General features: G+C 44.2%; 1 protein-coding gene, 1 long non-coding RNA gene and 1 pseudogene across 13 annotated transcripts; 2 read left to right on the top strand and 1 right to left on the bottom strand.

Moving 5' to 3' along the window:
* Window positions 1-17521: 17521 nt before the first annotated feature.
* On the top strand, window positions 17522-34396 carry LOC311601323. 7 transcript variants are annotated; one of them, XR_014780496.1, is made up of 6 exons: window positions 17522-17577; window positions 18100-18206; window positions 19152-19308; window positions 21103-21287; window positions 29316-30117; window positions 33698-34396. It is a non-coding gene; the product is annotated as an uncharacterized lncRNA (long non-coding RNA). The 7 variants fall into 7 exon arrangements; XR_014780495.1 differs by lacking the exon at window positions 19152-19308; XR_014780494.1 differs by lacking the exons at window positions 19152-19308; window positions 21103-21287.
* Window positions 17616-67422, bottom strand: LOC311601307 (circadian clock protein PASD1-like). Of its 5 annotated transcripts, none has more exons than XM_084788693.1 (9): window positions 35142-35715; window positions 32516-32605; window positions 31996-32095; window positions 30941-31090; window positions 29769-29899; window positions 28735-28808; window positions 26996-27083; window positions 26615-26735; window positions 17616-17661 (listed from the first exon to the last, which is right to left on the bottom strand). In XM_084788693.1, the coding sequence occupies exons 1-9, from the start codon at window positions 35223-35225 to the stop codon at window positions 17636-17638; spliced, it is 864 nt and encodes a 287-aa protein (XP_084644819.1). In that variant the 5' UTR covers window positions 35226-35715; the 3' UTR covers window positions 17616-17635. The 5 variants fall into 5 exon arrangements, with proteins under 5 accessions (XP_084644819.1, XP_084644818.1, XP_084644816.1 ...); XM_084788692.1 differs by lacking the exon at window positions 17616-17661 and adding an exon at window positions 22310-22862; XM_084788690.1 differs by lacking the exon at window positions 17616-17661 and adding an exon at window positions 67335-67422 and having other exon boundaries at window positions 25345-26735; window positions 35142-35227.
* Window positions 43896-44992, top strand: LOC311601704 (actin, cytoplasmic 2-like; annotated as a pseudogene). Its single transcript has one exon. The product of its transcript is annotated as an actin, cytoplasmic 2-like (transcript).
* Window positions 67423-71808: the final 4386 nt, after the last annotated feature.

Here is a 71808-nt window from a genome sequence, read left to right as displayed (position 1 = left end):
CAGAACCTACAGCAGGGGAGGAAGCTTGCCTGTGTGGGGGCTGTTGTTTGGTTATTCACTGACTCACTCACTCACTCACTCACTCACTCACTCATTTGCTTTACATCCCTACTGCAGCCCACTCCCTCCTCTCGTCTGGGTCCCACCCTCCTACCCTCTTTTCCCTCCCCTTCTCAGAAAATGAGAGCCCCCACCCATCAACTCACCTCAGCACATCTAGTGTGTTTTAAAGGTGGCCTAGATGCTGGTGGCTGGGGGTACAACAGGCAGGGTGACTGGCAGCCTGGCACCCTGGCTTTAGGCCCCAGACCCTCTACCCCAAGCCTCTCAGGAGAGCCACTTGCTAGTGAAGGTCAGCCAAAGCCATGGCCTCTCATGTGGGACAGAGCAGGCAGAGCAAATGTGCCTGAGAGGCCACAGGCAGGCGCTGACACAAACAGCTTCATAGAGACAATGCTAAAATATTTCTGACCTGCAAGTCCTTGTTCTTTCTTCTTCTCTGCTCCGATTAATTTCTACACATCAGGTTTCACCACCTCAAACTTCTAATTGGCAACACTCTCTTGGATGCAAGGAGGTCTAATGAGCGCCCATCAATCCAAGCAGACCACCTGCTGCTCTCAAAATGACCTGTGGCATTTAAGCCAAAGGGCTGACTCTAGAATGTAGGATTTGACCCTCCCACTTCAGGTTCATAGGCGTTTTTTCATTCTCCATAAGTCCTTTAACCCCCTTTCCGGGGTCATTCCATCAGAATAGCCTTCTGGCTCTGTGACAGGGACAAGGAGAACAGAGCAGCCTAAGAGATAAATACAAAAAACAAAGGCTAAAACAGAGCTGGTAACATGTCCTTGAAGAGAGTTACAATGTATCCTTCCTCTCTTCTCCACCCACCCTATCAACTACCTATGAGATCATCTTCCTGGACCCAAAAAGATGTTTATGTTATGATTTTGATGTTTTGATTAGTTTAAATTTGATACAGTTTTCCACGATACATAATAATAACATAGTACTTCCAAAAACTAACAGTTATGGCTGACAAATTTCAATAAAAACAACAACAACAACAAAATAGTTACAGTTGCTAGGGGTAAAGAGCTGCTAAAGGTAGGTAGCCTCTGTTGGGTCTCAATTCCCTAAGGAGTACATAGTTGTTTCAAGCTGGCCTTCTCAGGAAATTTTTTGTAAAGGTGGGATGGGGCTTTCTCTATAGTACTATTAAATCTCATGGTATTAATAAATAAAAATATGATGTGGTTAAATAAAAATATTTTGAATAATAAGGGTTTGTATATAAAGATTGAGATAGATATATATATTTAAAAAAAAAAAACCCAAGAGGCTTTCTTATAACCTATAAAATCCCAAGTAAGTTATTTAAAATACACAGAAGTTGCATAAGTTTTATAAGGAATATGAAGAACAAAAATTAAAGGGAATATTATGCTGTTAAAGTTTATAAGGTTCATATTATGCAATTAAAAACAGCCTTTAAAATATATCAAATTAAGGTTTTAAAATATCTGACTCTTAATACATAGTAACTGAAAGTATCAGACTGACGTAATTGATCTTCTGGGTGATTTTCAAGTGCTGCCTTTCACTGCTCTCTTGAATGATTCTGGCATATCACTAAGAGAGTCAGCTGAGGAGGACAGTTATCCCTTGGTGTGTCCTCAGTTAACGCAGCCTGGTACCTAGTGAGGAACAATTAAAAAAATAATCTGTCATCTCCACCACTCAGGGCACAGGTGGGCCTCTGCACCATCTCCAGTACTGATGGCCTTGAGGAGGCTACACTGACCCACTGTGCCTTTGCTTCAGGCTGTGGATTGAGAAGGAGGAGGCAGATTTACCCTGGGGATAAGGCCTCAGATTGACACAAGTAAGGAAGCAGTGGCAGCAAGGAGGCAGAATGGGACCTCTGACAGAAGACATGAAATGGCTGCCCTGTGGTAACACAGACTCCAAGACTGGGCTCACTGTAGACCACAGATGCCACCTCTGATTTGTGCTTGAGGAGCTAACGTAGGGCTCAGAGGTGGCTTGAAACCTGGAACCTGGGGCTGAGAGTCCTGAAGGGCTTTGTGGGATAAGAAAGGGAGGAAAGACTTCAGAGTCTGCAGGACAATGCAGGGGCATGGCCTTTTGGCTCTCCAGTCGGCCTTGCCAGGCATTTCCAGAGCTGGTTCATCTTGACTTCTGTCTCCTCTTTCAGGAAGATGTGCCTTTGGAGCATGGGGTACCACTTGAGGCAAAAGGGAGCCAGGGGTGTATGACAGAGGAGGTAGGTATTGGCAACCAGGTAAGCTATCGTGGTCATTAATGAATATGTGAGAAGGACCCATCCCCCAGAGGGAGGACTGCATAAAGCATGCATGGCTCTGTGCTGACCCTAGGGAACCCTGAATGGGAGCTGCCACTCCTGACGAGGAAAACTGGGTTTCCAGGAAGAGAAGCTAAGATGCACTTCGGGTGGACTTCGGAAACTCATAAGAGAGCAGAGAGGAGGCCAGGACAGGTGGCCATCACTGAAGATTCCACCACAGGGCATGATGGTCCTTGCCTCAGACTCCGCAAGAGCTTAGGAGGCACTTGAAAGTGCCTCTCTCAGGATAAGTGGGCCACAAGTAGTGCTACTTCATGGAGTGGTTAGCAGGCCAGCCAGGAGGGCTGTGCCCAGGGGCTCCTCCTTGAGGATTTAGCGCAGGAGCCTCAGAGCAGACTGTGATGGCTCTGGTCCAGATACAAGCACTTCAGATCATCTGGGTCACATGTTCTGGTTTCCCTGAAAGGGGATCCCGTCATCCCCAGGGTGAGAGTCAGACCTGAGAGTGGATAGCAGAAGGCACAGTGCAGAGAGAGGGCCCCACAGCTGTCCCCTTGTGGTTAGGGAGCCCTGTGCCAAACAAGTTCCCAGTTGCGGGAGTCAGCCCCTTGCCCAGTAGGGCACTGTAGACAAACACACAGGAGCTATTTTTAGAGGTCCAGTTATTCCTGACAGTGGCTTAGCATTAGGCATGTATGTAGGACCTGAGAGAGGACTGCAGAAGCCCCACCCCATCTAGAAGCCACCCAAATGGTATTTCCACCGATGTGTACTTGGAAGAACAGGCCAACCCCACTCCCTCTCCAGGCATTCAGTGCATGATGCCATTTGTGGACTTCAAAGAGAGGAGGAGACCAAGTGTCTGTCAGTCATGTTGTGAGCTCTGAGTGCTTCCCTGAAACTGTAGCACTGACAGACAGGCATTGCAGGCAGACAGGCAGACAGTCAGACATGCAGACAGGCAGACAGACTGGGATAATCAAGCTACTGTGTATAGGTTTAACAGTGGTGAAGGCAACTAAGGCTGACTTGTATGAGTGATCCCCTCACCAAGCTTCCTCATCTGCCTTCTGGGACCTCAGGGTGAGGGCAGGCGGGAAGGGTTATAAGTGATGTTCTGTGGTTCTGAGTCCATAGAAGATGCCTCAGTACTGATGTACAGGGATGAGATCCTCGTCTACTGATCTGTCAAGCAACAGACTATATCCCACAGCCCTTCTGTCCTGGATCTCGCAAGCAGCAGACAGGGCGTTAGAGCCAGAAGCTGCAGGGAAATCCCATGGTCCTTCCCAAGATGGCAGCTAATGTGGGCTGTCCCTAGGATTTGTTTTTGCTTTGGGTTAACCGGGTGGCCAGGGGTTGGACACCCCAATGCCCCACACAACGTGGATCCCTCTCACCTGGGAATCGGCAGCACTTGTCTTTTGTAGCTGTCAGTTTGTCCGTTAGGTTGCCCTGCAGTCCTGGGTTTCCTGCTAATCAGAGGCAGTGTGCAAAACAGGCCGCTGCCATCTTGGAATCCTATGTTCAGGATTTTAGACACACCAAGATAGAAAAAATGTTTTCTCCAAGGCTGCCAAATACAAATAGCCAAAACACTAAGAATGTAGCATTTATATAATTCCTGGTTGTGTCATGGTTCTTCTTGCTTCAGGTAGTTTCTTGCATATACATATACATTTATATTATTACATATATATATGCACAAAAATTAATTATAACAACAAAAACAAACAAAAAAAATGTCCCACGTTTAGAGGCATAAGCCAGCAGTCAAAGCAGTAACACTTCAAATCAGTCAGTATACAAAGCTTTTTGACGTGGAGGCATATAGATTGTAGGTTTGTTTCCCTGTTCAACCTTGGGCCCTTATGAAGACCAACAGCACCAATAGATCTGAGGTCAAACTGCCCTTTGCTATCATGTCTCTTGTGGAAGCCCCACTTTTAAGGAAACTGGCTGGCAATTTTAGAGCAGTGTGACATTATTTTTCTTCCCATCAACCTCAGATCGATGCATATCTAAATTTAGATCAAAAAGGACATAAAATCTATTTTTATGAAAAAAGGAGATTACATAGTAATTTTAAGGAGATATTTGTCATCTTGAGTCTTAGACTGTCTTTGTAAGTAGCTTATTTTATCATTGGGGGGTCACACAGTGATTGACTATGTACACCAGGATGGTCTAGAACTCATAGAGATCTTTCTGTTTGTGCCTCTATTGTGCTGGGATTATGGGCTTCAGCCACCACCTCGCTGCTCCAATATTTGATCTCAATTGCACTCAAAATCTTTAAAAATCTTAAGCAAAAATCATTCAAGGAAGCAAGAAAATTCTAAGTCTTGGGTCAGTTGTTTCAATTTAGGCTTTAGTAAGCAAAGCCTTGTCCATCTTTTTTTTTTAATTGAGTTATTGTCAAATTGCATAGGAGGACCCTTTTTAGAAAGAGCTGACTCATAGGTAAGGAGTTTAAAATTTCAGTTGTAATCAATTCTATGGAGAAGAGTTTTTTTGTTTGTTTGTTTGTTTGTTTTTTAATAGTCGCTAACTGAGCCTCACATCTCTCAGATATTTTACTGCTTTACCCATGAACTCCCTTAGAGAAGGTACAGAAAATTATGATCACCACTAAGCACACTGCAAAAAACTCCATAACAGTGACAGTCAAAACAAAGCCAAAAAAGGAAAAGGAGCCTTCTACTATGGCAACTCGGAGAGGGACCATAGCAGTCTCTAATTTTTTAAACAATCTGGGTGGTTAACTCCATTCCCCAGGTTGGTCTAGAAGACTGTTGACCTCCTAGTTCTGCCTGTCCAACCTGCCACGTGTCGCAGCCATCGAAGCTCTGTGGGAGTAGAGCCCACAGGCAGCTTGGAGCAGCACCTTTGAAATGCTATGGCCCAAGGAGGCATGTGCGGTAAACCAGCTTGTGTGTCTTTTGCACCTTGGAAGGTTTGGGCTGGGGAAAAAACACTATTGTTAAGAAACTGTTCTTCTCTTCCATCTTTCTAATAGGTAAAGATTGGGAAACAGCTTGAGTTTACAGGAAGGTATGGGAGATCAGTTAGAGGCTGTCAGCTCTGCATTCTAATTTCTCCTCAGTTTGTATCCTTTCTGCCCACAGTAGGTTCTAAGTTTAGGTGTTCTCTCTGGGAGGTTTTCCCCATGCTAAACTGTGACAAAGGATGATTTTTAAAGGTGTGGATACTTGATTAGCTGAGCGCCGATACATTGTGGTTAATTTAGAAGCATGGCCTAATGTTTTTATTAGTCCTATAATTATTATTACAGTGGTATTTTATCTCCCACCATATCTTCCAGCTAGCTGAAACCATCCATAGGATAGATGTCACATGTACTTTGAGGCCTGTTGACCTTTATGCTCTCACAGTCAGAGACCACTGATTAATGGGATGGGCTACCACACCGAGCTACTCTTCACTCCTATGAAGAGTGCTTGGTTAATAGGAGCAAGATGAGCAAGGAAACACACAAAATGTAGGGTAATAGGAGAAAAGAGGTAAATCCTGTGGTCAAGGAGATAAATAGATTAAAGATACTAAATGGAATACAAGGAATGGTGCCCTCAGGCACTCAGAGAAAGTTCCAGCACAGCCAAATTTAGGCAGTGAGGGAACCCATCACAAACAGCAGGCTGGTTGTTCTGGCTGCAATAGGTTTGTCCCCTTTGGGGCCATTCCTGTGTTTGAATGCTTGGCCCATAGGGAGTGGTACCACTAGGAGGTGTGGCTTGTTGGAGTCCCTGTAGCATTGTTGGAAGAAGTGTGTCACTGTGGAAGGCAGCTTTGAGGTCATTTATGCTCAAGCTATACCCAGTGCGGCACACAGTTTCCTCCTGCATATACAGATCAAGATGTAGAACTCCCAGCTCTTTCCCCAGCCCCATATCTGCCTGCAGGCTGCCATGTTTCCCACCATAATGATAGTGGACTGAATCCCAGAAACTGTCAGCCAGCCCCAACAAAAGGTTTTCCTGTATGAAACTTTCCATGTTCATGGTTGTCTCTTCACAGCAATAAGAGCCTAAGGGTCTAAAAAGATGTTGTCAGGAACATAAAGGTCTGAGAATATGAAATATTTCATTCTGAGGGTCTAAGTAAATAATGTGAGATGTGTAACTTCGAGTTATAAAGGCATGAGGAGATGACTTAAGGTAAATGAAAAATGGGAAGTGTTTCAGATTGCTTTCCCCTTCTGTGTTATTCAGCATCTGGCAGTTTGCCTGCTTTCCACTTCTGGAGGGCTAGCCCAGGCCCTGCTTAATTCCGGACCAGAATAGAATGACCTGGAGGTCAAAGGTCCCATCCCATTTTCCAGTCAGGGTGAGTGAAGGCCTTGTACTAGCCTGTGCTGTGGAAAGATTGGAGACTCACAGGTCTGAGGGAGTAAGGGCAAAGGTCAGGTGTCTCTGACAGCTGTAGCCTGGGAAGTGCTCAAGGATTTTGCTTGGGGTTGGGGTGGGGTGGCCTAAGGCCACAGGACTCTGTTCCTGTCTGCACCTCTGTTGGCCTCAAGGGAGAAGACACATGGCTCTTCCTGTGCATGCCTCCTCTTGTCTGTGGTAAAAATCTCGGAACAGGCTTCTCTGTCACTGAGGTGGACCAGAAATCAGTATAATAGATAAAGAATCTCCATTTTTATGGCATACTTGTGTCTTGTGGTTTTATTGCTGCACAGATACACTATGACAAAGGCAACTCTCGTAAAAGAAACATTTGATTGGCGCTGGCTCACAGGGTCAGAAGGTCAGTCCATTACCATCATGGCAGGGAGCATGGTGACAGACATGTGGGCAGATTTGGCGCTGAAGACGCAGCTGAGAACTCTATCTTTGGATCCACAGATGAGAGAGACAGTGAGCCACTAGGCCTGCCTTGAGCATCTGAAACCTCACAACCCACCCCTCCCAATGACACACTTTCTCCAACAAAGCCACTTCTATGCCAGGAGGCCACGCCTTCTAATGATGGCATGCCCTTGGGCCTGTCGGTGCCATTTTTATTTAAATCACCACAGATTTATAATCTGCAAGGTGAAGTAAACCCTTCGATGCCCTAGTTACATTTGGCCATGGTGTTTTGCCATTGCTGCAGACACCCACAGACTGTTTGGGGAAGTAGTGCAGCCATGCTGGAGGAAGGATGTCATTAGAAATAGACTCTGAATGCTCACAGCCTCATCCTATTTCCAGCTAAATCTCTCTTTGGTATGTGGTTGAAAACTTCATCTCTCAGCTTAGTTCTCTGGCACTTACTGATGTTGCATCTCCTGCCATTACGGACCTTCCCTCTGGAAATGTAGGCCAAAATAAAAATCTCTTCCTTCCTTACGTTGCCATGGGTCATGGTGTTTTAATCCAGCAACCAAAAAAGTAGCTCATGTACACTCCAGTGATCACAGACAAAGCTTGTTGCAGTACTATGCACAACCCAGTAGGCTTCTTTGTAGAGGGCTAATGCATGCTCTCAGAGGGTCTTAAGACTGCCTATCTCTAGGAGCATATGGGACCTGTTTGTCCATGTGGTTCTTGTTTATCATTGTGGGCCCCACTTGGTTCTTGCCTGAACAGGGGTATCAGCTGCCTCATTAGGGGACCACCTCTCCTAAAGTACTCACCTGCCCTCAGTAAGCATGGGGAGCCCATCATCCTTCCAGGAACATCTCAAAATGGTGCTTAGTTTCCCAACAACCAGAATGTGTGTTGTGAAGGGTGGGGGAGGGCCTCCAGACTGACTTTAGCAGGAAGGCCTGCTCCAAGCTCCTGGCACCTCAGAAAATAACCCTAGCATCTCCACCCCAACCATAGTTGAAGACACTGGAATAAACATCTGCTGCGGGCCTTCTTGTGGGAATGAGCCCCTTCCCCTCCCGCTAGTCCTTCCTGGTGGAAATCACCCCGTGGAGTCTACTTCACGGTGTTCCAAAGAAAACAGGACATGTGACTTTCTTGGTCAATGTGCAAGTCAGTGCCTCACAGTCCAAGTGCACAGGCCTAAAGTGTCAAGCAAGTGTGCATCTTATTCTGGGTCCTAAAGCAAAGTTCATAGTGACTGTGGTCATAAGCCCCCTCAAACCTCCACATCGCCATCTACATCCATGGAGATATCTGGATATAGGACCTGACGCCTAGAGCAATATTTCAATATGCCTAGAGAATTATCAACAGCATGTTTCAGATTCCCAAGAACACTGAGGTATCAGAGCCAATTTCTGACATGTCAGGAATGGTGAAGTGCACACTGTGCTTTTTGGATTCAGGGTTTAGAGGGCAGGAGGCACAGTCAGTTGTGTGAGTTTTTAGGAATGGGAAGTACTTTACTTCCCTTGTATGCTTCAGAATCAGATTCTTGGTTCAGTACATTTTGTCACGTTCCTGGACATTTCCTTTTTTTTTTTGTTTTGTTTTGTTTTTTGAGACAGGGTTTTTCTGTGTAACCTTGGCTGTCCTGGACTCACTTTGTAGACCAGGCTGTCCTCGAACTCACAGAGAGCCTCTGTATCCAGAGTGCTGGGAGGAGGAAGTGATAAACAAGGAGAAGAAATATGCAGATAACACAAGAATAATCTGCGCACCATTCAAAAACAAAACAAGCTCATGAAATCCCAGTCCAGTAAAGACCGGGAAAAAGTCATCATTTTTTTAAGATAGGCCAGTTTCATTTCTTACTACATTAAAACATATCTCATGGTGCTGAATAAACATCTTAAAGTTGAGCCCAGAATCTGCGTGCTATGCTAGCTAACCCTTGGCAGTGTTCCGGAGGCTCAGGCTTCCACATCCTTGGGTCAGCCTTGCCCTTCCATGGACAGCAGCCACAGTTTTGTGCCCTCAGCAAACTGGGTGCAGAAGGCTATAGCTACTGACCTGGTGGAGTCTCCTCACACTGCTAAGGTATCTGGAAGCACAAGATTCCATTCTCCTGGGTCCCTGCCCTCTGCAGATGTTGCCAGGAAGTCTCTGAGCAGCAGCCCTGGGTCACAGCCAAGCTTCCCTTAGCCCTGTGTAAGCACACCTCAAACAATTGCCTGTCTGCTAAGAGATGGACACTACTGTACCCTGGGTTGCTAGATGCAGGCCTTTCTTCTCATCACTTCCGGGTAGGAAATTGCCTGACACATGAGGAAGACAGACACTAGAAACTTTACAAAGTAACCTGCAAATGCTTGCTACAAAAAGTCCTCCACTTAACACTTTTTTCTTTTTTCTTTTCTTTTCTTTTTTTTTTTTTTTTTTTGGCTTATTGAGATGGGGTTTCTCTTTGTAGCCATGGCTGTCCTGGACTCCCTTTGTAGACCAGGCTGGCCTGGAACTCATAAAGATTTGTCTCGCACGTGCTGGGATTGCAGCTGTGCTCCACCTTACTTGGCCACCTAATACATGTTCCTAAACCTCAAGGAATCAGAGCTATATTTAGTACTTGTAAGATAAGAAATAGCTGGGTGGGAGCCAGCCTTCCTTGCTGGGGAAACCTCTCCACAGAGCTCTTGCACTGCAGAAGGATTGGGGGCTTGCCCTGTTCATCACACATTTGTCAGGGCATCGGTGTCAACTCAGTGCCTGGCCCTGGACTTGGCACCTGGTCTCCTGGATGCTGTTCATACACTACATGGGTCTGGGCTGAAATAATGACATGAGGAAGCACACATGATGTGCCTGTGGGGGGCACAGACACTAAGTGCTGTTTATCTGTGCAACCCACACTGCAGCAGGAGACACTTAGCATAGAGGGCATTTCCTTCCAATTGTCCATTTCCCTAAACATTGAGGTATTTGGTGCCATGTCAGGAAGGTCAGGGAGCACAGCATGAGAGAGGTTCTCTTTACCAACTCCTTCATGAGGGCATGACAGTCTGGATGGATCTGGGAACAGCACGGAGTGGGCCATGTTCTGTAAGGCAAAGGTGGCTCAATGTTGCCTTGCCTTTAGAGTCTGCACTGTGAGAGGGAGCTGACAAGGCCTTTACTTAGCTGTCTTCTCAGCACCATTCCACCCCGGCTCCTCTGAGCCCATAGTGGTCACACCGTCCTCCTCAAGTGAGGAGAAGTCCATTTTGGAATATATCCTCCTCCTCTCTCCTAGGTATGGGCTTCTAGGATGGGCTTTGGTGTCTGAAACTTGGTTCTAGTGCCTCAGCTGCAGCCTGGTGAGTACAGATTGAGGTTCCAGCTCCACACAACCTTGTAGGCTGCTGAGAGTTCTGGGCACAGCAAACACGGCCTGATGATGAGAAGCTACAGACCCTAGGACAGAGACCTGCCCTCCTCACTCTTCTGGACAGCTAAGAGGAGGCAGAATTCAGTTAGTCACACCATAACAATTAGATGGGGTGAGGCTGTACATTTCTGGCCATGTGTCACTGAGTCAGGGCTCTTGAGGACCTAACTTCTAGGAACTGGGGTAAGAACAAAAGGGCTAGTGCACAGCACAATTTTAGCAGACCCTTTGTATCTATCCGGAATGCGGAGTGACAGCAGCTAAGCTGTGAAGCTTCCTTTGGTCAGTGATCATTATCTCAGAGTCTTTGTGTTATTGTCTTAAAGGATTTTCAGAGCCTTTGCATAAGCCCAGTGCTCTGAACTGTCTGACAACCCAGGAAGTCTCATATGCCTGAGGTGATGGCTCTTTCCAGATAGCTCCTAGATCAGATAGGAACTTTGGGTGTGTGGAAATTGACTCTCAAAAGATGCCTTTTCTTATTTTGAGACAGGGTTTCTCTGTGTTAGGCCTGGTTGTCCTGGAACTCACTCTGTTGACCAGGCAGGGCTTGACCTCACAGAGTTTCACATTCTTTGGCATTCCCTGAGCGAGTGCTGGGATTAAAGGCAGTGATACCTTTTTCATGTAACAATAAAAAGAGATTTTAGGGCCAGGTGTCACAGGTTCAAGCCTGTGATCTCAGAACTAAGGGAGGTAGAAGCAGACAGATCTAGGTGAGTTCCAGGCCTGCCAGGTCTAAAATGCGAGTCTAGGACCAACAAGGGTAAACACAGGAAACTTATCTTCAGAAAAAAGAAAGGCAGGAAGGAAGAGAGAGAGAGAGAGAGAGAGAGAGAGAGAGAGAGAGAGAGACAGAGACAGAGACAGAGACAGAGACAGACAGAGAGAGAGAGAGAGAGAGAGAGAGAGAGAGAGAGAGAGAGAGAGAGAGACAGAGACAGAGAGAGAGAGAGAGAGAAGAGAAAGAAAGAAACCTTATCTATAAAAGAAAATAAAGATTATTTTACCCAGGTAAAATTTGATAATCACAAAGTAAATCATTCAACGAGATCCCACCAACCATGCTTAGTAATCCTTCCTGTGTGTTTTTTGTAACTAACTGACTTTGAAGCAGGCATTTGTTATACTGAAGTAGCCGGGAAGCCTGCATGAACTTGGTTGTGCTCATAGGTATCAGACACAGCCGTCTGCCCATTTTGCCTGACAGAAGGGAAGTGGTTCCTTTCGGTGAAGGGAACTAGATGTCTTTGGACCTAACAGCCCAGAATTTGTTGCCCAAAAGGTGCAGCATGGTGTCTTCTGTAAGTGCTTCTCAGCTGAAGTTAGGGTTGGTACTGGAGGCAGTGACCTCAGAGTGAGTCAGCAGGCAGGACAATCAGAGGACTGACTGTCTCCATGCTGATGTCCACTAACACAGTTGTGACACCTGAATAGGGCAAAGGGACACTCCCTCCTCTGTGTTCCCTTAGGCATGGCCACTTCTGTTGTCTCGACCTTGTGGGGGCTTTAATCTAGAAGCCTCCATCCTATCCAGTGACTGCCACTTCCCCTCCCTGACCACAGACTCTCAAACTGTGCAGACAGCAACAGGAGCACCAAACCCCAGGTTTGCATGACCTGTCCTTAAGCAAAACCCCGCTGCCGGGCATGTTGTTGAGAAGCAGCAGAGCATCAATGTCAGTGGAGTTTCAGGGCACACAGGGCATGTGACCTGGGCCTCCTCACTGAGCTCACAGCCTAATGGCAAGAAGGGGAGGGCCCAGGAGGAGCAGCACAGAGCTTGCCACCTGCCTGCCTCCACACTCAGGAGGAAGGAGGAAGAGTGGGTGGCAGGAGGTGGGGCTGGCTCAGCACTGCTTGAGACCCTCCAGGAGGGAGACCACAGCCACAGGAGGGCAAGGGGCACAAACTCTGCTCCTTGTTTCCTTCCCTTCAAGTGGATTCCAAGTCTTTCGTTCTTAGGTTCCCTGGGTGGGCTCAGCCTTGTGGTAACCCGGCCACACAGGCCTCCATCTCACAATGTCCTGGCCATGCATCTAGGTTCAGGTCTAAAGACCCCCCACCCCAGGTGAGGACATGCACAGCAGCACAGAGTACCATTAGTCAGGCCTGAGCCAGCTGCTTCTGTAAAACTGTTGAGGGAAGTTTACAAACATTCACTCAGTTGCTTTTGTCCAGCCCCTAGCACATATTTTCTTTTCTCTTTTCACTTTTTTTCTTTTCTTTTCTCGTCTTTTCTTTTCTTTTCTATTTTTCCAGGGACAGCGTTTCTCTGTGTATCCTTGACTGTGCTGGACATGCTCTGTATACAAGCCTGGCCTTGAACTCAGTTTTCACACTGCCTCTGCTACCCAAGGGTTGGGATTAAAGGCTTGGTCTTCTGCAGACATGAAGTCTATGAGATCATTGCAGCAGGCTGCTCTAACCATTAGGGACTCTATTGGATCAGGCTCACCCTGAGAACCTCTAAAGAGGGCAGTGCCGCGGCTCCATAACAGCTGGCCCAGAAAGAAGTCAAGAAGGAGTTTCAGGGGATGGGCCAGGGCTGAATGAAGAAGGAGTCTATGAGAAAACTTGGAAGTGAGGATAGGGAGCCCTGCAGCAGGAGGACTGGTGCTGGTGTGTGGGTGGGGCTGTGGCTGTGAGGTCAATAGTGGTGGGCAGGGCTTGTATGCTAGGGTGGAAGGGTGGGTGGATCTGGACCTAGTAAGAGCTTGAGAAGGACACTTTGTGCTATGTGGAATCCCTTGGGAACAGGTACTGACAGGGGTGGGGGAGGGGCGGTATTCAGGAGTGCTAACAGCTGAGGTAGGGAGGTACACAGACTCAGGCAGGGTTGTGAGGACCAACCTGGGTGAGAGGAATCCACCTAATTACTAGGGAAGCAGGAAGTGGTGAGGTGTTGGGGGCGTGGCTATGGTTCCTGCAGTGTGGAGATAAGGGGCTGCCAGGGTGGGAGGCTAGGTGATCACTTACAAAATTGGGCTGGGCTCTGGATGTTGACTTGAGAGGAGGCAGGGTCACCCTAAGAGCAGGACAGGGCTGTGTAGGTGTATACTAGTGTGGGGTTGTGAGAGCTGACTGAAGAGTGGTGGGCTAAGCTCTCTTGCTGATGCAGGGCTTGGTTGAGGTCTGGCTTTTAGCTTAGTCCTGGATTGTGTCAGTGTAACTTTTGATCCCTACTTAATGTTGCCCAGAACCCCTGAAGGAGAAGAGTGTCCAAGGGCTGTTTCTGCTGTGGCAGTTGTTGTGGGCTGGGCTGTGTGAGTGGTGAGATAAGTGAGCAGGGAATGCAGAGCACCAGGCCAAGGCTATGATGGGAGTGGTCACTTTCTGAGGAGAGGGCAGAAGGCTGAATCCTCACTTGACCTTCATTTGGCAGAGAACACCTGTAGCAGTGGGGCACTGTGACCTGCTGAGATAGAGTAGTGGGTGGGGGCTGTGGTTGCAAAGGTCAGGGAAGGGCAGTGGGTTTCAACCTTCCTAATGCTGTGACTCTTTAACACTGCCCCTCATGTGTTTCCTTGCTATTTCACACCTGGAATTTTTCCACTTTTAGGAATGGAACAAAATTACAATATAAATAGCTGGGGTGGGTGTCGCGACCCACGGGTGGAGAACCCTGTCTGTGGGGGGAAGTATTGCATATTCTCAGGGAGAAGCTGTGAGTGCTGAGCTAAGGAGCTGTAGATGTGGTTCTGGGGGGTCGTGACAGAACCTTTCTCTGCTGGGGTAGCTTGTGCAGCAGGTGCTGTGAGTGGGGCTGTGATGACTTAGGTAGTAGTGTTAGGCAGGGCTTGATGCTAAGGTGCAGCTGAGGCTGATGATGTAGGTATAGTGGGCAGAGCTTGCAAGCCAAGGTAGGAGCCTTGAGTAGTGATAGGTCTGCCTCCTGTCTTGCCAGTTGATGGACATGTTGAAGGCTTGGTGAAGTGTAAAGTACTGGCAAAACTATTGAATGCAGTGGAGAAGAGGGAGCCTGTTTGTGTGTGCTGCAGCAACTCTTGTGGGTGGGGCTGTGAGTGCTTTCCTAGGTAGGCTGGATTTGGACAGGATATTCCCAGGAAGGGCCAATCGTCTTACCTATCTCCTTTTTGGAGAATATTAAGGGTTCACAAGTCCAGCTCTGGTTATCTTAAGTAGGCATTTTTCGAGTTATTAACAATGTTATGCCCAAATTTTGAGAGACTCTCTGAACACAACACCTAAGAGCTAAGTCCAAATGCAGTGGCAAGGATGTCTTTATATTGCAGGGTTGAACCCAGGACACACCTCCAATGTGTTGATGCAGCAGGTGCAGGGAAGTGGCCTGGAGTCTCAACTGAGAGGGTTTATTAAATATAGGTTTTATACAAGGAAATGGGTTCTACAGTATATGATTGGATGACATCTGGGCAGAAAAGCTGCAAACAGAGAGTTACAAGACTTAGAGTTTCATGGTTGGGTATTAGGTGTAGTTCAAGTTGGCCTACAGAAAAGATTGGCTGAGGCAGTCATGGGGGCATAAGGAACTTGGGCCTGGCCTTTCCTAATTGGTTGTTGCTATGTGCCAGACCCCCTGCTACTCAGCTTCACCAGCAGAGCGTATATTTGGACTTTCCCAAGGTGAGCTGATTGTGTTGTCAGCGAATATTTTTTTTCTGTTTAGGCTAGTGTGTGCTTAGTCTGGAATCTGGGATCAGCCCTTGGCTAGGTTGAACACAAAATGGAGTTTCCTTTGCAAAATGGAGTCTCTTTTTCAAAAGGGAGTTTGTTTGGTCCTTACAAACAAGATAGTTTTGACTGAGGGTTTTATTTTATATTTTAACCCATTTGTGTGTGTCTACAGATGCAGGCAGATAGCCTAAAAAGCGTATTCAGTATTTGTCATATAAGACATTCAGTTGTAGAATAATATAATTATTCCTTTCCTAGATGGCCTTAAACAGAAAAGTATAAAAACCCAACATCTACAGGAACTCAGAAAATGCTAACATCAGGTTGTTTCAGTTTTCTTTAGGGATTTTTAATGATATTCAATATGACTACAAACCATGGCTCAGAGACCCTGAGTTCAATTTCCAACAATTAACCATGTGCTTCAGAACCATCTATAGTGACATCTGGTGCCCTCTTCTGGCGTGCAGGCACACATGCTGTCTAAATAATAAATACATGACAAAGCAGGTAGCCTGAGCAATTCAACATCAAAGACTGCTTCAGCTACTATTTCCTCAAGAAATTGCATGCCTGTTGACATTAAAAAGGGCTAGTCCCAAGGATCAATCCAAAAAAGACTGGACAAAACAGATACCGCTAGCTTTTGCAGCGCTTGGCCAATATCTTATTTTTTTATGTGTACCCAAAAGATGTTTTCCCCCAAACAGCAAAAAGTAATTTTAAGAGAACGATGTCCCCATTCCCAGTATGTGGGGTGGTGGTTTTTGGTGGGTTATCGATGTCCATTTTTGCCTAGGGGGGTTAGTTGTAAGTTAATAAAAGTTTCATTTAAGGATTTCTTCTATCATTCTTTCTCTCTTATTTTCTATCTTATCTAACATTAGGGAATAAAGGGTGAAGAAGGGACAATATAAGGAAAGAATATAAGGTAGGGTATAGATTTACAGACTAAAAAGTAGATTATTGAATCTGCTGGCCTCAAATAATTTATATTGGTATTCAAATATTTCATATTGGTATTGAAGATTGACAGGAATTTAAGTTTTTTCTTTTTCAACATTTGCTTTATGTATTGTATATGGTATGTTAATGGAAACTTAAATTGTATATTGTACACTGGTAGAAACTTAAGATCATTTTGTTTGACATTTATGTAATGTATTATACATGTACAAATTATTTGAAAAGGTGAAATATAACTGTTAGAAGTTGCTCAGTATGGTCAGAGATAGAAATTGTTAGTTGGTTACTTATAAATCTGACTAGATAATAAATTACTTAATTATAGAATAAGCTTTATTAAGTTTTTTTGTATATGTTTCCAAAGGAATAGATTGATGATGGATAGAATAGATACATTGTCTTCAAATACTTCAGAGATCCAAAGAAAATGGCATTTAATAATAAAGGGATTTTATGACAGAGAAACACATCCGTTCCTGGCAGCACCTCCAGTCTAATCATGCAGCCATCAAGAAAAGATAGTGGCAGACAGCCACTGGTCTGAGGAACTTTGCTTATCTCTACTGCTCATGACAGAATGACCGTCCACTATGATCCAGCCTGATACTGAGAAATTAGCTGCCCAGCCTTGCAGGGATTACATGGGCCAATCCTTCAGGATTCCTGCTTCACAGCAGTCTGTAAGATGCTTTGGACTGGCTAACTGAAGGCTGGGATGCCCCAACAATGGAGAGGAACTTGTGACAGTACAGAAGCAGTCTTTAAGATGCTTTGGACTGGCTGGCTGAAGGCTGGGATGCCCCAACAATGAAGAGGAACTTGTGACAGTACAGACACTCAGCTCTCTGTCCTGTCAATACTTTTGGAAGTTGCTTGCCTGCACTTCCTTCATATTAGATAGTTTTTCCTTCTGGAATCTCTTATGGGGTTGAAGACTAGATAGTAACAGTAGTAATATAAGTTTAGTGTGAAAAATGTAGATATTAGGATAAGAAACAGTAGCATAAGATAGATAATTGAATAATTTCTTAAAAATTTTAATTACAAACGGACTGACTGCTCCTTGTAAATGTGACTTACTGATGATTCTTATTTTGTTGTATATAACTTATTTTATTTAATAGAAAGGGGAGATGAAGGAGAGATAAACATGTTTTTGTTTAGACCACAAGTTGGGGATGAGAAAAAGACTTGTGAGAGAGCAGATGATGTTTATCCCCTTAGAAGTCGAATCACCATGTGGGGGAGATTGGTTATTAACCAGCTGAAAAGCATGCTTGAACAAATTCTGAGAGGAGGTATATATGTGAGCCCAAAATAAGAGGCGGATCCTTTGGAGACTTGGGGATAATTTTGGCTATTCATTCCTGTGCCTCAAGGTGCTCCTAGAGAGAACTGCAGGAGGGAAGGCTTTGGGGCTCTGGGCTCCATTTGAGGCTATGGGTTCTGGTTGCTCCAGGTTCCTGCAGAAGAAATCCTGCTGATTCTGCCAGGATAACCATTCCTCAGAACTGATATCTTTATGGTTTCATTATTGTATTTTTAAAACTCCTTTTCCTATTATTTAGGTTAGTCGGGCTATCAGTGAGGTACTCTCGGTCAATAAGTTCATAATAAAATATATTTACTAAGAAAATTGAGCCTACAGGGAAGAGTCAGGCAGATATCTTGGTGACTGAGAAAAGAACATACAGTGACTAGAGGAGGGAACCAAGGGAGAAGACCCAATTGGGCCAGGAAAATAGAAGGAAAGATGCAATCAATTAGGAGGTCATCCTTTCATAGGATCAGTGCTTGCTCTGTGCCTTCATAGGAGCACGGGGAAGGGGGGGTAGGGGAGGAGCTGAAGTTTGACTTAGAGATGACTAACATGTGTTTCTTCGCCTGTTCCTTGTTTTTAGGATCCTGGAGAGCTTCAGAGAACAGATGAAGTCCCTGCTGTCAATCAACTGTCTTAACCTTACCTTGTAAACCCAGGAGTCAACAAAGGGATTCATAGATGATCCAGGTAAAAAGTCAAAGTATTGTCTTGATTCTCCACCCTAAATCCCAGATGGACATGGCTAGATACTGGTCATTGGCAGGTGACACATGTGGAATAAAAAATCAGCCCTAAACCAGAAAACCAAACCACTTTTCTCAAGGCATTTACTGTGCACAAGTACCCTCCTTACACTGGCTTGCCTAGCAGACGGCATACCCAATGCCTCAGGTTTAAATCATCCCATGATACCAGCCCTCTCCTAAAACCTAGAGGTTGTTTCCTTGCTGAAGTCCTACCCCACTCCCAGTCAGGTGAATTTCCAGCTCCTCTTCCACCTACCTTCCCCACAGGCTGGAACTTGGATTACACAAACACTTGAATTCGCTATTCTAAATACTGCAATTTGCCTGTCCTGTCTGCTGACCTCGGCCTCTCTGTATTTGACATGGTTTGATTCTGTAGGGTTGTGGGTTTTGTTTCATCACCAAGGTGACTATGTGGTTAATTACCCTTTGACTTTTGGGGTCAAGGCCTCCATCTGGGCAGGAAACATCAGTGACTCCAGAAATTTCACCCATTCACCACCCCCATGTCTCTGCAGTGTCAGGACTTGTGTGTGCCATGGAGGAATGCCCAGAGGCTAACTGGAGCCACCAAGTTGTTGGTAGTGTATTGAGCAGTCTCATCCACCAAGTTTCATTAGCTCCCTGGTTTCATCAGACTGCAGCTAAGCCAGGGACCAGATCTACTGGTAGAAGGGTCTCACTCCAAGGACTAAGCCTAAACCCATTTACTGCTTAAGGTTCATAAGCTTAGGATGAGTTTACGCTTGAGGCAGAAAGACAGAGCAGAGGTGGAATGCTGTCTTGCCTGATCATCTTAGCTTCTGTGCAGGGCTACATGCCAGTCTTTATTTCCCACACGCTCATGTCTCAAGTAACTGATTTTCTTTGGGCAACATTTTCCTAGTGTTGACTAAGCACCAGGGTCACAAGCCTTGAATATTTGTGGAAAGCCAGTTGAGATGTGCAAGGCCCTCACTTCTGGGAGTAGTAGGAACATCTAAGACCTGAGCCAACCTCTACCCATCATGGGAGCAGTTTAAAAGAGCACTGATGCACTTATGGCAGGTGCTGAACAAAGTCAAGAATGGTCTAGGAGAGCCAGGGGTTCTTCCCACTGGGGCACTTCCCACCTGGGGCTCTTCCCATCTGGGGTTCTTCCCACCTGGGGCTCTTCCCACCTGGGGCTCTTCCCACCTGGGGCCCTTTTCTCATGGAGCCCCTTCCACTTGGGGCCCTTTCCATCTGGGGTTCTTCCCACCTGCGGCTCTTCCCACGTGGAGCCCTTTCCACCTGCATTGTGGGCAAAGATGCAGAGACAAAAGAGAACTTTGTGCTGCTTATGATATTGGCGATGCACGAGGGCAGAAAGTTGCAGAACCTTTGTATCATACCCAATGGTTCACCAAAGCTGAAGGCAGAGTGCATGCTGAGAGGAAAGAAACAACTACAGAGGGAAGGAAAAGATAGGACCAATAAGGGGGGACTGGGATTGCATTGCATAACAATAGATGATCATGCAGCAGAGCCTTGCTTACTGTTCCTGCTGAAAAGCCTAATCATTTAACATCCCCTGTGGCATAGTTAATGGAAACCTAGCTCTGAATCTGAGAGTTGATTTTTAATTTGGTGTTTGAGAATGAATAACATGTACTTTGATCAGTCTGTCCTTCTCCCTCTCCCCTAACTCCACACATAAGTTTTCCTACCACCACTCTCTGCCCACTGAATCTCTTCAGTGCAGCCAGTATGTGCACGGGTGTGGAGTCATTCACTGGGACACAGACAGCCCATGAGAGAGTCTATATTGCCAGAAAAACAACCCTCAATCTCCTTCTCCCAGCAGCCATTTGTTGTCACTGATGACCCCAGCTTGAGGTTAAAGTGTTGGGGCCACTCCATGGTGATGTGTAATTTGGGTGGCAAGAGTAGTCCTAGGTCAGTTAGTGCAAGGTAAGGCTTCTGGCCACACACATTAATCCTTCATCAGGCGAGCAGGCTCTTGCTTCAGTTAGTCAGAGAGCCTGAGGTGAGGGTTATCAGTGGGGTCTATCAGGCTGTCCTCTGACAGAGTTAGAATCCCAGCAGGAGCTGGGAGTGCAGCAGGGGCTCAGGAGCAAGGCTTCAGGTGGCTTGAGATCACAGCGGGTGGGACAGTTATTAACAGGAACATGTCTCCAGCCCAGTCAGGGTGAACAATACCCACAGGCTACAACATGTCAAGCCTACTTTCCCCTTCATTGTCCGCAAGATACACTTCAAAACATTGCTCAATACACAGCCCTGGCTATTGGCTGCTACTGTGGCATGAAAAGATGTGGAGGAAGGGTGTGGACTGAAGCTGATAGTCTTAATAATACTCTTCCTTTTTTATTATAAAATGCATTTGGGACTAAGAATCTTTATAAATGTTGGATGCCACAGAAAACTCATGAATATGCAGCTGTAAATCTGTGTATATATAATATTCCATTATATATAAGCCAAGTCTTGTCCTTTCTATGTGGAAATGAGCAAGTGTAGAAGTTAAATTAAACCATGTCTGGAAGCTCTTGTGAATTTCATCATTTCCCCTGCGTGAGCCACACTAATATGTAACTCCTGAGCTCTCCCTGGAGGGTGAATTGAACTTGGCCTCATGTTGAAAAGATAAACAAGGTCAAACTGACTCTACCACCCCATGTCTCCTCACTGGGTTATAGTGAGGTGCTTTCAGCTTGGGGCCACTTTATTGACATTGTTGTTGGAGTGGAGAAACACAGGAGAGCTTACAAAGCCACCTACTTTGAATCTTAGAGCTAATGACTACTGTGTTGAGGATGGAGAAGGCAGGCTAGGTCCCGGGGCTTCCTTTCCAGGCTCTTCAATCTAGAAGGTGTTGCAGCTGTTCTGTGGTGTTCGAGAGAAGGACCGAGCTCCTGGGTTGCAGCTGTTGACTCCTCTGCTCACAATCTCTGGAGAACTTCTCTGTGCCTCTACTTACCCTCAGCTGGTAGGAGTTGAGCATATGCAGGAGGGGCAACAACTACAGCAGGAAACTCTGGTGAGTGTCAGCATTTGATGAACTACCTGACAAAGTGAGTGTGACTGTGCTCAGCCATTGCAGGGCTGCTCAAGGAGGTTATCTCCAAGAATAGCCACATTCTAAGCAGTGGGCAGAAGCAGTCATGCCCACAGGTGGCCTCAGGCCTCCTGGAATTCCCATGCCTTCCTAAGAAGTGCTCAAGCTTACCGCTGTCCTCAGAAGTCCTGTGCTTTGTGAGGAAAGTGTTCTGCTCCCCAATGGCATATTCTTCAGCTGAAGAGCAGATTGCTAAAACAACTTTGCAAATGCAGAGCTTAGGCTGTGATTCTGAGAACTATGGATGCTGTCCAGCAAATTAGAGTGAACTCCAAAGTCACACTGGGACCAGGGTGCTTGAGTAGCTATCAAAAGCCCACATGCCACCACCATCCTTCTGTTGCCCTCAGGGCCATACCTCTTTAAGACCTCATCTCCAAATGGGGTGATTTCTGGTAGAGCTATCCATGCCCCTGACCCCCCCCCCACTCCTACCACTCTTAATATAGTGTGGAAATGTTCTTCTTGGTACATGACCAACAAGCAAAATCACCTTTGTGGCCACAATTCTGGGGAGATGATCCCTGAACTGTACTGGCCAGCCAATCTAGCCTGCTTGTGAGCTCCAGGTGCAGTGGTAGACACTGTCTTTAAAAGTAAGATGGGGATAACACACACACAAAGACAAATCAACCAACCAAAAAGGTTGCAGGTGCAAAAAGGGTGCCTATATTCATAGCCACAGAGGAGGGTTCCAGCCATTGGAGTCTGTAAGTGTAGAAAACAGGCCAATGTGCCAGGAACAGGTACTGCATGAAATGTTTCTCTCTAGAACATAGGCTCTTCATCAGGACATAAGTGTGGGTCTACCAAGTCAGAAATATTCCTAGGATTTCAAAGTCAGCCTCACAGACACAATACTTGCAGTACAATATAGTGTTTATTAAGCAAAGACATACCCTTTTTTGAACAGATATTACTTCTCAAATTGGTTGTGTGGAATATAGGTTACAAAGTGGCATAGGACCACAGAAGACATATATGAATAAATCAAGATTAAGGCCCGAGATTTAAAAAAAAAAAAAGGGCGTGATGGAACAATATTTTTCTGCATTTCAAACCTCTGTGGCATTTCTTATTTTGGCAAAAACATTAGTACCCTAGAATTCTGCCCATTGAAGGCAGCTTGCCCCAGCAAAAGCACAGATGTATATACGTATACTTGAAAAAGTGTGGAGCAAGCAGATGGAAATGAATAGTAGTTATCACACACTAATCTGGATGTAATAGTTTGCTTTTGCAGCTTCCTTTCCATTAAACTCATTATGCTTAAGAAACAACTAAAAACTAAACTTATGAGTAAAGAAAATAACCCACCCACCCTCTCACATCAAGGGACTCTTGTATGTCCCTTTCCCATATAGACCATGGACTTAGGTCTTCTGCCTCATCTTCCCCTTAGGGGTGAGGATTGATGGTGTTCTCTTCAGTCAGAAAATATGCAGAATTATCTTGACCAGGCTGCCTGGTCTCTCTCAGGTAAGCAGAAGAGGCATGCTGCAAAGAAAAAAAAAAAAAAAAGCAGGGAGAGTGGTAAACTGAAATATTCTGTGGTGATAGGAGTATTCCTTTATTTCAAGCCAGTGAGCCACTGACAAGTATCTTTGCATTATTGGTTTACAAGGTACTAGCAGAGGAGAGAGAGAGGCAGGGGGGGATGGAGAGAGAGAGATAGATAGATAGATAGATAGAGAGAGAGAGAGAGAGAAACAGAGACAGAGACAGAGACAGAGAGACAGAGACAGAGAGAGACAGAGACAGAGAGACAGAGACAGAGACAGAGACAGAGACAGAGACAGAGACAGAGACAGAAAGAGAGCTTGGAAAGTTAGGATTCCTGTACTATTCTTCCTTCCAGATGCCCCTTGGCTTAATGGCCGTCCTGAGAACCCAAAACTTCCTTTTAGTCTGCAGCATATGTGTCTGGCCCTCCATTCCCCAGCTTTTGTGAAGTCAGACCTAGCCAAAGTCTCAACTTTAGCCTTGGATTGAAGTCATTTCTGCACTTACACAGTGGAAGTAAAGGTGTCAGCTCCCACCAGGAAGTGGAGGAGGACAAGCACAAAGGCAGTGTTACAGGTATCAGTTGTAGAACTCTTTTTTGACTCTATTTTGAAGTGATTCAGGACCAAGTAAGTGGAACCAAATGGGGTGAATGAGGAAAATAGATTCAGAAGGAGTTGGGTTTCAAGCAGACAGCTGAAGACCAGGACAGGAGTGAGCAGAAAGGAAAGAGCCCAGTCAGAGTCATATGTCCACAGGATGAAACTCTTGCCTTCCTACTCTCTTTCCCAATGAGCTATCTGAAACCCGACGTTCACTGCCTGGACGATTAGATCAATTTGCTGTCAACTCTGATTCTTAGAGTTCCACTCAAGAACATCATTGTATTGGTAATGGGCACAAAAAGGGCTACCTTTTGGAGTCTACTTTGCTAGTGAGCCCGTCAGACCATTTGCCAATTTTAATCTCGGTATGAGATCATAGGGACCCAATTTCTGGTGACACTGATGGTTCATTTGGTCAAGGCATGTATATGAAAATGGTACACATTTAGCTATCTAGAATTTCTAAACATTTAAAATGAAAATACTTTTGATGTCTTGCTTCTTTGCCAGATTGAATGTTTCTGCTCCTTATAAGGCTAGCTGGGACTTTACATGAAGAGCTAAATCTGCTGGGTTATTTTTATCAGGACCAGTTTTATTCTGTAAGTGTAGCCCTTAAAGATGGTCCCCAAGGTCTGTCTGCCCTGTCTAACATAAGGCAACTCCATAGATAAATGCTAAGCACACTCACTCAGCAAAGGGAATTTTAAGGAACTTTTTCAACATGATGAGACCTATCCAAGGTAGGTTCTAGACTGTATTGCAGTATTGCAAAATGGATAATCTCAGTAAGGAATCTGGATTCAGTGTTGAGCTTGGCACTAAAGTGAGGTGTGGCTGGGGAAGACTGAAAGTCAGATTGTATTTAGGAATCATTTATGCAGCTCAGTCATACAAGGATCTTTGTAGCTGTTACTACTGCAATAAAACCCAATGGTTTTACTCAGCAGTGAGTTCTACCATCACATGTGTGACTTCCTTCACATTGATAATGCTTTCAACTCTGCATACCAAATAGAGAACATATTGCTGGGGCATTCTCCTTATGAAGAAGAGTCCCAGATCAAAAGAAAAAAGCTATAGGGCATTTCAACTCTATCATACAGATTCCCTCTTAGACTGTAGAGCCACAAGTTGAAATAAGTCACAAATGACTCTAAGTCTCACAGACAGGAATTTACACAAGCAAACTGAAAGTTCCATGCAAAACCTCTGAAAAAATGTCTGTAGTAAAATTATTCATAATTATCAAAAACTTGAAAGCAATTCAGATGTTTTTCTGCTGATGGAGGGATTAAAATTGGCAATATAGTCATAATGTGGAATAAATGAAAGTGATCCATTGTTTCCTGTGACATGAAATTTGCTAACTGTACATTTCTAAGAAAAGGAGACAGATGAAAATGTCCTCACATTGGTAATAAGAATGAAACCAATGTTGTTTTGATTATGTAATGTGTGACATTAAGGGCATCACAATGGAATGGATAGGTATTCTTTTTTGCTTTTGTCCATCTTCCCGTGTATTGCTCTTTCTATTCCAATTACTTTATTTTTGTGACAACTTCCATGAATCCCAGGATGGCCTTGAACTCATGGCATAGATAATGGCCATGAACCCCTGACCCTTCTGCCTCTCCCTCCTGACTACTGCATTGAAAATTTTCTCTAAGTCCAAAATTAGTTCAAAATGAAAAACATTTACAAAATATAAGCATCAGGATCAGGCAGAGTGCCCCACCAGATACATCCCAATTGCTCCACGCAGCTTCAGAATGCACACTTCACAACAATGCTATGGATACAAGCAAATTGCACTTCTTCAATCATTCAGTTAGTTTTATATATTCCATTTTAGTCCTTTTGGAAAATTCTAGTTCCCTGACAGTTTCAGTGCTCAGAGCTTTGACTAAACTTTTCTGCTATCAATCACTTCCAAATCACTTTTGCATCTTAATAGTATATTTGCAATTTTCTGGTTCCAAATGAAAAAATAAAATAAATATCAGTAAGCCATAGCAAGCACTCCAGATGCTGCTAAATTTCAATGTCTCTTGCTGGTTATCTGGCTTTGCTCCTCTGACTGGAAAGGCTAGCTGTGGGATCTTATAAGGATTGCTCCACAGCTGGTTTAACAATAATGAATATAATTCCACAGAACAACCCTACAAGGTAACTTCAGATAAGTACGTTAAGTGCAATCACTCTTCATGTAAATGTTAGAAATGGTCACACACACACACACACACACACACACACACACACACACACACCTACCTTTGTGCTGTTTTCAAAGAACTATTTGGAAAGGAGATCTGAAACTTACAGAAATAATGGAAGTGGTGCTACTAAAACTATTTGACAATTAAACCTACATTTGAAACTGAGGAGAAAAGAAAGATGAACCATAATAAGTGAAAATGTCACAATATAACTTATCTGCAATGAGATCCATGTCTCAAGTGTTGCAGGTTTTATACAATGGTATAATTAGGACTTTGTTATAGAAACACATAAAAAAAGCAGCAGTATTTTGGAGGGATTAACCACCTTCACTGCTACTTCCATTACATTGTCCTGGCAACACACATGCCTATAATTCTGTCATCTCTGCACTCAGGAGTGGAGCTAAAGGGCCCGCTCTGACTTCTAGGACAGGGTGAACAATACATAAAAAATTTGCGGCAAAACATCAACAAAACTAACAACAAAAACATGTTGTTACACTAAGACACTGCAAGGACATAAACAATAAAGTGTTATTTATTCAAAGACAGATCTATCACAATGTTTGCAGTATTAAAATCAAAAGCAAGTGAATAATACAAATTCAACAGAAAAAAAGGAGAGTCTGCACATTTCTAACTGGGGTTTCTAAAATGTGTAAGATCAGTGATTGCTTGAATCTATGAGAAGATATTTACTTATATTTCTCTGAATCATCATCTCAAAGATTTACAGAAAATGAGCAAAATTGGACATGACACCTGTGATTTCACAGTGTTATAAACAGAACACTATTTTAAACCTCCTAACAACCTTGAAGGTCATCTGATTTATTTCATCCACTTCCAAGTAGCTCATTGTACCTACTCGATATCAGGGGTGTAAAACCCGTGGAAGAAAGGCTTGTCCTCGTACCTGTGCACTTCCTTGTAGTTGCACTTATGTTTCTGCTTGTGCTCAACCGAGCTGATTTCCTGGTCTGAATTGTTCCAAGTGGCCTTTGCTGAGTGGCTGGTCGAATATCTACAATCTCAACCTGAGATTCCAAAAGAAGAGAATACATTTGACTAGCGGGATAGAATAAGACACAAATAATAGGAAACACAGGCAGAACTCAAACACTTTAAACATAATAACATACTTCAAGCAATTGAGAAGCCAACACTGTGTGTGTGTGTGTGTGTGTGTGTGTGTATGTGTGTGTTTGTGTGTGTGTTTGTAACAGACATGAAGTAAATAACAACATTAGAGGGATAAAGGTTCATAGTTCTACACAACGGTGGTCAGTGTACATACTTCTGAGTCTGAATTAGGATGTTCCATTTTCGCAGCTTCATCCTGGCAAATTCTTTGCAATTCATTCTTCTGGCGTCGTTTTTCAAGCCTCAATAAAGCCATAAAGAAAGAATTATCAAAATGTGTGTTGTGTACTGGCCAGGAAACTTGCTCTTTGTTGGATAGCTTTCATTGCACTAGACAGGGTTATATAAGCTGATGGAGGGAGAAAAAAAGTCAGTGACAGTTTTGCCAGCTGTGAACACTGTCATCAACAATAATGACTGGCATGGCAAAATATGCCCACGTTTACAACAGTTGCATCAATGCTACGTGGCAACCGAGCAATTTCTGAATGGATTGATGGCCATACCACGGGAGGAAACATATGTCTGGTATTATAAGTCTGATCAAGAACACAATGCTGGGGAGTTCACCAGCCCCAAGAGTGAATCTACTTGCCATTACCTTGCTAAATGGGCATAGCGTCAATGTGCTCTCTAAATTAATGTCTTTATGCAATTCGTCTTTATGCCCATGGATTAGTGCAGTTCTCAGATCTCATCAGAGAAGTTCATTTATGCAGTATTCAGTGGTTAAAATTGAAACTCACAACTAGTCAAGCTATAGAGAATTAAGTGTTATTGGCATGTTTAGATATACATGGTACATCTGTAAGAGCCGCTTCCACACAAGGCTTAGGGAGTATTGCAGAAGGTAGGGCAGGAAGGCTGTAGGAATCAGAGATCAGGGAGATAACAGTGTCATGTGGACCATGACGGGAAGACTGCACTCAGGAGCTCATAATAGTGGCGTGGCCACATGAGACCCACAGAAGCCCTACCTCCTGTAATACTGCTCCAAAGAGTGTTTATTCTAATTGACCTCTTTAGAACAATATAGAAATATGATCCAATGAGAAGCCACTGTTAGAACCCAATCTCTGCTCTGAACACAGTAAAGACATTCATAAACAGAAAGAACTCTAGCTCAAGGACGGGAACTAGCCACTCAGATGTTTGTTTTGATAAATCTCTGGGTATTGTGTTTATTTCATACTCCATTATCTATTTTTCTCTTTATGGATTAAGCTTAACATCCAAATGGTATAACGAGAACACTTTTTTTACACAATGAGAAAGACCAAGGACAACCTATTTTAAGTAAAGCAAATGGTTTCAGAAGGTCTACTCAGGTTACATATGCTCATGGTAAGGTTTTGTCAACTAGTTCATATTTTATTTGCTTTCTCAGTGTCTCTACTTGTAAAGACAGAGTTGACAGAGGATAACTGTGAACTATTGATTATCCTTACTCCATATCTCAAATGCTATCACGTGTGCTTTCAATACTCCTGTTTTTAAAAATATGTATTTCTTTATTCAGTGTGTGTGTGTGTGTGTGTGTGTGTGTGTGTGTGTGTGTGTGTGTTCATGTATGTCACTTGTGTGGAGGACAAAGGAAAACATTCAGGAATCAATCCTCTCTTTCTACTACGTGGGTTCTAAGAGTTAGGCTCACAATCTCAGATGTACTGTGTATATTTTTTTCTTGTTCCATTATTGGACCAATCTAGAAAATAATGCAACAGACACCAGTTACATAGTTCCTCACATACATGAAAATACACAGATTTGGAAACCAGCAAATTGGTCATCTTAGATTCATTTGAAATCCTTAGTTGATCATGTATTGTATGCAATTTCTTTAGTAAAAAAGTGTTTCAGCTCTGCGTTACTTACAGCCATGATACCTCTTACCTGGGGCACTTCACAGGAATGTCATCATCCGAGTCAATAACTATAACATTGGATTGAATTTCAGTGGGGTGTTCCTGCAGAAAGATTAGCATATCCATTTCCGTTGTTGCCATCATCATGTTGGCATCTTTGAGAGTCAAACCCACAGTCAAGCCCCAGCCTAATTTCCACTCAAATGTCTCTGCATACTAAAATATGCTTGACATATATAGCATCCATTACATATTCTAGTTACAACTGATCCACAGGTCAGTGTGAGGAAGACACCACGTTTATAGGTATAAAAACAAAGTATACACAAAATGATTTATCCCAAGCCTAGTAGATCCAGAAGAGGAATTTCATTTTCACTCAAGTTCACCGCTCACGATTTTATGCCATCATACTGTAAAGACTGTAAAGACTCTTCTGACTGCTGTCCTTCTGTTCTCATCTTTTATAAAATACACACCAGTATAGGAACAGTGTCCTAGAGGCCTAGAGAGAAAAACTGGAGTAAATCACAAGTAGACGTCCTGGTGCCTTGATGAAGGCTAGCGGAATATGGATCGGCCAAGTAAGATTCATTTTCTCTTTCTCAGAAGAGGAAGCAGATCTTGGGACTGAGTCCTACATCTTTGAAGTCTACATTCTCATGGCAGATGACAGACAACTTCCTTCAGTTTTCGCTTCTATACAACGTTCATTACTGTTTTCAATATGGAGAGGCGGTTTATTCTAAAACTGAATGTGGGAGTGATGGATCTGCTACACCACCACAAGAGGATCATGTACCACAGGCCAGAGGTCTTCATCTAGGCTGCTAACACTGCCCTGTCCATGGTGTTCTACTTATGCCCCCATTGGTGCCAAATCCTTGAGATTCCATCCACTGTAATCACTGTAATCAGTCCAGATTCCTGCCATTCACCTCCTAAACAAATATACAATTGCTCCTTCCTCACTGAATACTGAGTCCCTCTGCACTGATGTCCAGCTGCTGAAAGCAAAGATGATGTGCCCTTCAAAGTGAGGGAGACATAAAACATACTCACTGATTCGTGTGGCTTAGGAAGGATGGAAATGGTTCCCACGAGATAGTACTGTTGCTCCCCTAACAGCCTTGGAGCTGATGACCGAATGTTTCTGCTGTTAGGAACATATTTCTTCCAAACCATAAATGACTCTAAAGATGACACAATGTCAATTAATTTAAAAAGTATACTGGATAAATAAGGTGGCAGCTAAATAATACATCACAATGCTGTTTGCCACCCCAATGGCATTTTTCAAGATTTTGAGCCATGGTATTTTTCTTGTCTTCTTTCATTGACAGCCAAGCTCTGCAGATTCCCCAGATGGTCATCACCAAAATATGAAAACCAAATGTAAACTTGTGCTGAGGTCAGTCTTTTGCTGTTGCTCAATTGATTGTTGTGGAAGTCTCTAAAAAAACTGTGTGTGTGTTTGTGTCTGTGTGTGTGTGTGTGCATGCATTTTTCCATATGTTTTAAAGATATTTCACCTTTAATTTCTAAGAAACATGAAAAATATTTTAATTAGCATTTGGTTACCTGAAGCACAAACTATACCTCACCTCTGATTGTCTTGTATATTTTATGGCTCTGAAGCAGTTAACTTTTTATATGTCAATTTCTCTGCTTGCACATCCTTAAACCTTAAAAATTAAACATCAGGCCCCATAGCATACATGCCATAAATGTGGAAATAGCATAGATTTGTCTAGTGAAAATGTTAGAGAGATGACTTCTTTCCCCAGGTTAGTGTGCAGAACTTTAGTGTTTATATTTTATATATTGGTCCTTGATAGGATGCTAGAATTCTAGACCCCCAACCCAACCAGTAATTCAATCTGTGGTATGATTTACAAGCTACACAATCCATTTGTAACTTTAGGTGTTCATAGAGTTGCCTTTAAGCTTGGCAGTGCATTAACCTTTTCTTTTTTTATTAAGTTTTAAAAATATTTTGTTTTCTAAGGTGAGACAGCCATCATTTACCGATGTCATCTACCATATTTCTATATGGGACCACTTTATAAAAGTCACTACTATTTTTTTAATGCCTAATAGGCATAGCCATAAATTGTGAGTCTATTGATGTTAGATGTTTTGTAAAGGCCAATAACACAAGAACATGTATGCTAGCAATCAGGGAATACATCACACCTGATCATCATGTATATATCATGGGATGGATTGCTTACCATCATAATAATTCTGCAGGTACAAGATGAATTTCACATAGGCATACATTTTGTTTTTTTCATATTTGCCTCTCTCAGCATCTCTTTGCTGGGCATTCTGATACGCATTTCCTTTTCTTACCCAACAGCAAAATTCAACAAGACTTCCAACTAAGGAGAGCAAGAGGCAAAGTTATGTAGTCTGCGGGATTATTTCACACAATGAAAGTCTTCCTTAGTTAAAAGAACATTTTAAAGAACACAACTCTCTTCCCATGAACACTGATACTCACTGAGCTATCATTGTTGTATGTGTAGACTAGTATACTGGTATTTATATAGCACTACTAAAATCAGAGAATTACTTCTGTAATTAGGGCTTAGGATAAAGAACAAGACAGAGTGGAGGATGATTATTCCATAAAATAATTTTCTTGATTCTTTGATAATTTCATATACGCATGTGATATATTTTGGTCAAGTTTATGTCCCATGCCTCCCAAACTCTCCCAGATCCAGTTTCACATCTACTCATAACCCTTTGGGGGACAAATGACCTTTTCACGGAGTCACTTAAGACCATTGAAAAACACAGATATTTACATTAAAATTCACAGCAGTAGAAAAATTAGTTATGATGTACTGGTGAAAATAACGTTATGGTTGGAGGTCAGCACTGCATGAGGAACTGTATTAAAGGGTCACAGCATTAGGAAGATTGAGAACCACTGGGACAGAGCATGCTCAGCCAGCCAGGGACCACGTCATTGAAGAAAACCCACTCACCTTCCCCCAGTATCCACGAAATGTCACTAGCTCCTTGGCTGAGAGTCAGGGCCCATGAACTACTACTCCCTATTCCTCCAGAGGAGATAGTTTTTTAATGTAAGAAATGTTGTGAATGAAATTATAGGCTATAAACTTAAATGAATATATGATCATCAGCTATATTACCTGATATTTTTTTGACAAAAATTGCTAAGGGGTAAGAGAGAAAGAAATTATTCAACTGAGTGTTACTGGTCACTCAAAAATCCAAAATTAAATTGAAACAAAACAAAGCCATGTATACATACCTGCATTTGCCAAAGGAAGTTGGAGAATGATCTTCTGAGATATTTCATCCTTTTGTTCATCAAGAATAATATCTAATAAAGTCTTTCCCACAATATCTTCCTGGAGAGAGTGAGAGAGAACAGCCTTTGCTTTCTATACTAATACTATTAGTCTGCCCTGTGAACCTAGCTCTGCCCTTGCCCACCTATAGGTATAGGTAGGTGCTGAGCTTCAACCCAATTGCATTGCCCTCCAGTAACTGCTCCATGCTACAGCCCATTCTGGCCATGGTTTTCCTGTGTATTATCTACCTCAAACAGTTGAAGCCTTTCCTATCCATCTCGGAGACCACCAACGCTGTAACCACCACCATGTACTGTTTCCAGAATTTGTTTTTATTGACTTGACACGAAAACCAGTGGAGAAGATGATGAAATATGGGCATAGTTGGATACCAATGGGTTATATGAGGCTAAAAGTAAATCACCCGTAAACAGAAAACCATAATGACCCGCTTCTCCAGAATCTGGAAGAACTTACTAGACGGTGGCCAAGAAGAGGTAACACATTCTGTGATATAAAAACGACTTTTCCATCTATGTTCATGATAGTTGAAATGTTTTCCAATGGCTAATAAAGACATAATAATAATATAATTCAATAGTGGAACAATAATAAAATGATAGCTTTATTTCTAAGTGCATAAATAATTATAATAGAACACTGAAAATGTTTTCCATTTCTTACATATCGTTAAGGTAGGACCATACCTAATTAAATTCTTCCTCCTACACAACAGAATCTACTTAACCTTAGGCATGAGATACTTATCAAATGATGTGTCACTTACACAAATGTCAGTGTGCACCCAATTAACACTAAACATGGGAATTTTTAGACATGAAAAGTGCACTTAACATACGAACATAGATAACATGGGTTTTTTGAAGTTTGATGTGATCTGAGAAGTGAAATGTAAGCAAAAGGTCTCCAAAGAAAATTATCATAGAAATATCAATTTGGGGGCTGAGGCTATAGCTCAGTGGTAGGACATTTCCCTAGTGTTTGTGAGGACCTGGGTTCCATCTTTAGCATAAAAGGAAAAGAAGACATCAACTTATAAGTTAAAATACATGGTAAAACACAGCCAGAGAGTTTTGTATGTGTTTATGTTGGTAGAGTACTTACCAGGTGCAAAAGGACCTGGTTTATAATCCCAGTAACAGAAAAAAACAAATAAACAATGACAACAACAACAAAACAACCACCCAAATCAACAACTACTACAACAACAACAACAACAACAACAACAAAACTAAAGTAAGCCTAAAGCCAGGACCTGATAGGACTCTGACTGCAAGTTTTAGGAAGATTTTCAGGGAATGTCACTGAAAGGTTAAAATGAAGAAACTATATGACCAGTCCTCAACATATTAGAGGATACCATAGACGCTAATGGTTCTTCTTCTAGATATACATGAGGAAAAAAGCAGCGCCTCAAAGAACTGTGTTTGTCCACATTCTTGGCAGCATTATTCACAATAGCAAAAAGGTGAAGGCAATCTACTATGGTTTGGATATGGCCAGTCCTGCAAGCACTCATGCCTTGAAAGCTTGGCCCCCATTGCACACTGTGAGAGGTGGTAGGGTCTGTAAGAGGAGAAGCAGAGTGCTAGGTCACTAGGGATACTGCTTACCACTCTTTGGCTTTCTGTCTTACAGTATGGTTGTTCTCTCACTTCCTACCTCCACTGTAAATCCAGCTCCACCATGAAGCCATCTCACAAGCGATACAACCAAGCGGCCATCCACGACGGAAGCAGAATTTTGAACTTGCACTAAATAAACCTCATTTCTTAGAAGGCAGCTACGCTCACCACTATACCACCAATGCCACATCAAGCTTTTTGTCTTTATAGAGTAACCAAACTTAGCAGTTTTATTTACCGCAGAGAAAGCTTAACATATACTCCAAGCAACTGACAGATAAAAGGCTCTGAAAAATGTAGCATAACAAGTAGGTAAATCTTATTTAGCCTTTACAGGGAATTCTGCCACCAAATATTTTAGTGAGTGAAATAAGCCATTCCAGAAAAGAAGCATGTTTCATTTTATGACATCTGTAAAATAATTAAATTGTAAGGAGAAAGAAAGAAGTGAAAAGCAAACCATAAAAATAATAAAAATTTTTAAAAAGAAAATGAAAATCAGCTCTTTGAAAAGAGAAATCCTGGTGATAAGCCCCTGATAAAGTGAATTGCATAATGAAAACCACAATCTTCAAAAAACAAGTTTATTTTATGTGTATGAGTGGGTTTTTTTCCCTGCATACATGTCTGTCCGACCCTCTGGGACTGGAGTTACAGAGAATTGTGAGCTGTTGCATGAGTGCTGGGAATTAAACTCAGATCCTCTGCAAGAGCATCAGTGCTCCTTTTTTTGGGGGGGGAGACAGGGTCTCTCCATGTAGCCTTGGCTGTCCTGGACTCACTTTGTAGACCATGCCGGCCTCGAACTCACTGCTAGGTAAGTGCTGCGACTGAGCTATAACCCCAGCCTCAGTTGAAATTAAAAACAAAAGACGAAAGAAAAAAACTCCACCTTCTTTTCATGGCTCAAAATAATGGCCCAAGCTACACCTCGTTCCAGAGGCCTTAATTTTTTAAACATTTTTTCTGCTTAAAGACAGCTGTGCTCATACTTACAGAATGTTTGTGGCACGAAAAGCTTCTCTAAGAAAAGGTTTTCCAGGGAAGTTACTCACACATGACAGAAGCTAAAAGGTGGCAGAGGAGGCATTTCCCCCTGCACTTGTGCCGATAAACATCCCTGTGGTTTATAGTCACCTTCTATAGTAGTTCAAATATGCATTAGGTTTTATACAACTTATTGAAAGACTTCAAATGATAATTTTGAGGCCTCTACACAACACAAATTTCATTATATGATACTTACCAGTCCTTTTTTTTTTTATATAATGAACTGCATAAAAGGAAGAAAGAAGTCCATACGTGGCTTAGGTTTTCATTTAAGAATGTGTACTGTTGTAATACTTGTTGTTTTACTTGAAGGCCTTTAGTCTTCCAGCTATGCTTTGAGATGTGCTGTAGTGCATCTTGTATTATACACAATCTACACATAGAGTACACAACAAAAGCACCCTTACCATAACCGCCGTCTGATGGTACTCTTTATGGGTAGTGAAGACAGGAGCTTCATTTTTTTCAAAATTGGCCCTTACGTCTGACATTCCTTCTCAAAAAAGAAATGCGAGATGTTATATTAAGATAATGAGCAGTTGATATTAGAGTTCTCAAAGTTACGAATTAGAAAAAAAGTATTAGTTTTTGAATGGAGGTGGGATTTGTGTATACCATAGCTTATAGTGGAAGTCAGAAGAGAACTTTGGGAAGTTAGTTCTCTACTTTCACTTTTATGTGGGTTCTGAGGAGTGAACTGAGGTCATCAGGCTTACATGGCATGTGCATTTAACCACTGAGCTACCTTACCAAGGCAAAGTTATAATTAGTATCATAGAGAAGACTTAATCTGTGGAATACAATTCGGATTAAAAATGATGGCATTGAAAATTCACCCAACAACGTGCAATTTTCCATTTGGTTCTGTGAAAACTCAGGATCCACAATATGCCAGACAAGGTTAACAACTCTGCATGGATCCATACCACCAGTCCCTAACTAAAAGCTGGAATTCTACTCTTCATTTCTGGACAAAGGCCTTACACTAGGGGGATCTTCAGGCCATTCCCAGGTCTGCTCAGTGAACACCACACCTCATCTTGTCCTCTGTTCCCCTTCACAGCCATACCACCTCTCCTCCTTGACCTGAGTCAGTAAAGACATCAGTAACACAGCCTCCCACCTCAATGTTTTATGTCAATAAGAATTAGCTCCTCTACTCACAAGAGAAAGAAATAGTCGGGGTGTACAACGTTTGTGCTGGGGGATTCTGACTCTAGGTCAAGAGTCTCACAGCATGCCCTCAGAGTGCACTCAAGTGCCTTCACTAACGAGGCAATGAGAATAGGGTGTGTAGCATTGGTGCCATAGGATGAAGAGTGTAGCAGCTATGGCCTGGCTGATGATGACTGAAGAAGAAATGCAATGTGATGGAGTGGACACAGGGCCTAGAAAGTATTTTAGGATGTTTAGCCACAAAGAAGGCATAGAAATAGGGAAAGCCATAGAGGAATAATGTAGTCAAGAAAATAGTTGCTTCAGTGTATTCCATGAGATTGTTAACTGTGGTATAAATAGTATTGCTCAAGAAGAGGACAGACATTTTATAAGCACCAAGTTAGACAACTAAGCTTACATAAGGTATATACTTAACTACATAACTTTAGACTAGACTAAAAACTTATATAACTGAAATGTGAAATTATGAAATCCACAGTTTACAGTTGGTGAGTTCCCCATCCCTATATCAATGATTGGTACAAGATTAGACAAAAAAATAACTCAGTATTTTGCCATTACAACGGAGCTCCGAGTCAACCTTACCTTATCACCCACTTGAAGTAAAGTGGTCTTATGTCTACTGTATCCAGGCAACTCTAGAATGCACACTGATTAGGAGATTGACTGAGAACATAAAAGCCACTGACTATGATTGGTCCTAAGAGGCAGGGCTGTGATTGGTCAAAACACAAGTTTAAGTGACTGTGGTTACTGTTAAGAGCAAGGCTGTGATTGGCCTAAAACACAAACTTCAATGACTATGATTTGTTCTCAGAGTCAGTGTTGTCATTTGTTCAAACATAATCCTTAATGAATGTCATTGGTGGTTAGTGGTGAGGCTGTGATAGGTCTAAAATGTAAGCCCCAATGACAGTGGCTGGTTCTACAAGGCATAGCAGTTGGGCTCAATGAGTCTATAGGGAGACATTCAGCAGTTGCTGCTTTCCTGATTTGATCTTTTAAACATATGTCTCTATATGTTATATTTTGATTACTTTTATTTTATTAAATGTTTCCCCTGAATGTATGTATACCATGTGTATGTCTGACACCTATAGAGATCAGAAGAATGTATTATCTCATTGAACTTGAGTTACAAATAGTTGTAAGCCACTATAATGGGTACTGCGAACCAAACTCAGGTCCTGTGCTGGGGCAAAAAATGTTCACAACCACAGAACCATTTCTCTCTCCTCCTCGAGTTATATTCTGTTGCCTCTCTGCATAGTACCACACAGAAAAGACCACTGTCCTGGGACACCAGAAAAGGTCCATAGAGCAGACAAGTCTTTAGGCTAGAAATGTTCCCAGTCTTTGGCTAAGAGCTCTAAAGCTAGCTTGTGTTACTGGCTAAGAAATGCCCCCAATTCTTATGCCTATGCAAGAGCTATAACACTAGCTGCTGCCAAAGGATGAGACAATTCAATATCTGAGCCTGCCTTGGATTACAAGTCTAACTACAAAGCAGGAGTGGACATTCTCTACTTCCTAGGATCAGACAATAACTGGAAGGCTCAGTAGGCAAAGAGTCTCAATACCAGAGGCCTGCACAAGAGCTGCCATACTGTAGGGTGTCACCTCCTGTTGCTCAGATTACTCTGGACATTTTTCATTTTTGTTTTATTTGCTTTAACATGGGATACAGTGTAACCTAGCTGACCCCTCAACTCACTTTAGGTCCTTAAACTACTGATCCTCCTGCCTCCAGTCCACAAGGACTAGGATTAGATGCCTCTGCCACCATGTAAGATTCTTCATGGCTTAGATGGAACACACATCATCCATATCACCATCCCAGTATTTTGTGATAACTTTGTGAAGTCTTTTCCCCATTAATCTAGCTGTGGAAAATAAAAAGCCCCAAATCCTGCACAGTAATTTATGAGTAAGAATAAAATACAGAATGGGCCTTTACTTACTGGATATCAAGAATTATTATAAAGCTTCAGTACTCGAGATTGTTGACAACACTGAAGACATGTAAAATATAAGGAAACAAATGTGAAAGACACATAGCACCAATAAGATCCTTGCCAGGCCTTCCACCCGCTGCCACACTGACCTTTTTGTTCTCAGCATTATCTACAGGGCCTAGAGGCATATGAGCTCTGTTTATGGCAAAGGAGGGGAAGGACAAGTGGAACCTCAAGAACAAGGCCTTGCTCCACCTCTTGGCAGGACCACATATTGCTCTCTGATCTTCAGCAAGTGAATTGGCATATCTGTGCCTCAGTTTGTTTATCTGCCAAATAGGAATGAGGCTAAAAGTGCCTGCTTCAAAGAGTTGCTCAGAGAGTCAGTGAAGTGATCATTTAAAGCTGGCCTGGTATTTACCAGTGAGCTTAAGACACAGTGAGTCTGACTTGCATTCTGTACATTGGGTGCCTCCTCTTTCTTGGAACTAGGGACCATGTATCTTTCGACATCACTGGAATCTGGCACCGGGGCTTGTGGGGTGCTACTGGAGAGGTCAAACTCTGGCATATCAGGATATCCAACTGAGTTCAGTCCATTACACTGGACTCCCTTTCTCAGTGGGGCTCTCCCTTCCCCTGATCTGAGACCTACAGATCCTCTCAGGAGTATCATGTAGCCCTCAGGGAGATTACAACCCCAACCTTTTCCTGGTAAGAAACTGTTCAGCAAGCACGTCCAGCCTCTAGCAAATGACCTTTATTATTACCTGGAAGTTCTTCCTCCATCCGTAGGATAATTATGAACTGTGTTTTCCTTCTTGTGAAAGGACCCCATGCTACTGCATGTTAATGAGATACTGTATCCCTGCATGTAAATCAAGTGTCCTGGCACATAGTGTATCAGACACCCTCAAACCTCTCCCCACTGCCCAAGGTTTACAAATAAAAATCAGCTGGCTGACTGGCTGGCTGGCTGGCTGGCTCTCTTGTGCTCACGCCATCCTTCTACCATGACCTTCTGAGACTCCATTTATTCTGGGGAAGAATCACTGTTGAATGCCTGAGGCTTGAGTGTTGATCAAGGCAGGCACAGTGATGGCAGAGCTGCTACATTGCTGATAGCTAGGTGCTGACAACTGCTAAAGCAACACCAGCCTGTGTCTCACATGACCTGTCTGCCAGCCAGTTTCAAACATCTACCTGCTTCTTCTGCCATGCTTGGCACAGCAGCTAGACAAAGGGCTATAACATGTTTGGTATCATCATGGCCATGTAGAACTCCAAATTCTCCACTGCCTTCTGATATCAGAGCTAAACTGTAACACTCCATGGAAAACACAATTTCCTCCTCCCCTGGTAAGACCAGGAAAGTCACGTAGGACATGGGCCTCACCCTAAAGCACTTTAGCATGTCCTGAGAAAACCAGGACCTTTGACCTCAAGGTCCATTCCTTTTCATTCAGGAGCAAGAGGCATCTGGACAGAGCCATTGTCTTATCCACAACAGGTATTTGCTAAATCTTTTTAGATCAAAAGTTGGATCTGCAACCTCCCTCAGCAAACCTTGACCACCCTGTCCTCCCTTGTCCCTCAACTTCACCAGTCCTATCTCCTCCTCTTCCTGTTTTTTCTCTCCCTTATGCCTTCTTGCATTTCTGCCTATACCTATTTGCAGCCACATTAATTATTTTCCTGACATGCGTTCATCAAAATCGAACCTCTCTGTGAGTCTTCCTTTCCAAGCCTCACTTCACCTTCAAGTCCTGACCTTTACTCTACAAAAGACTCATGTTTTCTCTGCAAATTCTTCACCCTCTACACACTAGTCACTGGTTAGATTGTAGTCTCAGTTGTGCTCCTTCAGTCCTTTCCATGGTGGCCCTCACCTCACTGCTCCAGACTGTGACTGCATTTGGAGACAAGGTCTTTAATGAGGGAACTGAGGTAGAATGTGTGGGCACTGGTGCAGTGTAACTGCGGTCCCTATTACAGGGGGCAGATAAGACACAGTCATATACAGAGTGTGATCCTGTGAGTGCACTCACTGTAGACCGCCATCTACAAGCCAGGGAGAAAGATCTCAAGAAAGAACCAACCCTGGCAACATCTGGACCTTCAACTTCCATCTTTAAAAACTGAAAAAGCAATATATTTTTCTGTTCAAATCACTGTACTTCAAGGCTTGCCTCTGATATCCCAAAGTCACATATCCTGTATTGTTCAGTGATGTCATATGTCAGGTACACTTCTAGGTCCTACAAATAGAGATGACAATGAGCCAAGCACGAGCCACTACCTCATGGACATTAGGCCAGCCTCTCTCCAGGAAGTCAAATATGCAGGAGAGTGAATGAAGACTGGCTGTATGGAGAAAAGTGGAGCAGAGTAAGGTAGCCATTGAGGGCTCTACTGAGAGGATGCGCTTTTTGCTGAAACCTGAAGGACATGAACTATCTTGTTTTGGATACACAGACATACAGAAGTAAGCACCACCAAAGCACAGCTTCCTCTAGTATGTTTTAAGGTAGGGGTGGGAATCATGCAAGGCCTCCCAGGCCATCACAGGAGACTTTGACCATCAGTTTAAATGGCATGGAAAGAAACTGAAGGCTATGAATCAGGGAGCACCATAATCTTTTCTATCTTCAAGTAACCTGTCAGACTTATTTCCTAATGAAAATGAGATGTCACACGTAGAAGTTAGGACACTTTTGGGAGGCTGCTGGAACAATCCAGGAGAAGCGTGACCCTGGCTTGTATCAAACAGAGGGAAGGAAATAAAATTCTAGATGGAGTTTGATGGAAGAAATGTGAATATTAGATGACAGCATGAAATTTAATGAATACTTACAAACTGGAGTCAAGGAGAGTGCTCAGAGTATTAGTCAAAGAAACATGAATGATGGAGGTGGTTTAACTGAGATGAAGAAGACAGGGTAGAGCTGGTTACATAGAAAGGTCTAGAGTCCTGAGTCAATATCAAGGCTGGAAATGGGAATGGGCAATTATCATTTAATTACTACTAAGCCACAGGACAGGCTCTTGGCAAGGTTCTGTATGTGGTACAAGAGAAGCACCTTCAGAACTAGGCCCTGAACAATCCTACATTTTAAGGCAGAATAGAGGACAAGGAGGAAATGCAAAAGGTGAAAAAGGAGGATGGGCTGGCAAGAAGTGAAACCACCAGGCTATGGGGGAAACCAACAAATGGCAGCATGAAGATTGGAGAAAGGGGGGGGCAACTGTAATCCCAATCCCTCCCTTGAGAGATTTATACAGGTGGTTGAGTTTAAGAATACCCTGGGCTTGGTAGGAGTGCCAACCCAGGCAGATATTCAGCAGGGATGAGTATAGTCTAGTGATATGAGGGGAGAAAACTTGCAGTAGTCTCCTGGGAGACAGAAGGGTGGATGCTCTCTGGAACTTTGGCGTGATTGCAGGGCTGCATCAAGAACCCATCTGAGGATTAATGGCCCTTACTTTAATAAGAGAGTATTTACTCAGGGTGTCTGTGTGGGTTTCTGCAGCCACATTCAATTGCACTGGTGCAGGCTCAGAGTTGTGGTGTTTCCACATGAATATAAGGAAATGACACAGGACTGCCAAAAAAAAGTATGTGGATTCAAGGAAAATATTCACACAACTAATTGTCGACTCCTGGCTGCACAAGGAAGGCTAGAAGGAAGGAAGGAGGGAAGGAAGGAAGGAAGAAAGGAAGGAAGAGGAAGGAAGGAAGGAAGGAAGGAAGGAAGGAAGGACCAAGCCATAATTTGGTAAGAGCCAGGATTTGGTGAACCAGACCCAGAATCTGTACCTGGCTGTTGGGGAGCTGAATGCAAAATAGGAAGAACAGAGAAGAAAGCAGCTGTGGTAGTGAGGAGAGAAGTATGCTGCCAAGTAGGACCACAAAGCATGTGTCAACACAAAATCACCAAGAATGTGTACATCCCATGCCTTGGATTCACTGCGAAGCTGAGAGATGCCACGCCCATGACTGTCCCCTTATGCCACAGCCTCACTGCTCCCTTAGGCTCCCTTGCCCTGTCCATCACCCCAACACTGAGCTCCTCCCTCAGCTGCACTTCTCATCCCTTCCTCACCCATGTCCTTGAGCCTTTTCTCCTTTTTAAAATAAATAAATAAATCGCAGCACTCCTGTACTCCACTTGATTTATAAGTTGAACTTTCTGAGAGGGGTGCCTATATAGAAGGGATTAAAAGGTCCAGGTTGCTTAGCCCTCATTTGGTAACTAAAAATACCAAATACTACACAATCAAAAACCATTGGAAAACCAACACAGTTGAGTGAAAAAGTCCACCCTTGAAAACTTTGTTCCAGATACACAAGTCATTTCAGGCTATGTGATAAGGTTTATTTTAAACAAAATTGATTTGCATTTCTCTGATGACTAACGAGGCTGAGCATTTCTTTAAGTGTTTCTCAGCCATTTGACATTCCTCTGTTGAGAATTCTCTGTTTAGTTCTGAACCTCATTTCTCAATTGGCTTATTTGGTTTGGTGGTGTTTAATTTCTTGAGTTCTTTATATATTTTGGATATTAGACCTTTGTCAGATGAAGGATTGGTGAAGATCTTTTCCCAGTTTGTAAGCTGTCGCTTTGTTCTACTGACAGTGTCTCCTGCCTTACAGAAGCTTCTCAGCCTCATGAGGTCCCATTTATTAATTGTTGACCTTAAGGCCTGGGCTGTTGGTGATCTGTTCAGGAAGTTGTCTCCTGTAGCTAGTCCCATGAAAGACTTTACTTACCAGGAAAGTGTGTCAGAGGGGAGGACATCCTATAGGGACTTTAGGTGAGAGAAGCATGGGAGAAAGGGGAAATAGAAGGATCCAGAGGGTCCTAGAAACCTACAAGAAGAACATTATGACAGGTGGATCTGGATCCTGGGGTCCTGTTCAAACTATAGCACCAGCCAAGGACAAAACATGCAGTAAACTTCCAACCCTACCCAGACCTAGCCAATGGACAGGACATTCTTCACTGTTGAGTGGAGAGGGAGGTCTGACTTTCAAACAAACTCTGGTGCCCCATTTTTGACCACATCCCCTGCATGGGGAGGCCTGGTGGCACTCAGAGGAAGGATAGAGGCTACCAAGAAGAGACTTGATACCCTATGAGCATATACAGGGGGAGGAGGTCCCCCTCAGTCACAGATATAGGGGAGGGGAGTAGGGGGGAAGCAGGAGGGAGGGAGGAATGGGAGGATACAAGAGATGGGCTACCAATTTAGATGTAATATGAATAAAGTAATAAAATATTTTAAAAAATAAAAAATAAAAATAAACAAAATTGAGTCTATGTTTGGACTACAGTCTCATTCCTATGACATTTGATTATATACATGTATATTCCAAACACCAAAATCTGTATCTCTTCTTGCCTCAGGCATATGAAAGAAAGTAGACTGTTTGGCACTCTCCACTGCTTCTGGCATCCACTGGGGACATTGAGTGTTAGGCCCCAAGAGTAAGGGGAGAAAAGTGTATTTGGACACAGGGAAGGTTCTTCGCTGTTGCTAAGATCCACGTGGCTCCTTCTGCAAATGTCACAGCTACTGGATAGAAGCTCAAGACAGGGTACCGAACTGGATGTCTTTGGAGTAAAATATGTATTAGAAGAGTTAGTAACACTCTGGAGAGACAGCAAGGATGAGGGTGCTCAAGCCCGTCTGTGGATTTGGAGTCCCTTTTTATACATTTTATACATTTCAGAGGAAGGGAAGCAGCCCCATGCCGGGCAACTTATGAGCAGTCCATGCTACACACTATGATCAGGCTGTCTGTAATTCCTAGGTGGCAGGGATGAATGTGTGACCTTTAGGGTGTTGGGGAAAGGGGAGGAGAGAACCATTTAGTTAATGTGTTTCCATCATACCTGTGTTTGCAACACTAACTACTGATAGCTTGGAGTGTGCTGATCTTGGGCCTGTATGGAAAGTCAACTATCATGGCAGCTTTAAAAAAAAAAAGTATCACTTCAGAAAGATCTTTGAAGGAGAGTCTTGCATTAAAAGATCCATGATGGGTAGAGTCCTCATCCCCAGTGAGTGATCTCGCAGCTCTTCTGTCGCTGGTCCATACCTGCCACACCAGAGCGTGATGGTGTGTATGGATCAGAAGGACTTCTACGTGGGCGATGAGGCCCAGAGCAAGAGAGGCATCCTGACCCTGAACCCCACTGAACACGACATCGTCACCAACCGGGACAATATGGAGAAAATCTGGCACCACACCTTCTATAACAAGCTGTGTGAGGCCCCCGATGAGCACCCTATGCTACTTTCCGAGGCCCCCCTGAACCCCAAGGCTAACCGTGAAAAGATGACTGAGATCATGTTTGAGACCTTTAACACCCCAGCCATGTACGCAGCCATCCAGGCTGTGCTGTCCCTGTATGCATCTGGTCGTACCACTGGCATTGTAATGGACTCTGGAGACGGGGTCCCCCACACTATGCCCATCTATGAGGGCCACATTCTTCCTCATGCCATCCTGCATCTGGACCTGACTGGCCGGGACCTGACCTCGTGAAGATCCTGACCAAGTGTGGCTACAGCTTCACAAGGAGAGCTGAAAGGGAAATCGTGCATGACATCAAAGAGAAGCTGTGGTATGTTGCCCTGGACTTCTAACAAGAGATGGCCACTGCTGCATCCTCTTCCTCCCTGGAGAAGAGCTATGAGCTTCCTGATGGCCAGGTCATCACAACTGGCAAGGAGCAGTTCCGCTGCCCTGAGGCTCTTCTCCAGCCTTCCTTTCTGAGTATGGAATCCTGTGGTATCCATGAAACTACATCCAATTCCATCATGAAGTGTGACCTTGATATCTGCGAAGACCTCTGTGCCAACACAGTGCTGTCGGGTGGCACCACCATGTACCCAAGCATTGCTGACCAGATGCAGAAGAAGATCACTGCTCTGGCTCTTCGCACCATGAAGATCAAGGTCATTGCTCCTCATGAGCACAAGTACTCAGTATGGATCGGTGGCTCCATCTTAGCCTCACTGTCCACCTTCCAGCAGATGTGGATCAGCAAGCAGGAGGTCAATGAGTCCAGGTCCTCCATCGTCCACCACAAATGCTTATAGATGGACTGTTACTAAGCTGCATTTTAACACCCATTCTTTTGACAAAACCTAACGTGCCCAGGGAGGAAAAAACAAAAAACCATGAGACAACATTGGAATGGCTTTATTTGTTTTTGTTTTATTTTTAATTTTTTCTAAAGTTTTTTTGTTTGTTTTGGCACTTTTGACTCAGGATTTAAAATCTGGAATGGTGAAGGCAACAGCAGTCTGTTGGAGCAAGCATCCCCCAAAGTTCTACAATGTGGCTGAGGACCTTGATTGTACATTTTTGGTTTTGTTTTTTGTTTCGTTTTAGTCATTCCACGTATCCATGGGATATGGCTACAGGAAGTCCCTCACCCTCCCAAAAGCTACCTTTATTCCCTAGAGGAGGATGGCCAAGTCCACTCCCTGAGTTCACACTGGCGAGGTGACAGCATTGCTTCTGTATAAATTATGTACTGCAAAAAAATTTTTAAACCTTCTGCCTTAATAGTACTTTACATTTGTTTTTTAATTTTTGAATGGTCAGTCAGCCATCCGTGCTCCCCATTTGGTTTTTGGTCCCCTCAACTTGATGTATGAAGGCTTTGGTCTCCCTGGGGGTGGGCTGAGGTGTTGAGGTAGCCAGGCCTTGCCTGTGCACTGACTTGAGACAATTTAATAAAAGTGCACACCTTACCAAAAAAAAAAAAAAAAAGATCCATGAGGAACGTGGGAGGCCCACAGTTCTTGACCATTCATTCTATACGAGGAGAAACACTGCTGCTTCAGACTAAATAGGGCACAGAGATTATTATATGAAAAAAGGCTGTCTGAGCACCAAACACCCACATGCAGAAGGCATCCAAAGGCTGATGAAATAATATCCTGGAACTATGCAGTGCCTTCTATGGGTGACAGAAGGGTGACTAGGGTGGGAGTGTGGACCCTGAGTGCGTAGCTGCTGCTGGTCAACAGAAAGGGTGAAGCCACCAGCCTCGTTCTTTCTAGGTCTTGAAAACTAACAGGATTTGGTTTCCTTGCATTTAAAATTTGTTTGCAAAAATGGTGGCTTGATTTCATTGTACTCTCCCTTTGTGAATAGGAGTGCATATCACCAGTATTCCAGATCATCATCAAAGTTTGGGAGCCACTGAAAGTCTCTTGACGTTCAGAGCTGTGCTAGCTAGAAAGGCATCGTACCCTAAAAGGGACTATACCCAGAACCGAACCCACACTTAATTTATTTTTAAAAATATATTTTATTAATTTTTTCATATTACATCTCAATGGTTATCCCATCCCTTGTATCCTCCCATTCCTCCCTCCCTTCCATTTTTCCCTTACTCCCCTCCCCTATGACTGTGAATGAGGGGGACTTCCTCCCCCTGTATATGCTCACAGGGTATCAAGTCTCTTCTTGGTAGCCTGCTATCCTTCCTCTGAGTGCCACCAGGCCTCCCTATCCAGGGGATGTGGTCAAATATGGGGCACTAGAGTTCGTGTGAAAGTCAGACCCCACTCTCCAGTCAACTGTGAAGAATGTCCTGTCCATTGATTGATCTGGGTAGGGGTTCCAAGTTTACTGCATGTATTGTCCTTGGCTGGTGCCATAGTTTGAGCAGGACTCTTGGGCCCAGATTCACTTATCATAATCAATTAATTTTCTTGTAGGTTTCTAGGACCCTTTGGATCCTTCTATTTCCACATTCTCCCATGCTTCTCTCACCTAGGGACTCAACAGGATGTCCTCCCCTCTGTCCCACTTTCCTGGTAAGTGAAGACTTTCATGGGACATGCCCCATGACTCTTTCTGCTTCTGGGTTAACTCACTCATTATGATCATTTCTAGTTCCATCCATTTGTCCACAAATTTCTGCAATTCCTTGTTTTTAATAGCTGAGTTTAAATGATGAAATTTGAGATTTTGGAACTGATAAATTTCAGATAATAGTGATTCTTTTTAGATGCTGCTATAATAAATGGATGAAATATTTGGGAGCTATAGATGGGATGAACACAATTGTACATGAGAGAAACCTATAAGAACATGCTATAGATAGCCCAGTTACAGTCTCTCCAGAGTATCCACCTTCTTGTCTCCATATCCAATGAATATGTTACAAGTCCAGTGAAAAAATAAAGCTGCAAATGTTATTACATGCAATGATTATCAAATCATAAAATATGGACATGAGACGCTCTCTGGGTTGGTCCACTATGGTCCTTAGCATACTGCAAAGGAAAAGGATGACAAAAAGAGAAATGAGCCAGAAAAATGTCATGTGAGAGGGCTGTACCTCCCGTTGCTAGATCTGAAGATGGTGGAAGGATCAAGGAGATCACAAACCAAGGCATGCAGAAGGTTTCAAAAGCAAAGTTTGGAATGGACAACCACCTTGCTGACACCATGGTTACATCCCAAAGAGACCTATGTTGGGTACCTCCTATGCAGAATTGCAATATAATTAACTTGTGCTGTTTCAAGGCACTAGGTTTATGGTTAGTTGTTACAGCAGGAATACAGAAATACACATGAGAATAGAAACATTCTACTAGCGATTCTAAGCAATGCTTTATGCTTTTTCTTAATTGATTTTTTTTTTTTACCTTACATCCAGATTGCAGCCCCCTCCCTCCTCTCCTCTAGGTCCTGCTCTCCTACCCTCTTCTTCCTTTACTGCTGCCCTTTTCATCACCCACTTCTTACCAACCCACCCTGGCACATCAAGTTGCTTCAGGACGAAGCACATCCCCTTCCACTGAGGCCAGCTAGTGGAAAGTGATCCACAAGCAGGCAATAAAGTCCGTGTCAGAGACAGCCCCTGCTCTGCACTCAAGGGGACGCACATGAAGACCAAGCTGCCCATCAGTTACATATGAGTCAAGAGCCTAGGTCCAGCCCATGCCTGCTCTTCGGTTGGTGATTCAGTCTCTGTAAGCCCCCATGGGCCTAGGTTAGTTGACAGTCTTGGTCTTCCTACAAAGTTCTTGTCTCCTCTAGGTCCGGCTATCCATCCCTCCACTCTTCCACAGACTTTCTGAGCTCCACCTAATGTATGCCTGTGGGTTTCAATATCTGTTTCCTTCCGCTGCTAGTTGGAGTTTCTCAGAGGACAGTTACGCTAGGCTCCTGTCTGCAAGCATAGCAGAGAATCATACATGGTGTCAGAGGCTGCTTCTCTCCCAGGGGTCGATCTCACATTGGACCAGTCATTGGTTGGACATTCCCTCTATCTCTGCTCCATTTTTATTCCTGCACATCTTGTAGGTACAATAAATTTTGGATCAAAGGTTTTCTGGATTGGTTGGTGTCCCCTTCCCTCCACCGGAAGCCCTGACTGGCTAGGAGGTGGCCTCTTCAGTCTCGATGTCCCCTGATGCCAGGAGTCTCAGCTAGAGTCACCCTCATATACCCCCAGGAGCCTACCCTGTCGTGACTCTTCAGCTCGTCTCAGAGATGGCCTCTGCCCACAGTTTCTTTTCTCTCTGAAAGCCCTCTGTCCTCCTGGCCCTGCTCTCCCCACATCTGATTCCTGCCCGAGCTTCCCTCAGCACCCTCTCTTCTATCCTGTACCCTCTCTTCAACCACTTCTGCTCTCCATTCTACTTCCTCTTCTGAATGAGATTCAAGCATCCTCCTTTGGGCCCTCTTTCTAATTTAGCATCTTTGGGTCTGTAGATTGTAGTATGTTTATTCTTTACTATATGGCTAATATCCACTTATAAGTGAGTACATACCATGTGTGTCTTTCTGAGTCTGGGTTGCCTCACGCAGGATGATCTTTTCTAGTTCCATCCATCTGACAATTTCATAATTACCTTGTTTTTAGTTGCCTAGTAATATCGCACTGTGTAAATAAACCACAATTTCTTTATCCATTCTTCAGTTGAGGGACATCAAGAATGTGTCCAGATTCTGGCTATTATGAGTAAAACTGCTATGACACAGTTGAGCAAATGTCGTTGTGTATGGTGGAATATGTTTTGGGTATATGCCCAGGAGTGGTAAAGCTGGGTCTTGAGGTAGAGATATTTCCAATTTTCTGTGAAAGTGCCATATTGATTTGCAAAGTGGTTGTACAAATTTGCGTTCCCACCAGAAATAGAGGAGTGTTCCCCTTTCTCCACATCCTCACCAGCATGTTATACATTCTGGTAGGTGTAAGATGAAATCTCAGAGTCATTTTGATTTGGGTTTCTTTGATAACTAAGGACATTGAGTACTTCTCTAGGTGTTTCTTGGACATTCGCTATACCTTTGTTGAGAATTCTGTTTTGCTCTATACCCCATTTTTAAAATTGTGGTGTGTGTTTTGTTGGTTTTTAATTTCTTAAGTTCTTTATATATTTTGAATATTAGCCCCTTGCTGCATGTAGGATTGGCAAAGATCTTTTCCCAGTCTATAGGCTGCCAGTTTGTTCCATTGACAGTGCCCTATGCATTACAGGAGCTTTTCAATTTCACAAGGTCCCCTTTATTAATTGTTGATCTTAGAGCCTGAGCTGTTGGTGTTCTGTTCAGGAAGTTGTCTCCTGTGCCAATTAGCTCAAGGCTGTTCCTCACTTTCTCTTCTAATATATTTCGTGTTTCTGGTGTTATGTTGAGTTCTTTGATCCACTTTGACGTGAGTTTTGTGTAGAGCAATAAATGTGGCTCTATTTGCATTTTTCTATATACAATCATCCAGTTAGACCAGCATCATTTGTCGAAGATGCTCTCTTTTTTCCATTGTATGGCCTTGGCTTTTTTGTCAAAATCAAATGCCCATAGATGTGTGGGTTTACTTCTGGGTCTTTGATTTGATTCCATGGATCAACCAGTCTGTTTCTATGCCAGTATCATGCTGTTTTTATTACTGTTGCTCTATTGTACAGCTTGAGATCAGGCATGGAGATACCACCAGAAGTTCTTTTATTGTATAGGATTGTTTTAGCTATTCTGAGCTTTTTGTTTATCCAGTTGAAGTTGAGAATTGTACTTTCATGGTCTGTAAAGAATTGTTGGTAGTTTTATGGGAATTGAAAATAGACCTCTTGAAACTGAAAAGCTTCTGTAAGGCAAAGGACACTGTTAATAGAACAAAACAGCCGTCCAAAGATTTGGAAAAGATCTTCAAGAATCCTACATCAGATAAAGGGCTAATATCCAAAATATAGAACTAACTCAAGAAATTAAACATCAACAAAATAACCCAATTTTTAAAATGGGGTGCTGCTTAAGCAGGGAATTCTCAACAGAGATCTCAAGTAGCCTAGAAACACTTTTTAAAATGTTCAACATCCTTAGTCATCAGGGATATACAAATCAAAACGACTCTGAGAGTCTGTCTTACATTAGTCAGAATGGCTAAGAAAAAAGAACTCGAGTAAAAGTAAGCTACCTGATATTCAACTCCCTCAGAGACTTGAGAAGAAATAAACTTGATTATCTGAATATGCCAGAAGTGCAGGTTAGTAACTCTCCAAATGAAAATATAACAGAGACAGTTTTCTACCTGAATAGTCTCCCAAAACTCTCTATAACGTTGAGCATCTTCTTCGGCCTTCTGGCCCAATATCTCTGACAGAAACTTAGTTTTACAATGAAGCTTAGTTGTTTAGGGGTTAAGATGTATTTAGGTCTAGCTAGGTGTTCTAAGTTGATAATGACAGTATGTGATGGAGACCGATTTACATTCAGAAATGTAGATGCACCAAGATAGGAAAGATGTCTTCTTCAAGGCTGTCAAATACAAATAGCTAAAACACTAAGAATGTAACATTTATATAATTCCTGATTGTGTCATGGTTCTTCTTGCTATAGATAATCTATTGTGTATGTATGTGTATATATATATATATATATATATATATATATATATATATATATATGTTAAAATAATTTTTTTAAGATCCTAACAAATGGCTTATATTTTAGCCCTTTGAGGTCACATAGTGTCTTTTCTTGTGAAGTTTAACTTTGCTTTCTATCTTTGTCTTAGTGTCAGATGGTCTCCTGACCCAGGACAGGTACGTAGGAGGAAAATTTAAAACAAGCATGCTTGGGTTGGGAGACAGGGTGTCTAATCCAACTCCAGAGCCAGCTCTTTAATAGAGTAGTACAGCATGAAGCAATAGAATTTCAACCAAAATTAATGAAAAGAGATGGGGAAGAATATGCCATTCTCACCAAAGGAAAAGCCTACCAACAGGGCATTCCAATTCAGAACATCTTTGACCAATATCCAAGGGCAACAAGAGTTATTTTAAAAAATATAAAAAAAATCCAAAACAAACGTGTTATTAAAGGTAAAAGCACAGAACGATGCAGATACCTCAATTGTGGGAGAATTCAGTGCCCCATTCTATCCAACGGACAGATCACTGAGGCAGAAACATAATAGAGAAACAATGAATCCAATGGATCCAATGGTTATCTACAGAATTTTTCACCCAACACAAAAGAGTACTCTCTCTTCTTTGTGCCGCATGGAACCTTCTCGAAAATTGGCAGTATATAGTCGGACACAAAGCAAACCGTATACAAAAATTGAAATTACTCATTCTGCTTTCCCAGATCACCATGGATTAAGATGGATCTGAACAACAGAAATAACAAAAACCCTACACAATCATGGAAAATGAGCAACTCCCTACTCAGTGACAACTGGGCCAGGGAAGAAATTAAAAAAAAAAATTAAAGACTGTCTAAAATTCAATGAAAATGAAGGCGCAACATACCCTAGCTTATGGGACACAATGAAAGCAGTACTAAGAGGAAAGTTCATAGTACTAAGCGCCTTCATACAGAAATTGGGGACATTCCATACTAGTCAATTAACAGCTTCTCTGGAAGCTTCCACAACAAAAGAGGCTGACACACCCAAGAGGAATAGATGGCTGCAAATAATCAAACTCAAGCTGAAGTCAACAAACTAGAAACAGAGAACAAGACTAAGAGTGAACAGAAGCAAGAAGCAGTTCTTTAAGAGGAAGTATGAAGGGAATCAAGGGGCAGTCCTTTCAGAAAGTCAACAAGATAGACAAAAGACACACACTTAGCCAAACTAACTAAAAGGCAGAGAGAAAATATCTAAATCAACAAAATCAGAAAGGAAAAACAAAACAGAACAACATCTCCATAACCCCTAAGGAAAAGAAGCAGTCATTGTATGTCTCCCAACCGGGGGGTGGGGGGGGGGGGAAGCCTCAGGGCCAGATGATTTTAGCTCAGAATTCTACCAGACTTTCAAAGAAGAGCTAATACCAATACCCTTCAAAATATTGCACAAAATAGAAACAGAAGGAACATTGCCAAGCTCACTCTATGGGGCCACAGTCATTCTGTTACCTAAAACAGACAAAGACCCATCAAAGAAAAAAAATTCAGGCCAATTTCCCTTATGAACGCTGATAAAAAAAATACTCACAAACTGAATCCAAGGACTCATCAAAGATATCACTGGCCACGACCAAGTAGGCTCCATCCCAGGCATACAGAAGTGATTCAACATATAAAAGCCCATCAACGTAATCTGTCATATAAACCATGGAAGGAAAAATGAAACATGATCACCTCATTAGATGCTAAAAATCATGTGGCAAAATTCAACACCACTTCATGATAAAGGCCTTGGAGAGATCAGGGATAAAAGTTCTGATAAGATGGAACACTGACTACTTACTAATTACTCCCAAGCACAAGATTTTAATTTCCCTTTGGTGGTATACTGAATATAGACCTGAGGGTGCCTCTCATCATGCTAGAAACAAGTCTGCCCAATCTGTATACCAATTCTTCTGAGTGAGAAAAGAATGTCCACGCTTTTACTGGGTCTCAAAGGCATAAGCCTACCCCAGATGTCTTATAGACACAACTTTAACTTTTGTCCCTAGTCTGTATGTGCCTCAACAAGTTTTTACCTGGCTAACAGACTCCATCCAGAGCTGCTGAGAGCTGGACCTACGGGAAGTTGATATAAACCAATCTCAAAGATGGGAATACTCTCTGTCTCTTCAGCTGGATCAGCTAAACAGATGCTTTTGGTAAGTGCCCCATTACCTAGCCTTTGACTACCTTTTCAGCCTTTCTAGGCCCCACTAACAGCGCCCCTAATGTCACTAGGGAAAAAAAGTGACAGAAGAGAATGACATTGCCCATTGTCCCACTTTATAGGCTGAAATGCTGAGTCAAGGCCAACTCTCTGGCAGGAGGGACAAATGGCCACAATGAAAAAAGCTCTTAGTTCTGTTTAAACCAGTCATCCTTGCCACTGCATTTGGACTCGGCTCTTGGGTGGTCTGGTCAGAGAGTCTCTCAAAACTTGGGTAGAGCATTCATTGTTAATAACTCCAAATATGCCTACTTAAGATAACCAGAGCTGAACACTTAATATTCCTTCCAAAAAGGAAATAGGAAAGAGGATTGGCCCTTCCTGGGAATATCCAGTCCAAATCCAGCCCACCTAGGAAAGCACTCACAGCCCCACCCACAAGAGTTGCTTCAGCCCACACAAACAGGTTCCCTCTTCTCCACTGCATTCAGTAGTTTTGCCAACACTTTACACTTCACTCAGCCCTCATCTTGTCCATCAACTGGCCAGACAGGAGGCAGACCTGTCACTGCTCAAGTCTCCTACCTTGGCTTGCAAGCTCTGCCCACTATGCCTACATCATCAGCCTCAGCTGCACCTAAGCATCAAGTCCCGCCTTCCACTACTACCTAAGTCATCACAGCCCCATTAAAAACAACTCCAGCAAAAGCTATGGCAGCAGAGAAAGCTTCTGTTCTCCCACCTGCACCTACAGCTCTTTAACTCAGCACTCACAGCTTCTCCCTGTGAATGTACAATGCTTCACTGCCCCCTACAGACAGGGTTCTCATCCCATGGGGCTCAACCCCCACAACAGCTATGTATGTTGAGGTTCCATTTGTAACAGTGTCAAAATTCCAGTAATGAAATAGCAACAAAACACATGAGGGGCTGTGTTAAAGAGTCACAGCATTAGGAAGGTTGAAACCCGCTGCCCTTCCTTGACCTTTGCAACCACAGCCCCCACCCACTACTCTATCTCAGCAGGTCACAGTGCCCCACTGCTACAGGTGTTCTCTGCCAAATGAAGGTCAAGTGAGGATTCAGCCTTCTGCCCCCTCCTCAGAAAGTGACCACTCACATCATAGCCTTGGCTTGGTGCTCTGCATTCCCTGCTCACTTATCTCACCACTCACACAGCCCAGCCCACAACAACTGCCACAGCAGAAACAGCCCTTGGACACTGTTCTCCTTCGGCAGGTCCAGGCAACACTCAGTAGGTATCAAAAGTTATACTGACACAATCCAGCACTGAGCTAAAGGCCAGACTACATCAATCAAGCCCTGCTTCAGCAAGAGAGCTCAGTCCACCACTCTTCAGTCAGCTCTCACAACCCCACACTAGTGTACACCTACACAGCCCCATCCTGCTCTTAGGGTGACCCTGCCCCCTCTCAGGTCAACATCCAGAGCCCAGCCCTATTTGTAAGAGATCACCTAGCCTCTCACCCTGACAGTCCCTTACCTCTATGCTGCAGGATCCATAGCCACGCCCCCAACACCTCACCACTTTTGCTTCCCTAGTAATTTACTGGGCCCAACACACCCAGGTTGGCCCTAACACCTCTGCCTCAGTATGTCTACCTTTCTGGCTCAGGTCTACGCACTCCAGAACACCGCCCATCCCCCTCCCCTGCCAGTACCTGTTCCCAAGGGATTCCACAGTGCACAAAGTTTCCTTCTCTAACACTTACTAGGTCCAGATCCACCCACCCTTCCACCCTAGCATACAAGCCCCGCCCACCACTATGACCTCCACAGTCACAGCCCCACCCACAAGACCAGCACCAGTCCTCCTGCTGCAGGGCACCCTATCCTTACTTCCATGTTTTCTCAAGAATCCTTCTCCATTCAGCCCTGGCCCATCCCCTGACACTCCTTTTTGACTTCTTTCTGGGCCTGCTGTTATGGACACTTGCCCCTGCCCTCTTTAGAGGTCCTCAGGATGTGCCTGATCCAATAGTGTCCCTAATGGTTAGAGCAGCCTGCTCCAGTGATCTCACAGTGGTCTGCAGAAGACCAAACCTCAAATTTCAACACTCAGGAAGCAGAGGCAGGCTGAGAACTGAGTTCAAGGCCAGCCTGGTCTACAAAGTGAGTTCAGGATAGCCAAGGATACACAGAGAGACCCTGTCTCTGGGGGAAAAAAAGAAAAAGAAAAGAAAGAAGAAAGAAAAAAAAGAATAGATGTGACAGGGGCTGGACAAAGGCACCTGAGTGGATATCTGTAAACTTCCCTCAACAGTTTTACAGGAGCAGCTTGGGCAGGTCTAACCAATGGTATTCTGTGGTGCTGTGCATCCCCTCACCTGGGGTGGGGATCTTTCGACTTGAACCTGGATTCATGGCCAGGACACTGTGAGCAGGAGGCCTGTGCTACCTGGTGACCACAAGGCTGAGCCCAGAATGGGACCTTAAGGCTCAAAGCCTAGGAAACCCCTCGAAGGGAAGGAAACTCTGGAGCAGAGTTTGTGCCCTTTGCCCTCCTGTGGCTGTGATCTCCCTCCTGGAGGGTCTCAAGCATTCTCTGTGTACTTTAAACAACTTACTTGAGATTTTATAGGTTATGAGAAAGCTTCTTGCGTTTTTGTTTTTGTTTTTTGTTTTTTGTTTTTTTTGCAAATACCTATCCATCTCAATCTTTATATACAAACCCTTATATATCAAAATATGTTTATTTTAGCTGCATCACATTTCTATCTATTAATACCATGAGATTGAATAGTACTATAGAGAAAGCCGATCCCACTTTCATATAAAATTTCCTGAGAAGGCCTGCTTGGAACAACTAACTACTCTTTTTTCTTTTCTTTTCTTTTTTTTAAAAGATTTATTAAGTACACAATGTTCTGCCTGCATGTAAGCCATCAGGCCAGAAGAGGGCACCAGATCTTGTTATAGATGGTTGTGAGCCACCATGTGGTTACTGGGAATGGAACTCAGGACCTTTGGAAGAACAGCCAGTGCTCTTAACCTCTGAGCCATCTCTCCAACCCAACTAACTACTCTTTAGGGAATTGAGACACAACCGAGGCTACCTTCCTTTAGCAGCTCGTTACCCCTTACAACTTTAAGTATTTTGTTGTTGTTGTTGATGAAATTTGTCATTAGCAAACTGTTAGTTTTTGGAAGTACTACGTTACTGTCATGTATTGTGTAAAACTGTATAAAAATTAAACTAAACATAACATCAAAGTCACAACATAAACTTCATGTGTCCATGAAGTTGACCTCATAGGTAGTTGATAGGGTGGGTGGAAAAGAGAGGAAGGATGGATACATTGTAACTCTCCCACAGACAGGGTTCTCAACCCATGGGTTGCACCCCTCAAACCAGCTATGTATGTTGTGGTTCCATTTGTAACAGTGGCAAAATTCCAGTTGTGAAATAGCAACGAAACACATGAGGGTCTGTGTTAAAGAGTCACAGCATTAGGAAGGTTGAAACCCACTGCCCTTCCCTGACCTTTGCAACCACAGCCCCCACCCACTACTCTATCTCAGCAGGTCACAGTGCCCCACTGCTACAGGTGTTCTCTGCCAAATAAAGGTCAAGTGAGGATTCAGCCTTCTGCCCCCTCCTCAGAAAGTGACCACTCACATCATAGCCTTGGCCTGGTGCTCTGCATTCCCTGTTCACTTATCTCACCACTCACAGAGCCCAACCCACAACAACTGCCACAGCAGAAACAGCCCTGGGCCCCCTTCTCCTTCAGCAGTTCTGGGCAACATTAAGTAGGGACCAAAAGTTACACTGACACAATCCAGCAATCAGTGAAAGGCCAGACTATCTCAATCAAGTCCTGCATCAGCAAGAGAGCTCAGCCCACCACTCTTCAGTCCGCTCTCACAACCCCACACTAGTATACACCTACACAGCCCTGTCATGCTCTTAGGGTGACCCTGCCTCCTCTCAGGTCAACATCCAGAGCCCAGCCTAATTTTGTAACTGATCACCTAGCCTCCCAGACAGGCAGCCCCTTACCTCCACACTGCAGGATCTATAGCCACGCCCCCAACACCTCAACACTTCCTGCTTCCCTAATAATCAGGTGGGCCCCTCACACCATGGTTGGCCCTCACACCCCTGCCTGAGTCTGTCTACCTCCCTGCCTCAGCTCTAAGCACTCCTGAACACCGCCCCTCCCCCACCTCTGCCCTCATCTGTTCCCAAGGGATTCCACATTGTACAAAGTTGCCTTCTTTAACTCTTACTAGGTCCAGATCCACCCACCCTTCCACCCTAGCATACAAGCCCCGCCCACCACCATTGACCTCAGTAGTCACAGCCCCACCCACAAGACCAGCACCAGTCCTCCTGCTGCAGGGCACCCTATCCTTACTTCCTAGTTTTCTCATACTCTCCTTCTCCATTCAGCCCTGGCCCATCCCATGACACTCCTTTTTGACTTCTTTCTGGGCCAGCTGTTTTGGACCCTTGCCCCTGCCCTCTTTTGAGGTCCTCAGGATGAGCCTGATCCAATAGTGTCCTTAATAGTTAGTGCATCATGCTGCACTGATCTCACAGACTGCATGTCTGAAGAAGACCAAGCCTGTAATCCCACCACTTGGGAGGCAGAGGCAGGTGGAGAACTGTGAGTTCCAGGCCAGCCTGGCCTACAAAGCAAGTCAAGGACAGCACAGGGTACACAGAGAAACCCTGTCTAGAAAAAAAAAAAGAAAAGAAAGAAAAAGAAAAAAGAGAAAGAAAAGAAAAAATGTGTCAGGGGCTGGACAAAGGCAGCTGAGTGGATGGTTGTAAAATTCCCTCAACAGTTTTACATGAGCAGCTGGGGCAGGCGTGACCAATGGTACTCTGTGGTGCTGTGCACCCCTTCACCTGGGATGGGGGTCTTTAGGCCTGAACCTGGATGCATGGCCAGGACACTGTGAGCTGGAGGCCTGTGCTGCCTGGTGACCACAAGGCTGAGCCCACCCAGCGACCCTAAGACTGAAAGTCCTGGAATCCACTGGAAGGGAAGGACACTCTGGATTAGAGTTCATGCCCTTTGCCCTCCTGTGGCTGTGATCTCCCTCCTGGAGGGTCTCAAGCAGTGCTGGGCCTGCCCCACCTCCTGCCACCTACTCTTCCTCCTTCCTCCTGAGTGTGGAGGCAGGCACATGGCAAGCTCTGTGCTGCTCCTCCTGGGCCCTCTCCTTCTTGCCACTAGGCTGTGAGCTCAGTGAGGAGGCCCAGGTCACATGGCCTGTGTGCCCTGAAACTCCACTGACATTGATGCTCTGCTGCTTCTCAACAACATGCCCTGCAGTGGGGTTTTGCTTAAGGACAGGCCATGCAAACCTGGGGTTTGGTGCTCTTGTGCCTGTCTGTGCAGTTTGAGAGTCTGGGGTCAGGGAGGGGAAGTGGCACTCACTGGATAGGATGGAGGTTCTAGAGAAAGGCTCCACAAGGTCCTGCCAACAGAAGTGGCCTTGCCTGAGGGAACACAGAGGAGGGAGTGTCCCCTTGCCCTATTCAGGTGTCACAACTGTGTGAGTTGACATCAGCATAGAGACAGTCAGTGCTCTGATTGTCCTGCCTGCTGACTCACTCTGAGGTCACTGCCTCCAGTACCAACCCTAACTTCAGCTGAGAAGCACTTACAGAAGACACCATGCTGCCCCTTTTGGTCAACACATTCTGGACTGTTAGGTCCAAAGACATCTAGTTCCCCTTCACCAAAAGGATCCACTTCCCTTCTGACAGGCAAAATGGGCAGATAGCTGTGTCTGATGCCTATGAGCACAACAAAACTCATGCTGGCTTTCTGGCTACTTCAGTATAACAAATGTCTGCTTAAAAATAAGTAAGTTAAAAAAAAAACACACGGGAAGGATTACTAAGCATGGTTGCTGGGATCTCACTGAATGACTTACTTTGTGATCATCATATTTTACCTGGGTAAAGCAATCTTTATTTTGTTTTATAGATAGGATTTCTTTCTTCTCTCTCTCAGGATGTTGTCCCCTGTGCCAGTATGTTCCAGGCTCTTCCCCACTTTTTCATCTAAGTGACTTAGTTGTCTCTGGTTTTATGTTGAGGTCTTTAATCCACTTTGAATTGAGTTTTGTGCAAGGTGACAAATATGGGTCCAGGTGCATTTTTTTACACATAGACATCCAGTTAGACCAGCACCATTTGTTGAAGATGCTATCCTTTTTCCATTAAATGGATTTGGCTTCTTTGTCGAAAATCAAGTGTGACCATATGTGTGTGGATTCATATCTGGGTCTTCGATTTGATTCCACTGATCAACCAGCCTGTTGCTGTGCCAGTACCATGCTGTTTTAATTACTATTGCTTTACAGTACAGTTTGAGATCAGGTATGGAGATTCCTCCAGAGCACCTTTTATTGGACAAGATTGTTTTAGCTATTCTGGGTTTTTTGTTTTTCCATATGAAGTTCAGAATTGACCTTTCAATGTCTTTAAAAAATTGTGTAGGTATTTTGATAGGGACTGCATTGAATTTGTAGATTGCTTTTGGTAGGATGGCCAGTTTTACTATGTTAATTCTCCTGATCCATGAGCAAGGAAGATCATTCCATCTTCTCAGGTCATCTTCAATGTCTTTCTTCAGAGTTTTGAAATTTTTTTCAAACAAGTCCTTCACTTGCTTAGTTAGAGTAACTCCTAAATATTTTATATTGCTTTTGGCCTATGTGAAGGGTGTGGCTTTCCTAATTTCTTCCTCTGCAAGCTTGTCATTTGTGTATAGGAAGGCTACAGACTTTTTTGAGTTAATTTTGTATCCAGACAATTTGCTGAAGGTGTTTATCAACTGTAGGAGTTCTCTGGTGGAATTTTGAGGGTCACTTATGTACACTATCATATCATCTGCAAATAGGGATAATTTGACTTCCTCCTTTCCCATTTGGATACCCTTGATCTCCTTCTGTCGTCCTATTGTTCTGGCTAGAACTTCGAGTACTATATTGAAGAGATATGGAGAGAGTGGGCATCAATAGAAGAATGGATAAAGAAACTGTGGTACATATACACTATGGAATACTATGTAGCTATTAAAAACAAGGAATTCCCGAAATTTGTGGATAAATGGATTGAGCTAGAAATGATCATAGCAAGTGAGTTGTCCTGGAAGCAAAAAGTCTCAAATGGTATATACTCACTTATATCTGCATATTAGCCCAAGGGGCATGTCCCAGGAAAGCCTTCACTTACCAGGAAACTGGGAGAGAGGAGAGGACATCCTATTGGGAATCTAGATGAGAGAAGCATGGGAGAATGGCAAAGTAAAAGGATCCAGAGGGTCCTAGAAACCAACAAGTAGAACATTATGATAGGCAGATTTGGGCCCAGGGGTCCCACTCAAACTAAGGAACCAGCCAAGGACAATACAGGCCATAAACTTTAAACCCCTACCCAGATCTAGCCAATGGACAGGACATTCTCCACAGTAGAGTGGAGAGTGGGATATGACTCTCTCACATACTCTGGTGCCTCACATTTGACCATGTCCCCTGGAGGGGGAGACCTGGTGGCACTCAGAGGAAGGACAGCAGGTTAGCAAGAAGAGACTTGATACCCTATGAGCATATACAGGGGGAGGTAATCCCTCTCAGGAACAGTCATAGGGTAGGTGAATAAGGGGATAACGGGAGGGAGGGAAGAAAGGGAGGATACAAGCGATGGGATAACCATTGAGATGCAACAAGAATAAATTAATAAAAAAAATCCCTAAAGAAAACTGAAACAACCTGATGTTAGCATTTCTGAGTTCCTGTAGATGTTGGGTTTATAGTTTCCTGTTTAATGCCATCTAGGATACGGATAACTATATTATTCTACAACTGAATGGCTTACTTGACAAATACTGAATAAGCTTTTCAGGGTATCTGCCTGCATCTGCAGACACACACAAACGGGTTAAAATTTAAAATAAAACTCTCAGTCTAAACTATCTTGTTTGTAAGGACCTAACAAACTCCCTTTTGAAAAAGAGACTCCATTTTGCAAAGGACACTCCATTTTGTCTTCAACCTAGGCAAGGGCTGAACCCAGATTCCAGACTAAACACACACTAGCCTAAACAGAAACAATGTTCACTGGCCACTCAATCAGCTCACCTTGGGAAAGTCCAAATACAGTCTCTGCTGATCAACCTGAGCAGCAGGTGGTCTGGCACATAGCAACAACAAATTAGGAGAGGCCAGGTCAAGGTTCCTAATGCCCCCATGACTGCCTCAGCCAATATTTTCTATAGGCCAACTTGCCCCTGCATCTATTACCCAACCATGAAACTCTAAGTCTTGTAACTCTCTGCTTGCAGCTTTTCTGCCCAGATGTCATCCAATCATATACTGTAGAACTCAATTCTTTGTCTAAAACCTATAACAAACCCCTCTCCATTGAGAATCCAGGCCACTTCCCTGCACCTGCTGCATCAGTGCATTGGAGGTGTGTCCTGGGTTCCAACCTGCAATATAAACACAACGTTGTCACTGCATTTGGTCTTGGCTCTTGGGTGGTCTGTTCGGAGAGTCTCTCAAAATTTGGACATAACATTGTTAGTAACTCCAAACATGCCTACTTAAGACAACCAGAGCTGGATTCGTGAACACTTAATATGCAATCCAAAAAGGTGATAGGTAAGATGATTGGTCCTTCCTGGGACTATCCAATTCAAATGCAGCCCACCTAGGAAAGCACTCACAGCCCCACCCACAAGAGTTGCTGCAGCACATACAAACAGGCTCCCTCTTCTCCACTGCATTCAGTATTTTGCTAATGCTTTACACTTCACCCAGCCCTCAACATGTCTATCAGCTGTCAAGACAGAAGGCCGACCTGTCACTGCTCAAAGCTCCTACCTTGGCTTGCAAGCTCTGCCCACTATGCCTACATCATCAGCCTCAGCTGCACCTAAGCATCAAGTCCTGCCTACCACTACTACCTAAGTCATCTCTGCCCCACTCACAACACCTCCAGCACAAGCTACCCCAGAAGAGACAGCTTCTGTTCTCCTACCCGCACCTACAGCTGTTTAACTCAGCACTCAAAGCTTCGCCCTGAGAATGTACAATATTTCACCCCCCCCCACAGACATGGTTCTCATCCCGTGGGTCGCGACCCCAACACCAGCTATGTATGTTGAGGTTCCATTTGTAACAGTGGCAAATTTCCAGTAATGAAATAGCAACGAAACACATGAGGGACTGTATTAAAGAGTCACAGCATTAGGAAGGTTGAAACCCACTGCCCTTCCCTGACCTTTGCAACCACAGCCCCCACCCACTACTCTATCTCAGCAGGTCACAGTGCCCCACTGCTACAGGTGTTCTCTGCCAAATGAAGGTCAAGTGAGGATTCAGCCTTCTGCCCCCTCCTCAGAAAGTGACCACTCACATCATAGCCTTGGCCTGGTGCTCTGCATTCCCTGGTCACTTATCTCACCACTCACACAGCCCAGCCCACGACAACTGCCACAGCAGAAACAGCCCTGGGCCCCCTTCTCCTTCAGCGGTTCTGGGCAACATTAAGTAGGGACCAAAAGTTAGACTGACACAATCCAGCACTCAGAGAAGGACCAGACCTCAGTGAAGCCCTGGATCAGCAAGAGAGCAAAGCCCACTACTCTTCAGTCAGCTCTCACAACCACACACTAGTATACACCTACACAACCCCATCCAGCTCTTAGGGTGACCCTGCCTCCTCTCAGGTCAACATCCGGAGCCCAGCCTAATTTATAAATGATCACCTTGCCTCCCACCCTGGCAGGCCCTTATGTCTATGCTGCAGGATCCACAGCCACGCCCCTAACACCTAACCACTTCCTGCTTCCCCAGTGATCAGATGGGCTCCACCCCATGCAGATGCAGGTTGGTCCTCATACCCCTGCCTCAGTCTGTCTACCTTCCTCTCTCAGCTGTTAGCACTACAGAACACCGCCCCTCCCCCACACATGGTCCCCCTTCTAGTGCCTGTTACCAAGGGCACAAAGTTTCCTTCTCTAGCTCTTACTAGGTCCAGATCCACCCACCCTTCCACCCTAGCATACAAGCCCCGCCCACCACTATTGACCTCAGCAGTCACAGCCCCACCCACAAGACCAGCACCAGTCTTCCTGCTGCAGGGCACCCTAACCTTACTTCCAAGTTTTCTCATAGACTCCTTCTCCATTCAGCCCTGACACTCCTTTTTGGCTTCTTTCTGGTCCAGCTGTTATGGACCCTTGCCTGTGCCCTCCTTAGAGGTCCTCAGGATGAGCCTGATCCAATGGTGTCCCTAATAGTTAGAGCAGCCTGCTGTGCTGATCTCACAAACTGCCTGTTTGCAGAAAGCCAAGCCTTTAATCTCACCACTTGGGAGGCAGAGGCAGGCTGAGAACTGTGAGTTCCAGGGAGCCTGTTCAACAAAGCAAGTCCACGACAGCCAAGGCTACACAGAGAAACCCTGTCTCGGAAAAAAAGGAAAGAAACAAGGAAAAGAATGAAGGAAAAAAAAAAAGAAAAGAAAGTATGTGTCAGGGGCTGGGCAAAGGCAGCTGAGTGGATGTTTGTAAACTTCCCTCAACAGTTTTACAGGAGCAATTGGCTCAGGCCTGACCAATGGTACTCTGTGGTGCTGAGCACCCCCTCACCTGGGGTGGGGGTCTTTCGTGGTCATAAGCCCCCTCAAACCTCTGCATCCCCATCTACATCCATGGGGACATCTGAAACCAGGACCTGGGGCATCAGGAGCGATTTTACAAGATTCCTGAAGGGAAGGAGCCTGGTGGTTTATGCAGCATTCCTGGGACTTGGGATGGGGCTCAGAGCCATTTTGTGACACAAGTATTCCAGCACCTGGGGATTTGAAGGAGCAGCCTTTTAGTGCCATGCCCAACAGAGAGATGGTGAGGGAAATAGGCAGGTAGCTTTTTTTGGCATCCAGGGACTTGGGGTAAGGTCTCAGAAAACTTTTCTAATGCAAGATTTCCATCATCCGGGGACTTGAAAGAAGAGCCTTTTGTGCCATGCCCTACTATGTTGCTGCCCTTTCTGAGTCACAGTGGGCAGTTTATAGCCATGAAAGGCCCTTTTCAGGATAGAGACATTTTAAGATAAAGCAGTGTTGACACTAGTTAGTGTGTCTCCAAAGGCCTCACGAGAGTTGGCATGAAAGCCTCGCCTGGGGCCAATCTCAGAGGTCCCAAAGGCAGCATGGGAGTGGGAGTAGGAGGCAGGGAGGCCAAGCACCTGAGAGAAGGGCCCACAATGTTTCAGCTCTTCCCCTGTGTGACCACTGCAACAAACAGAGTCCCATTAGCCAGAATCAGCCTTTAACCCAGCCACTCCCTGTGGACACAATGCTAAAGGGCTGACTTTTGGAGGTGGAGTTACTCCCTACAGTGTCTTAGTGGTCATTGTGTGTGGCATCCAAGAGGACGGCAGAAGCTGCACTCCACCTCGAAGGAACCTCTGGACTAGGGAGACAAGGTTCACACCATACTCTCACCTGGTTCTCAGGCATGGGGCCAGTTTTGGGTTTCAGAAGCAGGCAGGGCTCCAAGCCAGAGCCCAGACAGATAGGTAGACAGGGAAATTAAAGTTACATTGTTTTCTTTTGAGTCTCTAAGAAACCAGCCTAGTCTCACTTGAGGTTATTTTCCCTGCTCTGCCTTCCATGTCTGTGTCTTAGGACTTGAGAGTGTGAAAGCTCTGTTTTTAGGTTTCTGCTGCTTAGAGGTTGCCTGAGGGCCAGCTGACAGGGAAGATCTCCTTCTCTGCCATTTCCCATGCAAAAGAATTTCCTGGAGGGCAAGGCAGGCTCTCAGAGGCAAGGTGACAGCACAAGCTGAACTATAGAGTTTTCACACACACACACACACACACACACACACACACACACACACACACACACACACACACACCAGACAGCAGGCACTCTCTGTAACACAGAAGAGACAGACACATATAGGGAGAGATACACACAACAAAATCACAAGACAGCTTTCAGGTAGGCACATGTTCAGACTCATCCAATCAGGAGACCGGGGACCTTAGACACAGGGAGCATGAACTAATGGATTAAAATCTGGGCTCATTCTTGGAGTTGGAGCTCAGTAAGAACAAGGAGGGGTGAGTTTATTTAGCAGTCAGTCTCAGAGGCTGAGAACGTCCTAGGCCTGGGTTAGAGTGTACAGAGGTAAGGAGCTTCCAGGACCAGGCCTAGGCTAGCAGACAGAGGCACTAGTCCTTTGAGACAACAGCTGAAACAGGCAAATAAAAGAGCCTTTCACAGGACCCCATTCAGAGCTTCTGGACCAGGTTCCCTCTATTTGCTTTTGCTGCTGTGTCTTAGGTGGACACCTTCTGCATGTCCACTTCCCATTGCAATTCTTCCTTAGTCAGGCAAGATTCCTATGAGCCAACTGCTGAGCCGATCATGCAGGCATTATTAGCTGTAGCAGTGGCCATAAAACTATCACCATAGCTAGGGGATGAGCCATTGGAGGCCTCACAAAGGAAGATGCTCGTGCCTAGATTCCCCTGGCAGATACTGCACTACAACCCATCTCTTTTATTCTGTCAGTTTCTTTTAGGTCTCATGTGCCAGGTGACTCTCACCGAGGAGCTGGGCAGAAGGGATTGTCCACCCCAAATATAGAAGACACATAACAAAGAAGAATTCCATTTAGTTTGGCTTGTCGAACCAAGGAGTTTAGTGAGGTCACCACAGGACTGTGGATAACTCCAAAGCAGCGATTCCGTTGGGGGATTCTGTGCTCAACTGAAAAGCAGGCACACTATGGAAGCATTCCACTCAGCTTCATAAGACATTATAACACAGAGAGTCACCCAAAGCAGGGGACACGGTCACAAATGTGTACCACTGAGGGCTTCCTTTGGGCTATACAAAGGCACATATGCTCTTCCAAAGATTCTTACCCTTGGGAACTGTTTCATTAGGTGAAAAGAGGAGGAGTTTATCGACCAAGGGCCCCTTGAGGATCCCATGACACCTGCCAAGTCCATGGGTTCTTTGAGGCCTAAAAGCTCCCCTTTTTCCTTCTGAGAAAACTGTAGTAGGCCCAATCTCCTCAAGGACTTGTACAGGTGCTTAAGGATGTACTAGTTAAACATCATGTGCAACCTTGGGCAAACAGCCCCAGCAGGCTGAGGGAGGCTAGCTTCCCATGGTGACCCTTCTGGAGTAGACTGAAGTAAGCTCTAGTTCTGCTCAGGGTTTACCGTCCCAATCCCTTTGTCTATTCAGAGACATTCTTTTTTTTTTTGACAAGATTTCTCTGTGTAGCTTTGCCTGTCCTAGAACTCAATCTGTAAACCAGGCTGGCCTAAAAGGCACATAGATCTGTTTGCCTCTGCTGCCCGAGCTCTGGGATTAATGGCATGTGACATCACCAGCAGCTCAGACATTCCTTAAAATGGGACAGATTCTATAGCAGCTACAGTGGCTACATCAACACAAATGAATAAAGGCACTTCAAAAACGGCGACTTTCACAATCTCTTCCACACCAGTCCCTTCCCACTCAAGGACTCTGTCCCTCTACGTGAGTGGTCACCAGAGTTAATAGGCTCCTGCAGTAGTGTGGACGTTGAGTATCCTCCAGTGGTCCATTGTGGCAGGGGTTTGCATTATTAAGGCATGCCTCTGTCAGACTGTGGTCCCTAAGGGCAGAATGTCTCCCTCTTCTCTCCCCTGTTCTGTGCTTTCAGCACTTGGTCCTGTCACACTCGCCTGCCAGGATGTGTTATTGTCTCCTGAGCAGAAAAAGGCATGGGAAGAAACTGAGATTACTGTCCTTGCAAACTGCCCCAGGTGTTTCACTGTGGTAATATGAAGCTGGCTAAGGCAGCTTGTAAAGGCCCCCAAGAAAGTGCCAGCCTTGGTCTTAAGGACATGTGTAAGAAACGTGAAGTTTCTCTACCTGGGAAGGACACAGATTGCTGAACTGAAAAACCCTACAATTCAGAGGCATCCAAAGCCCTACACCCTATTTATTTACATGCAGGAGCTTACTGATGAAGCCCAGCAACACAGAGGAGTGTCGGGAGCCAACCCAAGGTCACTCAAGGGTAAAAGAATCTACTGGCTATGGAAAAATACTGATGGCCCATTCCAAAGCTAACTTCTTCCTTTCAGCCTTGTATAACTTCCTCCTTTCACCCCCTGCAGATGTTGTTCAGCAGGATAGCTAGGGACTTTCTGAGAGATAGAGAGATAGTGTTCTGAGATAAACCACAGGATGTTCCCCTGATGGCATCATCTGGAGGCATTCTTGGGCCCCCGCCCCTGCTGCTTAGCCCCTCCCTCCACCCCATATAAGCTTTTGCTTTTGATTCAATAAACAGACCTTGATAGGAGTTCTACTTGGTCTCACCTCCTTCTTTCTCGTCCCATCTTTTCAGGTATGGCTCCCCTCGTGACCCCGTAATTACTGGTCCTGCTGGACAAGACAGAGGAGGGCAGAGAAATCATGTAAAAAGCCTGAGGATAATGGAGGAAGCGTGCACCCAGGTATGGGACATGAGTAAAACTGGTGAGCTGCCTGGACAGAATCTTATTCAAGTCCTCTTCCACTAAGCATGGGAGGCTTCGTCCTCTCTGCACTACCACTTTGAAACAGGGTGCTGGTCTTCAGAGAGGTCAGACTGGGCTACATACTGGGAGGCAGGGCACCACTCCTGTTCTATCTGGTTGTGGTTTCCCACTGTAAATCTGTATCTCCCTCTGCAGACTGGTGCTGGATGCAAATGAACACACCACAGCCTCTGCTGTCCCTCACTGAGGTGAAGCGCGGCTTCCTTCCACTGCACCTTCCACACCTAGACTCAGTCAATAAACATATGCACAGTGGAGCCTATTACTATGTTCACAGTAGCACCCAACATGTCAGTGATGGTGCAAAGCTCTAAGCAGGAGGACTTTGACTGGGTGAACACAAGGATTGTTATTGGGTAAAGGGAGGCCAAAAGGCTGTTTTCTGCTTAGGGGCAGCCTCCCTTAAAGTAATAGTAACCTCTCTTAACCTGACCCAAAGGACAAAATTCTTGGGCAAGGGCAGTAGTTCAGGGTCAATCCAAATGTCCTGTACCAGTTCAAAGAACCCACCCTACGGATCGTCGTAAATATAAATGTGCTTCCTTACCTACCATTTTGGTTCTGCTCTCTTCTACCCAAGAGAGGGAGAGAGAGAGACAGAGAGAGACAGAGAGAGACAGAGAGAGACAGAGAGAGACAGAGAGAGACAGAGAGAGAGAGAGGGGACAGAGAGAGAGAAGGTGGGAGGGCCTTTGCAGCTTAATCTCCAACAAGCCTTTCTGCTGATGGAGCAGGCTAGTTAACTGTGCTCTTACTTATACCTATTAGGTTTGGATGACTTCAGTCATGTCTAGCTAAGCAAGTAGAAATTCTCCTTAGGAATTAACTAAAACTATTTTATTTTATTTTTCCTCTTCCTCCTCCTCCTCCTCTTCCTCCTCCTCCTCATTCTCTCTCTCTCTCTCTCTCTCTCTCTCTCTCTCTCTCTCTCTCTCTCTCTCTCTCCCTCTCTCTTCCCCCTGTCCCTCCCTCCCTTCCTCCTTCCCTGTGTGGGTCTGGGTGGTTTGCTGTCAGGCAGGGTCCATATGAAACAACTCAGTGAACAACTTGTGCGACTTGCTCTCTCCTGTGGAGGGCTGGGTTGTGCATCTGTGGCTTCCCTGAGGCCCTAATATATGTGGAGAAGAGGCTTAGCTCCTTCTTTAAACCAAGAATATGCTTGGAGGAGCCAGTAATGGTTTGGAGCCTGGGCCTTGAGGACTTTTCCCTGAGGCCCCAATGTAACCATGAATATACTTGGCAGAGCTGCTAACGGCCTGGGGCAAGCCTGGCTACATATTCTGAGAACCCCACTTTTCCCAACATTTGGGGCTATGGTTATCAGACCCAAGGCCACTGCTGTGTGCTTGGCTGTGTCTTGCTCTTGAGATGACCTGTCCTTGTGTGGCATTGCTTGATTAGCTTCTTGCAGATTTTATCACATTTTACCCCTGTAAATAATCTATAAGATGCTGTATCTTTCTTTTTCTTTCTTCAAGACCTGGTTTCACTTTGTAGCCCAGGATGTGCTGAAACTTGCTCTATAGAACAGGCTGGCCTTGAGCTCAGAGATCCACCTGCCTCTGCCTAGAAACATTGGGATTAAAAGTGTGCACCGCCATGTCCAGTGATGCTGTGCTGGTTAAGAAGCTTGTTTGGCATAAGAGATTGCTTTTATAAGACCTTCTGCCCACAGGTTTATCTTCCCTATTTCCAGTTTTTCTATCTTTCTCGTCTCCTGGCACCTCCCTCTCAGGATCTTGTTACTGAAGAGTGACCAGCAGGTTCAGGCATATGGCCACCTGAAGGGGTGTACCTGAGTACAGGAGAGAGACTAGGCATTCCTGTGATACCTCTGTCCATATCTGTATATGATTACGTATATATACATGAGAAGTCGTGCCCAGCAGAGAGGAATCAGCAGTAAATGTGGGACAGCCAAATTCTGACGACGACATTTGTCACTTTAGACACTTTGCTTGTGCACTCTAGTTCTTATAATGAATTATTAAAGCACTTCAAAAGCTTCTTTATTTTCGTTCTAAAAGCCTGCCCTTGCTTCCCTGACAAAGTTTCTGTGAATTTAAAGGCATGAGAACATGCAGGTAAAACTCAAAGACAGAACACCACCTATTAGGGCCAACTAAGCTTCTACACCACCTACCCCCAGCAGGGGCGGAGCCTAGTGCAAGGGAGGAGCAAGCAATGGAGGGATAATTTGAGCTAGGAAATTTGCTTTAAAATTGCTTAGATCCACAGGATGAAGTTAATTTAACTGTAATACCACACCTCAAATTTCTGGTTACTCCATAGTCCAAAGCAGACTGGAGGAGAAAACATTTTTTAAAAACTTTAAAAAGGTTTAGGAACAAAAAGTGACATCAGTGCTTAAGTTACTTCATGATGCCAGAAGGAACAAGGAAAATGGATTTTTTTTGTGTGTTGGTGTTATGTTTTTGGTTCTGTTTTTGATGAAAATAGTTATAAAATCTCCAAAAATGGCTCCTACTGGTTCCTCTGAGCCAGTGCTCCTACCACAGCAGGGGTTTTACAGACCAATGGGCCAAAGACAAGAAAAGACACATGAAAATATTAAGAAAATTAGGAAGATCAGCTGCAGTGGCTGGGTAGCTCTGAAGGCCCCTGCACTAGCTCCAGGAGGTGAGCAGAACCTACAGCAGGGGAGGAAGCTTGCCTGTGTGGGGGCTGTTGTTTGGTTATTCACTGACTCACTCACTCACTCACTCATTTGCTTTACATCCCTACAGTAGCCCACTCCCTCCTCTCCTCTGGGTCCCACCCTCCTACCCTCTTTTCTCTCTCAGCCCCCTCCTCTTCTCAGAAAATGAGAGCCCCCAGCCATCAACTCACCTCAGCACATCAAGAGTGTTTTAAAGGTGGCCTAGATGCTGGTGGCTGGGGGCACAAAGGGTGGGGTGACTGGCAGCCTGGCAGCCTGGCCTTAGTCCCCAGACCCTCCTCCACCCCAAGCCTCTCAGGAGAGCCACTTGCTAGTGAAGGTGAGCCAAAGCCATGGTCTGGCATGTGGCACAGATCAGGCAGGACAAATGTGCCTGAGAGGCCACAGGCAGGCGTTGACACTCACAGCTTCATAGTGACAATGCTAAAATATTTCTGACCTCCAAGTCCTTTTTCTATTTTGTCATCTGCTCTGATTAATGTCTACACATCAGGTTTTACCACCTCAAACCTCCAATTGGAAACACTCGTGGATGCAAGGAGGTCTAATGAGCTCCCATCAATCCAAGCAGAGCACCTGTTGCTCTCAAAATGACCTGTGGCATTTAAGCCAAAGGGCTGACTCTAGAATGTGGGATTTGACCCTCCCATTTCTGGTTCACAGGTGTTTTTTCTTTCTCCATATGTCCTTTAACCCCGTCTCCTGGGTCAGTCTGTCAGAATAGCCTTCTCGCTCTGTGACAGGGACAAGGAGAATAGAGCAGCCTAAGAGAGAAATACAAAAAGTCAAGGCTAAAACTGAGCTGGTAACATGTCCTTGAAGAGAGTTACAATGTATCCTTCCTCTCTTCTCCACCCACCCTATCCACTACTTATGAGATCAACTTCCCGGACACAAAGAGATGTTTATGTTATGATTTTGATGTTTTCATTAGTTTAATTTTGATACAATTTGACAGGATACATAACATTAACATAGTACTTCCAAAAACTAACAGTTTATGGCTGACAAATTTCAACAACATCAACTACAACAAAATAAAGTTGCTAGGGGTAAAGAGCTGCTAAAGGTAGGTAGCCTCTGTTGGGTCTCAATTCCCTGAGGAGTACTTAGTTGTTCCAAGCAGGGCTTCTCAGGAAATTTTTTATGAAGGTGGGATGGGGCTTACTCCTATAGTACTACTAAATCTCGTGGAATAAATAAATTAAAATCTGATGTGGCTAAAATAAAAATATCTTTATAAATAAGGGTTTGTATATAAAGATTGAGATAGATATATATTTGCAAAAAAAAAAAAGCCAAAGAGGTTTCCTCATAACCTATAAAATCCCAAGTAAGTTATTTAAAGTACACAGAGGATGCATAAGCTATATAAGGTATATGAAGAACAAAAATTAAAGGCCATATTATGCTGTTGAAGTTTATAAGGTCCATGTTTAGCAATTAAAAACAGGCTGTAAAGTATATCAGATTAAGTTTTTAAAATATCTGACTCTCATTACATAATAACTGAAAGTATCAGACTGATGTAACGGATCTTCTGGCT

Source organism: Acomys minous (genome assembly GCF_964271855.1).
Source record: "Acomys minous genome assembly, chromosome: 7".
NCBI lineage: Eukaryota > Metazoa > Chordata > Mammalia > Rodentia > Muridae > Acomys > Acomys minous.
The sequence above is the reverse complement of the archived record's forward strand: the minus strand, read 5'-3'. Positions and strand labels throughout refer to the sequence as shown.

What these genes read in the sequence shown, in the direction of transcription:
- LOC311601307 (XM_084788690.1), bottom strand. Translation starts at nt 35,225, where the DNA reads ATGTCAGACGTAAGGGCCAATTTTGAAAAAAATGAAGCTCCTGTCTTC. An exon ending in CTCTTCTTGGCCACCGTCTA is followed by an intron (nt 32,096 to 32,515) that starts GTAAGTTCTTCC and finishes CACTCTCTCCAG; the next exon opens with GAAGATATTGTGGGAAAGAC. An exon ending in ACTTCCTTTGGCAAATGCAG is followed by an intron (nt 31,091 to 31,995) that starts GTATGTATACAT and finishes TGCTCTCCTTAG; the next exon opens with TTGGAAGTCTTGTTGAATTT.